Here is a 51,328-nt window from a genome sequence, read left to right on the forward strand (position 1 = left end):
TTTAATCCCATTGACTTATTTACAATTAACTGAAGAAAACAAAGAAACAAGAACTTTTATACTTACTTTTTCGAACTGATGGTGTCAACACTGCAGGATTGATCCCGGCTGATATCACTGATATCGTTCGAGGAAGATTGAACACCGTTCTGAGTTTATCCAGAACTCATTACTCAGCCCTCTAATCATCCGGAAGTGTCAAATCTCCAGTACTGATTTCCCATTGATCCTGTTTTCCCTGTAAGTGGGCTGAGAAGTCACTCTGTGGGAAATGCTAAAATACAGGTGGAATATAAAAGTGAGGAGGTCTTGCTGCAACTGTACAGGGCACTGGTGAGGCCGCAGCTGGAGTACTGTGTGCAGTTTTGGTCGCCGCACTTGCGGAAGGATATATTGGCCTTGGAGGGAATGCAGAGGAGGTTCACTAGGCTGATACCGGAGATAAGGGGGTTGGACTATGAAGAGAGACTAAATCGACTGGGTCTGTACTCGTTGGAGTTCAGAAGGCTGAGGGGGGATCTTATAGAGACGTATAAGATAATGAAGGGAATGGATAGGGTAGAGGTAGAGAGATTCTTCCCGCTTAGAAAAGATAGCAGGACTAGAGGGCACAGCCTCAAGATAAGGAGGGGTGCAGTTTAGATCAGAGTTGAGGAGGAACTTCTTCACTCAAAGGGTGGTGAATCTCTGGAATTCTCTGCCTGTTGAAGTGGTGGAGGCTACCTCGCTGAATATATTTTAGTCACGGGTAGATAGGTTTCTGATAGACAGGGGAATTAAGGGTTATGGGGAGAAAGCGGGAAAGTGGAACTGATCCACTTCAGATCAGCCATGATCTTATTGAATGGCGGGGCAGGCTCGAAGGGCTAGATGGCCGACTCCTGCTCCTATTTCTTATGTTCTTATGTACAAGTGGCTTTCTCCACATGTTCGTCCCATCTGAAATTAAAATGAGACTAAAGTTAGCGCACCGTGCTAACAATGAGTTAAACTGTAAGGGTTGAGGATTAGAGAATTACCCTGATATTTACCGTTCCTTTTGTAAAGTTAGTGTCACAAGTGGGCTAATATTAACACTGCAATGAAGTTACTGTGAAAATCTCCGACTCGCCATATTCCGGTGCCTGCTTGGGTACCTGAGGGACACTTTAGCACGGCCAATGCACCTAACCGGCACGTCTTTCAGACTGTGAGAGGGAAGTGGAGCACCCAGAGGAAACCCACGCAGACATGGGGAGAATGTGCAGACTCCACACAGACAGTGACCCAAGCTGGGAATCACACCCTGGTCCCTGGCACTCTGAGGCAGCAGTGCTAACCACTGTGCCACCGTGCCACCCTGGATAATGAAATAAAGTACAGATTATGCGCATTGGGAAAGGAGCGTTGGCCAATTATGACTTGATTTTTTTCTTTGGCATTCTTACAAATCAGTGCTGTCGATGGATTCTTATAACGTATGCCCGGTAGCACAGTGGGTTAGCACTGCTGCTTCACAGCTCCAGGGACCTGGGTTTGATTCCCAGCTCGGGTCACTGTCTGTGTGGAGTTTGCACATTCTCCTCGTGTCTGTGTGGGTTTTCTCCGGGTGCTCCGGTTTCCTCCCACAGTCCAAAGATGTGTGGGAGTAAATAAAGATAATAGAGAGAATAAAAAATAACAGAGAGAAATAAATTGATTTGGGAAAGTCAACACGGTTTTGTGAAGGGTAGGTCGTGCCTCACAAATCTTATTGAGTTCTTTGAAAAGGTGACCAAAGAGGTGGATAAGGGTAAAGCAGTTGACGTGGTGTATATGGATTTTAGCAAAGCCTTTGATAAGGTTCCCCATGGTAGGCAAATGCAGAAAATGCAGATGCATGGGATTGGGGGTGATTTAGCAGTTTGGATCAGGAATTGGCTCGCTGATAGAAGGCAGAGGGTGGTGGTTGATGGGAAATATTCAACCTGGAGTTCAGTTACAAGTGGTGTACCTCAAGGATCTGTTTTGGGGCCACTGCTGTTTGTCAGTTTTATAAATGACCTAGATGAGGGTGGAGAAGGATGGGTTAGTAAATTTGCTGATGACACCAAAGTCGGAGGAGTTGCAGACAGTGAGGATGGATGTTACAGTTTGCAGAGGGACATAGATAAGCTGCAGAGCTGGGCTGAGAGGTGGCAAATGGAGTTTAATACGGAAAAGTGTGAGGTGATCCACTTTGGTAAGAGTAACAGGAGTTCAGAATATAGGGCTATTGGAAGAACTCTAGGTAGTGTCGACGAGCAGAGGGATCTTGGGGTACATGTGCATAGATCCCTGAAAGTTGGCACCCAGGTTGATAAGGTTGTTAAGAAGGTGTACGGTGTGTTAGCTTTTATTGGTAGAGGGATTGAATTTCAGAGCCGTGAGGTCATGTTACAACTGTACAAAACTCGACCGCATTTGGAGTATTGCGTACAGTTCTGGTCGCCGCATTATAAGAAAGATGTGGAGGCATTGGAAAGGGTGCAGAGGAGGTTTACCAGGATGTTGCCTGGTGTGGTGGGAAGGTCTTATGAGGAAAGGCTGAGGGACTTGAGGTTATTTTCATTAGAGAGAAGAAGGTTACGAGGTGACCTAATTGAGGCATACAAGATGATCAGAGGATTAGACAGGGTGGACAGTGAGAGCCTTTTTCCTCGGATGGTGATGGCTAACACGAGGGGACATAGCTTTAAACTGAGGGGTTGTAATTATAGGACGGATGTCAGAGGTAGGTTCTTTACTCAGAGGGTAGTAAGGGCGTGGAATGCCCTGCCTGCAGTAGTTGTGGATTTGCCAACTTTAAGGGCGTTCAAATGGTCAGTGGATAGGCATATGAATAACATTGGAATAGTTTAGGTTAGAGGGTCATTAGATCGGTTCCACTGGTCGGCGCAGCATCGAGGGCCGAAGGGCCTGTACTGCGCTGGAATGTTCTATGTTCTATGGGTTAGGTTGATTGTCCATGCTAAGAAATTGCCCCTTAGTGTCCAGGGATGCGTAGGTTAGCGGGATGAGTGGGTATAGTATGTAGGGAGATAGGGGTAGGGCCTGGGTGGGATTGTGTTTGGTGCAGACTCGATGGGCCAAAGGGCCTCTTTCTGCACTGTAGGATTTTCTGATCTATGACCATCATAGGCTGGCCTTTTCTCTGCAACCGGTTCCAAACTGATGGCTGCACTGGACTTAGATTCTCCGCAACTTGATTCCTTCATGAGATAAAATTGATGAAATTCTCCTCACACAGACAAACCTGGCCCACAGTTAAGACGAGGGAGGAACTCAAACATCTACGTCTGTGCTTTTGGATGGATTAGACGGGGGGGGCGGAAGGTCATCAAACTCGATTGAATCTGAGAAAAATGCGCTTGTGGAGGTGCACTGGAATTTTAGTCATATCAACAGCCCATCAGGGAGTCAGAAAGTCCCACGGGTCAGGCTCCAGGCCTAGAATTTGATCAATCAGTCCTGGTGATTTTATCTCCAGCCCGCCTTAGAAAGAAAGAATGTAAAATATCCCGAAAGAAGTCAGAATGCTCGAGTATTTGTTTCTAAGTGTGGTTAGCCCAGCTCCCCCATTCAAACCCGTTCTAAAAACATGTTTTCATTCAGCACCAATGAGGAACATTCTCCGAATGGAAAGGAGTTGAGGAAAGGGTGACTTGGATGATTCCTGGGATGAAGGGGCTTAATCTCATGAGGGAATATTGGGCAGGATGGGCCTAGATCTGCTGGGGTTTAGAAGATGCTCTTATTGAAACAAAGATCCAGAGAGGATTGACAGGGTAAATACTCAGAGAAACCCTTTTCAAAGACTTTAATGAGAAGAAATGAGGGATCTCCAGTTTAAGCTGGTGATGCGGAGATTTCTTTTCTCTCTCAGTGAGTGAATACTCTCTCTTTCCCATCGAAAGCTGAGTTCGATTTTTAAAATTCATTCAGGGGATGTCGGCAATGCCAGCATTTATTGCCCATCCCTAATTGCCCACGAACTGAGTGTATTTCAGAGGGCAACTTAAGAGACAACCACATTGCAGTGAGGCTGGAGTCACGTGTTGGTCAGACCAGGTAAGGGTGGCAGACTTCCTTCCCTGAAGGACGTTAGTGAACCCAAATAGGTTTTTACAACAACCATCATTAGACTTTTTAACTCCAGATTTTCTTTAGCTGAATTCAAATTTCACCATCTGCCGTGGTGGGATTCGAACCCAGGTCCCCAGAGCGTTAACCTGGGTCTTTTAATTACTCGTCCAGTGACAAAACCACCATGCCACCATTCTCCCACCCCCCAGCTTCTGGATTGAGAAAGGAAATGAAGAGGCAGATCGGAAAGCAGAGTTGAGGCCACAATCAGATCAAATGAGTAGGTTCGAGGGACTGAATGGCCTCCTCCTGTTCCGAATTCAGACATTCTAACACTGCTACCTCCATTTCTGTTTATGGCCCACGCTCAGTCTGTTTTACATTCACGCGATTCAATCATACAAACTGTGTCGCTCACATCAAAAAATTCAATCAGTTCAGAGGTAGACTCGGTAATCAAGTTCAAAACAGAGAAATATAACAATGACGGAACAATCAAAATGGACAAACCAATTCAAAGATTAGCCGGGTGTTTAACAGTGAGGTGGGGTGTCTTGGGCTACGTGAAATGGGTGTGAATTTTTGGTAAAATCGGGCCCCATATCCCCCAAACCGGACAACATCCTGATAAATCTCTTCTGCGTCCTTCCCAACGCATCAACATCCTTCCGGTTGTGTGGGGTGTGTTGGGATACAGTGACACATACTATTTCTTGTGGGCTATCCAGATAAAACATACCATTTATGGAACACAGAGGAGAAGGAAAGGAGAGGGTGCAGAATAGAGTGTTTCAGTTACAGATAGGGTGAAGACTAAGATCGTTTTAATATAAGGTAAGTCCATTCAAAAATCTGATGGTAGCAGAGAAGAAGCTGTTTTTGAGTCAGTTGGTGCGTGATCTCAGACTTTTGTATCTTTTTCCCCGACAGAAGGAGGTGGAAGAGAGAATGACGGTGTGTGTGGAGTCCTTAATTATGCTGGCTCTTTGCTGAAGCAGTGGGAAGTGTACACAGAGTCAATGGATGGGGGACTGCGTGATGGACTGGGTTACATTCAGAACTTTTTGTAGCTCCTTGCAGTCTTGGATAGAGCAGGATCCCATACCAAACTGTGATACAGCCAGAAAGAATGCTTTCTATGGTGCATCTGTGAACGTTGGTGAGAGACGTAGTGGACACGTGAATTTCCCAAGCCTCCTGAGGAAGTAGAGGCATTGCTGGGCTTTCTTAACTATAGCACCGGCTTGGAGGGACCAGGACAGTTTGTTGGTGATCTGGATATCTAGAAGATTGAAGCTCTCGATCATTCCCACTTCATCACCTTTGATGTAGACAGGAGCGTGTCCTCCATTATGTTTCCTGAAGTCGATGACAATCTCCTTCATTTTACTGACATTGAAGGAGAGATTATTAAGAGTATTCTTGGTCCACTTCAACTTAACACTGCAATGAAGTTACTGTGAAATGTTTAATGCAGACAAGTGTGAGGTGTTGCACTTCGGAAGGACAAGCCAAGGTAGAACATACAAGGTAAATGGTCGGACACTGAAGAGTGCAGTAGAACAGAGGGATTTGGGAATACAGATACATAATTCCCTAAAGGTGGCATCACAGGTAGATAGGATCATAAAGAGTGCTTTTGGTACACTGGCCTTTATAAATCAGAGTATTGAGTATAAGAGTTGGAATGTTATGGTGAGATTGTATAACACATTGGTGAACCAAACTTAGAGTACTGTGTACAGTTTTGGTCACCTAATTACAGGAAGGATATTAATAAGATTGAAAGAATGCAGAGAAGGTTTGTTGCCAGGACTTGAGAAGCTGAGTTACAGAGAGATTGAATAGGTTAGGACTTTATTCCCTGGAGTGTAGAAGAATGAGGGGAGATTTGATAGAGGTGTATAAGATTTTGATGGGTATCGATAGAGTGAATGCAAGCAGGCTTTTTCCACTGAGGCTGGGGGAGAAAAAAACCAGAGGGCATGGGTTAAGGGTAAAGGGGGGAAAGTTTAAAGGGAATATTAGGGGGGCGGGGGGTTGAAAGTCAAAATCTTTTCCCAAAAGTAGGGAACATGAAACTAAAGGGCGTCAGTGTAAAGTGAAAGGAGAGAGATACAAAAGGGTCCAGAAGGACATTTTTTTCACACAGAGAGTGGTGAGTGTCTGGAAGAAGCTGCCAGAGGTAGGAGTAGTTTGTTTTTTAAAAAGCATTCACACAGTTACATGGGTATGATGGGTACAGAAGGATATGGGTCAAATACAGGCTACTGGGACTGGCTTAGTGTTTAAACAAAGGTCAGCATGGAGAAGATGGGCCAAAGGGCCTGTTTTTGTGCTGTAAACCTCTGTAACTGTTTGACTCTCGGTCTACTCCCAACTACACCCTCACTCCATCTGCAACCTCCAGCCCCCAGGGACGCACAACCTCACTCCCAATAGGCCCAGGCTCCTGTGCTCGCTTTCTATTGGTTCTGACCAGTCTGTAATGGGCCTGTAAAGGATCGTCCCTCACCACACTCCTTCCACCCCAATGATGAAGCAAAGAGAAACAGTTAACACAAAGACAGAGAAACAACAATATTACAGGAGGGACATCGGAGAAAACAATTCATAACATCAGCCAGTCCGGAGACAGAGGGAGCCTTGTGGAACACTGTGACTCTGTCAGGGGTTCCTCAGCAGCCGATGAAACAGAATCCACTGTTGTTAACCACCTCTGGAGCTCGGCTCTTGCCGGCACCTTCCTCTGTCTCAGCCACCGAAAGAAAGATGTCTGACAACACCAGGTTTAAGCCCAACCGATTTATTTGATAGTAAACTCACAAGCTTTTGGGGATTGCCCCTTCGTCAGGTGAGTGGAGAGTTCTGGCCTCAGACAGAGCATATAACAGCACAGACAGTTTACAGATTACTGATTAGAGTTACTAATCTGCCTGCAACCTGAAACCTTCTCATTATTAACCACCCTTCCTGTCATTTGCAAACTTACCCCCACATTCCCATCCATCTGGTTTATATTTATCACAAATGATGAGGGAACTAGCGCTGATCCGTGTGATACGCCACCGAACACCGGCCTCCCGTCACACAAACTGCCTTCTACCGCCGCTCTCTGTTTCCTGACACTAAGTTAGTTGAGGATCCAACTCGCCCATCTCCCTTGTGCTTTTACCTTCTTTATAAATCTCCCACGTGGGACCTTGCCAAAAAGCTTTGCTGAAATCCGTACGAATCACATCAGCTGCCCTCCCTCCATCGAGATACCCGGTCAGCGACTCGAAAAATTCCATCAAATTCGTTGGGCGTGACCTTCTCCTGCCAAAGCCATGATGACTCTCGCTGACCAAGCCTCGCCTCTCCAAGCAGAGATTCATTTTCCCCTTCAGCATTCTCTTCAATAGTTTCCCAATTTTGCCTTTGTGGCTGCAACACCTGAGGCCTGACCAAATCCAGAGGCTGGTCATCTGTTTCTTTATTCATTCAGGAGACACAGGCATCACTGGCCAGCATTTATTGCCCATTCCTAGGTGTCCAAGGGCAGTTGAGAGTCAGCCACATTGCTGGCTCTGGAGTCAGATGTAGATCAGACAGGGTAAGGACGGCAGATTTCCTTCCCTAAAGGACATTCGTGAACCAGATGGGTTTTTTCGACAATGGTTTCATGGTCATCAGTAGATTCTTCATTCCAGATTTGTTTTATTGAATTCAAATTCCACCATCTACTGTGACATGATTCGAATCCGGGTCCCCAGAGGTTTAGCTGAGTTTCTGGATTAATAGTACAGCAATAATACCACTGTGCCATCGCCTCCTCCATCTGACATAAGAGCATAAGAACTAGGAGCAGGAGTTGGCCATCTGACCCCTCGAGCCTGCTCCGCCATTCAATAAGATCATGGCTGATCTTTTCATGGACTCAGCTCCACTTACCCGCCCGCTCACCATAACCCTTAATTCCTTTACAGTTCAGAAATTTATCTATCCTTGCTTTAAAAACATTCAATGAGGTAGCCTCAACTGAGCAGGGAATTCCACAGATTCACAACCCTTTGTGTGAAGAAGTTCCTCCTCAACTCAGTCCTAAATCTGCTTCCCCTGATTTTGAGGCCATTCCCCCTAGTTCTAGTTTCACCCACCAGTGGAAAGAACTTCCCTGCTTCCATCTTTTCTATTCCCTTCATAATCTTATATGTTTCTCAAAGATCTCCCCTCATTCTTCTGATTTCCAATGAGTATAGCCCCAGTCTACTCAGTCTCTCCTCATAAGCCAACCCTCTCAATTCCAGAATCAACCTAGTGAATCCCCTCTGCACCCCCTCCAGTGCCAGTATATCCTTTCTCAAATAAGGAGACCAAAACTGTACACAGTGCTCCAGGTGTGGCCTCACCAGCACCTTATACAGCTGCAACATAATCTCACTGTTTTTAAACTCCATCCCTCTAGCAATGATGGACAAAATTCCATTTACCTTCTTAATAACCTGCTGCACGTACAAACCAGCTCCTTGGGATTCCTGCACAAGGACACCCAGATCCCTCTGCACAGCAGCATGCTGCAATCTTTTACCATTTCAATGACAGTCCATTTTGCTGTTATTCCGGCCAAAATGGGTGACTGAGCTTCAGCAGATCCGTGGCCTCCAACAATCCTCCGAGTGCCGCCTCCTTGGGACATCCCTGCCCCCATTGCTGTGAATCAGAGTCATAGAGGTTTACAGCATGGAAACAGGCCCTTCGGCCCAGCTTGTGAACGCCACCTTAAGCTCATCCCAATTGCCTGCATTTGGGCCCATACCTCTTCATACCCATCTTACCCATGTGATCGTCTAAACGCTTTTTAAAAAACAAAATTGTACCCGCCTCTACTACAACCTCTGGCAGATTGTTCCAGACACTCACTCACCACCCTCTGTGTGAAATGATTACCCCTTTGGACATTTTTGTATCTCTCCCCTCTCACCTTAAACCTTTGCCCTCTAGTTTTATCTCTTCATTCTCAGTCAGCACGCAATCGTGTTTGTTAGACGGATGGGAAAGGTATGGGGTTAGGATAGGGGAGAAGGCCTGTCAGGGAGTCAGTACAGACTCAACCGGCTGAATGGCCTCTCCTGCACTGTAAGGACTCTCTGATTCCATGCAGTGTGTGCACCCAATGGGTGAAACAGTCAGGTGTCGAGCTTCCTCCACCGTTGTGCCAATGGGTAGCTGAGTCTCTGAGGTATTTGGTTTCACCACAACAGGTGCAGGAAATAATCGCAAAGGGACTGGAATGGTGGTCTGTCTAACAAGTGGACTAGAATTCAGGGTGCAGGAGGCGTGTGTCAGTTAAAGAAGGTCTCAGTTAGAACATCCCTGGAATATTGTGAGTGGTTCTAGGGACCACACATTAGGATATAGGCCTTGGAGTGAGTGGGCTGGAGATTGAGCAGAGTCACACGTGGTCACCAAGGATTACTGTGTGCGATTGTTTTGCTGAAACAATTCTCACCAAAGTTTTGAAGATGGGGAACAGGTCAAGAGCTGGAGAAAAGCCAGTTCCTTTGGGTCGGGAGTTGAGACCACGGCCCATCATTTAAATTTAGATTCAGATGTTTCAGGAGTGTAATTTTGAAATCCTTTGACACACAAAGTGTGCTGGAACTTTGCACTCTCTTCCTCAAACAGCCATTAATGTGAAATAAATTGTTCATTTTAAATCTGGGTTTGATGGATTTTTATCATCTGAAGATCTCAACTAATGGGCTGATTCCACCCCCCTCCCCCATGACATGTTTCCCGGTGGAGGGAAGCGTCCCACCAGTGTCGATGGGCTTTCCCGTTGAATCCGTCCCACACTGCCGGCATTTTGAAAAGGCATTGGATTTTGGTCACAGATCAGCCACAGTCTCGCGAAATGGGCTGGCACAGTGGCACAATGGTTAACACCGCTGCCTCCCAACACCAGAGACCCAGTTCATGACTGGCCTCGGGTCACTGTCTGTGTGGAGTTTGTACATTCTCCTCATGTCTGCATGGGTTTTGGCTGGGGGCTCCGGTTTCCTCCCACAGTCCAAAGATGTGCAGGTTAGGTGGATTGGCCAGGATAAATTGCCCCTTTGTTTGCCAAGATGTGTTGGTTAGGGGGATGAATGGAGTCAATATGTGGGGTTACAGGGATAGGCTGAGATAAGATGCTGTGTCAGAGAGTCAGTGACAAAGGCCTCCTTCTGCACTGTAGGGATTCTATAACTTCCTCCTGTTCCCATGTTCCTACACAGACAACGAAGGATCCATGGAATGAATGATTGGTTAGAGAGGAGGATGACACACTGGAATCATTTCACAAACAATTCTGGCTGCGTTAACTAGGGAGAACCGAACACACTTCCTGATGTGGAAAGATAAGGTGAGCTAAAATTATATTTTCACAAGCAGCAACCTCATTTCTTTTTCAGAGCAATTATCAGTTTTACTGTCACCATTATTTTTGGTAAAATGTTCCATGCTCTCTCCATCATTATTTTGGCAATGATTATGAACATGAACCAAACTTTCTCCACTTTATTGCATCTTTCAATGTCCAATGACAACATTCTGTTCCCATCCCAACCTAATCTGTCAATTCACTGAGTCCCAACAGGAAACTTGGATTTCTGACTCTCTATTCCTTCATCTCAGTCATTTATCAATGGAATGAAAAGCTGAGGCCCCAATACAGATCCCTGGGAGAAACCACGAGCCACATTCTGCCAATTGGAGCACAGACTGATTATCCCCACTGTCTGCCTCCTACTCCCTCACTCATTCCTCACTCAAATCAATAGATTGTCTCCATTTCTGTGTGGAGTTTGGGTCACTGGAGTGTGGGCTTGGGTGACTATCTGTGTGGAGTTTGCACATTCTCCTCGTGTCTGCGTGGGTTTCCTCTGGGTACTCCGGTTTCCTCCCACAGTCCAAAGATGTGCGGGTTAGGTTGATTGGCCATGCTAAAAGTTACGCTTAGTGTCCTGAGATGCGTAGATCAGTGGGTAAATATGTAGGGATATGGGAGTAGAGCCTGGGTGGGATTGTGGTTGGTACAGACTCGATGGGCCAAATGTCCACTTTCCGTACTGTAGAGTTTCTATGATTTCTATGAATTCCCTTGACCCTGTTTGTACTGATGAAGTCTCCAAGTCTTTTCTCAGAACTAAATCCTCTCATCCCTTAACACAAGTGGGAATCATTTCCTCAGGCTCTCTCCCGCTCCAGCACCATTACATTACTGATTCCACTGGGAGAAACTCCAGGGAATTTTACCCCAAACGGGGAATGGGCAGAAAGTGTAACAGTTATAGAAAGATCAGAAGAATAGAAATAGAGAACTGGCAGTAGAAATGGAGAAATTTCGGTTACCGGTTATAACAAACTCAGTGAACTAATGTTCAGAATGTTGCGAAGTTGCCTGAATTGTAAAACTTGATTTCTCCAGGTCTTGCAGCAGCAGTTTTGTTGCAGAATCAGAAATCTCTAAGGCATGTTCATGTTGATGTTCTCAATGTGCAGAGAGCAAACAAGTCATTCCATCTTCCTCACAATTTTTGCCTGGAGCAAGTGACCTGTTCTTTCAATGGTTGTTCTTTGAATATTTGTAACTACGTCAGGAACCTTATCCCCAAATTTGGAAGAACTCTGTAACGACACAGAGAAGGAAAATACAATTAGATTTGACTCTTGTCAGCTTTGCTGGGATTGAATGTGTGTTACTGTAGAGAGCACAAAACCCAGTCCATTCTGTTCAAACGTGATAAATCAACATTGCCACAAATTGTCTCTTTTTAATATCTTTGAGCCAGACCAGGTGCTAGACTTGGAAGTTGGTGTGCATTTTGGTGATAGTGACCACAATTCGGTTACGTTCACCTTAGTGATGGAAAGGGATAGGCACGAACCTCGGGTCAGTAGTTTTAGCTGGGGGAAGGGTAATTATGAGGCTATTAGGAGAGAATTAGGAAGCATAGGTTGGACTAGGAGACTACAGGGACTGGGAACGTGCAAAATGTGGAGTTTTTTCAAGGAGCAGCGACTGTGTTGTTCATTTTGGTAGCAATATTAGGAAGGCAGGTCATTATTTGAATGGGTGTAAATTGAGAGAGGTGATACTCAGCGATACCTTGCTGCCCTTCTGCATCAGTCACTGAAAGTAAGTGTGCAGATACAGTCAGCAGTAAAGAAGACAAATAATCTGTTGGCCTTCATAGCGAGAGGATTTGAATTAAAGGAACAGGGATGTTTTACTGCAATTATATAGGATGTTAGTAAGGCCACAGCTGGAATGTACAGTTTTGGTGTCTTTATCTAAGGAAAGGTGTTCTTGCTATGGAGGGAGTGCAGTGTGGGTTTGCCAGGATGTTTCCTGGGATAGCAGGAATCCTGGAATTCCTATGATGTCTTCCCTGGGTAGGTTCATCCTGACCAGGCTCCTCCTGTGGTGCTGCCTGTTGCTGGCTCTGAGGCCTCTGTGTGTTGAACAGCGAGAGGCTGCCTTTGTCACTCCCTCTCCTCCTGCTCCTGATTGGAACATAGGAATTAGGAGCAGAAGTTGGCTCTGATCCTGCTCTGTGGGTCAATCCTAAATCGTGGCTGATCTCTTCCCACCTCTCTTTCGCTGCAGGGGTATTGGTTGTCTGAGACACAGAGCTATTCCAGCAATTAAACCGTGTGATGGAGGCAGACAGTGAGATGATGAGTGTCCATGGCTTTCACCCACACACCCCCTGGAAATCTGGGGGTCAGGAGATGCACGGAGGCCCTGGTGCCCAGTGGGGAGCCTGCTAAATGGACTTGCTTATGTCCCCCGGCCCGCTGCACTGCTCGAGCTGGGAGAATCACCCCTGATTTGTCCTCATCCTCATCAACCTGCCTGCCCCAAATTCATCTGTCCATGACAGTATCAATCGGAGTGTTAAGTCACGGGTCAATAGATTTCTGATCAATAAGGGAATTAATGGTTATGGGGAGAAAGCGGGAAAGTGGAACTGAATCACTATCAGATCAGCCGTGATCTTATTGAATGACGGGGCAGGCTGGAGGGGTTAGATGGCCGACTCCTGCTCCTATTTCTTATGTTCTTCTGAGTGACCAGCGCACAGTCAATGTGGAGACAAAGTCCCATCTTCACACTGAGAAGATTCTCCATCCTGTTGTGTAGAGAGTGGGCCAGAGCTGGAACACACACTCAGCTCACTCACATTTTATCATCTTGATCTCAGCAACACCCATGCAGAGCACAGCAAGGGCAATGGACATGTGATCTGATATCAGCAACTCTCCAAATCTCTTCATACTCCCAATTGTGTCGAAATGCTGTTGCACTTAGTGGTGGTGACATCAAATTAGATGGCTAAGAAATTGATGAGAGGAGATAACATTTCAAAACAATATTCTTGTACTCTTGCAAAAAAAGAATTTGATTCTTCAGCAGCACTCAGAGAGACGTGAGACAATCTCACTTTACCCCTTATCTCCCATTTCTCAATCAAAGGTGTTGCCATAGGTCTGAAGGGATGGCTTGTGGATGGCTGTGTGTGTATATAATGTGGGAGTCTATCCACCACCGTTCAGTGGAGCTGTTCAGAGGATCACTCCAAGGTGAGTTTGTCTCACTCCTTTTTAGTGTATATTGATTAATGAGGTGGAATGTGCTTGTTTCACTCTGCTCTGTGTGTGTATACGTCCAGACAGAATGGATACAAATGCATCAGTTTTAGGATTTTGGAGAATTGGTTCAGTTTTTTTCTTTCAAATCATCAGGTGGATGAGTTTCTCCTCCTCTGTGCTATTTTGTATGAGTTATTTTCAGGATGTGTCCAGTTCTGGTAAGGCCAACGTTTCTTGCCCATCCCTAACTGCCTTGAGAAGATGGTGGGGAACCTTCTATTTAAACTGCTGCCGTCCTTGTGGTGAAGGTGCTCCCACAATACTCTGAGGTAGGAATTCCCAAGGCAATGACGAGAGAGCAGCAATATATGTCCAAGTGAGGATGGGGTGTGACTGGGAGGGGAATGTGGAGGTGAGCTTGATTCCAAGCCACTGCTGCTCTTGTCCTTCTTGCTGGTAGAGATTGTAAGGGAAGGAATAACCTTGTTAATTTGCTCCAGTACATCCTGTAGATCGCACATACTGCGTGGTAGACAGTACAGGAGAAACTGAGTCTAATAGTAGGAGCACCAATCCAGTGAAATGCTGTATCCTGGATGGTGTTGCGTTGTTGTGGCTGCAGTTTCCAGATGAGTGGTGATTATTCCGTCACACTTCTGACTTGAAGCTTGTAGATTTTGGAGAGTTTCTGAATGGTCAGGAGGTGAGACACTTGTCTCGGAATACCCAGCCTCTGGCCTGCATGTATAGTAAAATATCTGACAACACCAGGTTTTAGTCCAACCTATTTATTTGATACTATACTCACAAGCTTTCGGGGTTAGCCCCTTCGCTCCATTCACCTGACGAAGGGGCTAACCCCGAAAGCTTGTGAGTATATTATCAAATAAATAGTTTGGACTAAAACCTGGTGTTGTCAGACTTTTTACTGCATGTATAACCAGAGTGTTGATAGGGCTGCTCCAGTGCAGCTCCTGTTCAATGGTGAACACTATAAATTGGCAGCAAGAGAGCATTAGGAGGGTTTTATTTTTCAACAAAGAAATCAAAGTGAAAGGTTAATGGCCAGGAAGCAGAACAGCAAATTTGTTAAAAATAAATGAAAATGGAAACTAAATTGAGGAGCACTTGGAAATGTCAAACTTCTATTCTAACCACTCTGTAGGTAAAGAGGTTTCTACAGAATTCCCCATTGAAATAGTCAGTGACAATCTTATATTTATATTTCTGTCTCAGTTATCAAACCCTTTCATAATCTTGAAGTATCTGTTAAGTCACCTCTCGGTTTTCTGTTCTCTGGAGACGAGACCCTGCAACATCTTCACTGGTTGAAACCTCTCCGTATTATCATCCAAATCAATATTTGTTGCAATTTCTCCACTCTGTCCACATTGAAACGGGTCAGATTGAGGAGAGGGATTGATAAGAAATCAAAACAAATACAATAAAAACAAAAGAGGAGAGAGATCATCGGAAAGGATAAAGTCAGGGAGAACATTGAAAAGTGTAATTGGAATGAGGGAAGAGAAATCTAAAATGATCGTTAAACATAAAATGAGAGTTAAGTCTTTTAAAAATGAGTTAAGCTGCGGGAACAAGCACCCTCTTTAACAAATCAATCACTAAAATATGCACAGATTAGGAAGGGAAAGAATTGAAACTTTGGAAAGTGAGGGGAAATCTGCATCAATCCTTTGTTAGGCTGGACTTAAAGGATGGAATAAAGTTCTGGTCACAATAAACAAAGAAACAGAGGCGGTGATGAGGGTACAGAGAGGATTTACAAGAGATACCAGAAATGCGAGGGTATGTCAGGGAAAAATAAATTGGCTCTACTCTGAAAGAAAGAAGGATGATCAAAAGGAGATGTTTAAAATGATTCAAGTTTTTGACACAGCGATAGAGAGAATGTTTCCCCTTATGGGGAAGAGGAAAACTAGGCGCCAGATAAGAATGTCATCAAGAAATCCAATCGAGGATTCTGATAAAACTTCTGTATTCAAAGATTGGTGAGGGTATGGAGCTCACTACCCCATGGATTGGTTGAAGTGAATTGTCTCACAATGTATAAGGAGAAATGAGACAAAGATATAAGGGAGAAGGAATCGAGAGTTGAATTGATAGATTTAGATGAAGAAAGATGGGAGGAGACTGGAGTTGAAGATGAACACTAGATTGGGTTGGATGTGATGAATGGCCTGTTTCTGAGTTGTATGTTTGATGTTATCCAATGGAATCTGATGTCATCCTTTTAATGATGTGGATTTCAGAACTCCAAGTGTGGGTTATCCAAGGTTTTATCCAATTTTAACAACTCAGTTTCTCAGTTCTCGCCTTGTTGAAATGAACACTTGGCTTTTTTTGAAACCCCATTCACCCAAACTCCAACCTTTTGTATAAAAGCAAAATCCTGCCGATGCTGGCAATCTGAAATAAAAACGGAAAATGCTGGAAACACTCAGCGGGTCGGGCAGTGTCTGTGAAGAGAGAAACAGAGTTAATGTTTCAGCTGAATGACCTTTCATCAGAACTGGGGAAAGTCAGAGGTGTAACAGGATTTAAACAAGGGACAAGTTGGACCAGGACAAAAGGCAGGTCTGTGATAGGCTGGAAGGCAGGTGAGATTGAATGATATCTCACCAGATCTTTTGTTCATTTCTTTTGCTGCCCAGTCACCTTTCCCTTTGGCTGTGTGAGACTAACCCCCACTGTCACTCTGTGCACAGTGAGTGTAATTATTGTTTAGAATGTGTGTGTGTGTGTGTGTGTGTGTGTGTGTGTGTGTGTGTGTGTGTGTGTGTGTGTGTGTGTGTGTGTGTGTGTGTGTGTGTGTGTGTGTGTGTGTCAGTCTGTATGAAAATGACAACAATCAGCATCGCCTAATTGTGATACATTTACCATGAAATATCACAGTCTAGTTCTCAGAGGCTGATGTTCCCTTCTGCTGTTCCCTGGAGCTATGATGGGGAGGGAGAGGAGGTCTTTGTTCCCAGTGATTACCAATGTAAGAAGATCCTGAGAGGCAGGATTTATGAACATTTGGAGAGGTATAATATGATTAAGGATAGTCAGCACGCCTTTGTCAAAGGCAGATCACACCTTACCAAACTGATTGAATTTTTTGAAGATGTGACTCAACACACTGATGAAGGAAGAGCAGTAGATGCAGTATATATGGACTTCAGCAAGGCATTTGATAAGGTGCCCCATGCAAGGCTTATTGAGAAAGTAAGGGGGCATGGGATCCAAGGGGACATTGCTTTGTGGATCCAGAACTGGCTTGCACACAGAAGGCAAAGAGTGGTTATAGATGGGTCATATTCTGCTTGGAGGTCGGTCACCAGTGGAGTGCCTCAGGGATCTGTCCTGGGACCCTTATTCTTTGTGATTTTTATAAATGACCCAGATGAGGAAGTGGAGGGATGGGTTGGTAAGTTTGCTGATGACATAAAGGTTGGAGGTGTTGTGGATAGTGTGGAGGAATGTCAGAAGTTGCAACGAGACATTGATAGGATGTAAGACTGGGCGGAGAAGTTGCAGATGGATTTCAACCCAGATAAGTTGAAGTGGTTCATTTTGGCAGGTCAGATAGGATGGCAGAATATAATATTAATGGTAGGACTCTTGGCAGTGTAGAAGATCAGGAAGATCTTGGGGTCCGAGTTCATAGGACGCTCAAAGCAGCTGTACAGGTTGAAGCTGTGGTTAAGAAGGCGTATGGTGTACTGGCCTTCAGCAATCGAGGAATTGAGTTTAGGAATCGAGAGATAATGTTGCAGCTATATAGGACCCTGGTCAGACCCCACTTGGAGTACTGTGCTCAGTCCTGGTCGCCTCATTACAGGAAGGACGTGGAAGGCATAGAAAGGGTGCAGAGGGGATTTACAAGGATGTTGCCTGGATTGGGTGGCATGCCTTATGAGGATAGGCTGAGGGAACTCGGTCTTTTCTCCTTGGAGAGACGAAGGATGAGGGATGAGCTGATAGAGGTGTATCAGATGTTGAGAAGTATTGATCAAGTGGATAGTCAGAGGCTTTTTCCCAGGGCTGGAATGGCTGCCACAAGAGGACACAGGTTTAAGGTGCTGGGGAGTAGGTACAGAGGAGACATCAGGGGTAAGTTTTTCACCCAGAGAGTGGTGGGTGTGCGAGGAATGGGCTGCCTGCAACGGTGGTGGAGGTGGATTCGATAGGGCTTTTTAAGAGACTTTGAATTAAGTACATGGAACTTAGTAAGGTACAGGGTTATAGGTAAGTCTAGTAATCTCTAAGGTAGGGACATGTTCAGCACAACTTTATGGGCCGAAGGGCCTGTATTGTGCTGTAGTTTTTCTATGATCCTAATACTTATTTGGATGTTAACTCCATGTTCAGAGAACGCTATTCTCTGCTCTGGTGGGGGCCTTTTCAATTTTATTGTTGGAATGTAGCTGTTGCTGATAAGGCAGCCGTTTCTTCCCCTCCCCCAGTTTCTCTCATCCAGCAGAGAGGCTGAAGGGGCAACTCAGAGGGTAATTAATAAACCACCAGACTGTGGACGGGAGTCACATATAGACGAGACTCAGATGGTTGCTGAGATAAGAAAGGACATTTAGGGAAAGTGACAGTTTGATTTTCGTAACAATCCAACAGAGTTTTGGTCACTTGAATGTCTATGTTTGATCGTTTGTGTTAATGCGTCAAGACAATTCAACAAACTTCTTTGCAGGAATATTCCAATCCACAGATTATCACCATGAAATATCTTTTTCTGCTCAGTGAGGCTAAAATGTAAAACAGTGAGAGCAATTGGAAGTTGATTGTGGAGGGTAATATTTGTACATTGGCAGAATAATTTTCCCACACAGCTATTTTCCCATCAGTGTGTGAATATTGTCCACTCCATGTCTAATGCCATTGGTTTTGCTCCATTAGATTGTCCAGCATGAAGGTCTCTCTGTTTCTGGGCTGTGTGCTGCTGTTTATTCTGGTTGCAGCCTCAGGCCACACATTTGATTCAAAACTGGATGAAGACTGGAAGACCTGGAAATCGCAACATGAGAAGCAGTACACCAAGGTAAAAGGGGGATTTGTTCCAGTCTGGAACCTATTCCAAACATTCAGCTCACTCTCAAGGGGAAAGGGATTCCACACAACTGGTAAATTATTGAGAATTTTTACTTGGAGTTAAGGTGGGAGAGATGAGTTCACAGTTGGGTGGAATGAGTGTGTGAAGCGAAATTGAAAAGATATTGGTCCTGAAATTCCATGGGAATTCTCCCAGTCTCTAACTCCAGTCGAGGACTGCATCAACTCTCAGTGAAACAGCAGAGAGTTGGTGTAACTCAGAATTCTTGGGTTTCACTGGATTCCTGCTTTAGTTACCATAGATACAGCTTGAGAAATTAAGGATCATTATTTTTAAATATATTGAGATTGTCCTCACACACACCAATCAGAATACATCTCCAAAATCATAGAGACGACAAATCCCATCTGTAAACTATATGAGCTTTATTGTTCCCCCATTATCCAACTTTCTGTTGACAATCCAATATCCAGAATAAAAATATTGTTCTTGTTCAGCTCTTTATTCTTCTGTTATTTCCCTCTGTTTCCCAGTACAGGTATTCAATCTGGTTTTTTTATGTGTGTGTGAAGATGGATGAGTAACTTGTCCAGTGAGGATGAGAGGATAGAAACATTATTGCATTTCTTTTTCTTCATTCATGTGATGTGGGCATCACTGAGTATAGATCAGCAATTACTGCCCAAACCCCAATTGTCCACATCCATGTCGTTGTGTTCCCATGTCCCTGCTGCTCTTATCCTTCTAGATGGCAGCAGTCGTGGGTTTGGAAGATGCTAAGAAGCCTTGGTGAGTTCCTCCAGTGTGTGCTGTAGATGGTACACTCTGTGTGTCAATGATGTTTGTGGATGAGGTGCCAATCAAGCGGGGCTGCTTTGTGCTGGATGGTGTCAACATTCTTGAGTGTTTTTGGAACTCCACTCATTCAGGCAAGGGGAGGGTATTCCATCATACCCGTGACTTGTGCCTTGTAGATCGTGGACAGGCATTGCAGAGCCAGAAATGCCACAAGATTCTAAGTCTCTGGCTTGCTCTTACAGCCACAGAATTAAGATATCTAATTTAGTTGAGTTGAATTTCTGGTCAATGGTAACTCCAGGACGTTGATCAGGGGACATTCAGTGCCATTGCATGTCAAGGAGTGACGGTCAGATTCCCTCTTGTGGGAGACGGTCATTTCCTGGCACTTTGTGTCTCACTTTGCATCACTTTGCCGCACAAGAGGTTATTACAGAAGGTTAGGGGGCATGGAGTTGGGGGTAGGGTGTTAGCGTGGATAGAGGATTGGCTGTCAAATAGGAGGCAGAGAGTGGGGGTCAATGGGTGCTATTCGGATTGGCGATTGGTGACTAGTGGAGTGTCCCAGGGGTCGGTGCTGGGGCCTCAGCTATTTACCATTTATATAGATGATCTGGAGGAGGGAACCGAGTGTATGGTGTCGAAATTTGCTGATGACACAAAGATTGGTGGAACGGCAAATTGTGCGGAGGGTGTGGAAAGTCTGCAGAAGGATCTAGATAGGCTGGGCGAATGGGCGAGGGACTGGCAAATGGAATTTAATGTTGGCAAGTGTGAGGTTATCCACTTTGGTAGGAATAATGGTAGGAAGGACTATTACTTACATGGCGAAAAACCGCAGCATGCGACGGTGCAGAGGGACCTCGGGGTCCTTGTGCATGAGTCGCAAAAACCCAGCCTGCAGGTGCAGCAGGTGGTCAGGAAGGCGAATGGGATGCTGGCCTTCATAGCGAGGGGGATTGAGTATAAAAGTAGGGAGGTCTTGCTGCAGCTGTACAGGGCACTGGTGAGGCTGCAGCTGGAGTACTGTGTGCAGTTTTGGTCGCCGCACTTACGCAAGGATATTTTGGCCTTGGAGGGAGTGCAGAGGAGGTTTACTAGGCTGATTCCGGAGTTGAGGGGGTTGAACTGTGAGGAGAGGCTGAATAAACTAGGCTTGTACTCGTTGGAGTTTAGAAGAATGAGGGGAGACCTCATTGAGACATATAAGATGTTGAATGGGATGGATAGGATAGAGGTGGAGAGGCTCTTCCCGCTCAGAAAGGACAGTAGGACTAGAGGGCACAGCCTCAAGATAAGTAGGGTGCGGTTTAGAACGGAGTTGAGGAGGAACTTCTTCACTCAAAGGGTGGTGAATCTCTGGAATTCTCTGCCCGTTGAAGTGGTGGAGGCTGCCTCGCTAAATATATTTAAGACGCGGGTAGATAGGTTTTTGATAAGCGACGGGTTTAAGGGTTATGTGGAGAAGGCGGGAAAGTGGAACTGAGCCACTTCAGATCAGCCATGATCTTATTGAATGGCGGGGCAGGCTCGAAGGGCTAGATGGCCTACTCCTGCTCCTATTTCTTATGTTCTTATGTCCTTATGTAATTTTACTCCAGCGTTTACACCAGGTTTTTAAAGCTATTGTATAATTTTACTCATGAAAGATGTGAGAATCTGACTGAATAAATGTCTTTACTCAGGAAGAAGAGATCCACAGGAGAAAGATATGGGAGGACAATGTGAGATACATCAAACAGCACAACCTGGAGTACTCAATGGGGAAACACACATTTACTATGGGAACGAATGTGTTTGCAGACCTGGTGTGTATAAGATGTCTAGACTTGGATTTCAATTAAACATTATTTATAGAACATAGAACATGACAGTGCAACACAGGCCCTTCACCCCTCGATGTTGTACTGACCTGTGAAACCAATCTAAAGCCCATCTAACCTACACTCTTCCAATATCATCCTACCTCTGACATCTGTCCGATATCTATCACCCCTTAATTTAAAGCTTTGTCCCCTCGTGTTAGCCATCTCCATCTGAGGAAAAAGGCTCTCACTGTCCACCCTATCTAACCCTCTGATCATCTTGTATGCCTCTATTAAGTCACCTCTTAACCTTCTTCTCTCTAACAAAAACAGCCTCAAGTCCCTCAGCCTTTCCTCATAAGACCTTCCCACCAAACCAGGCAACATCCTGGTAAACCTCCTCTGCACCCTTTCCAATGCTTCCGTATCAATGCTCCTTATAATGCGGCGACCAGAACTGTACACAATACTCCAAGTGCGGCCACACCAGAGATTTTGACAGCTGCAACATGACCTCATGGCTCCTAAACACAATCCCTCTACCAATAAAAGCTAACACACCGTACGCCTTCTTAAAAACCCTATCAACCTGGGTGCCAACTTTCAGGGATCTATGCACATGGACACCAAGATCTCTCTGCTTATCCACACCACCAAGTAACTTACCATTAGTCCAGTACTCTGTATTCCTGTTACTCCTTCTAAAGTGTATCTCTTCACACTTTTCCACATTAAACTCCATTTGCCACCTCTCAGCCCAGCTCTGCAGCTTATCTATGTCCCTCTGTAACCCGCAACATCCTTCCGCACTGTCCACAACTCCACCAACTTTATTGTCATTGCAAATTTACTAACCCATCCTTCTACACCCTCATCCAGGTCATTTATAAAAATGACAAACGGCAGTGGCCCCAAAACAGATCCCTGCGGTATACCACTAGTAACTGAACTCCAGGATGGACATTTCCCATCAACCACCACCCTCCGTTTCTTACAGCTATGATGTGGGTATGCCGGCGTTGGACTGGCGTAAACACAGTAAAAAGTCTGACAACACCAGGTTTTAGTCCAACCGATTTATTTGATAATAGACTCACAAGCTTTCGGGGTTAGTCCCTTCGTCAGGTGAATGGAGAGTTCTCCATTCACCTCCATTCACCTGACGAAGGGACTAACCCCGAAAGCTTGTGAGTGACCACAATACCACACAACCCTGCCACAGCAACCTCTGCAAGACATGCCGGATCATCGACATGGATACCATCATCACACGTGAGAATACCATCCACCAGGTATACGGTAAATACTCTTGCAACTCGGCCAACATTGTCTACCTGATACGTTGCAAGAAAGGATGTCCTGAAGCATGGTACACTGGGGAGACCATGCAGACGCTACGACAATGGATGAATGAACATCGCTCGACAGTCACCAGGCAAGACTGTTCCCTTCCTTCAGTGGTCACGGGCATTCAGCCTCTGACCTTCCGGTAAGCATTCTCCAAGGCGGCCTTCATGACACACGACAGCGCAGAGTCGCTGAACAGAGACTGATAGCCAAGTTCCACACACATGAGGACGGTCTGAACAGGGATCTTGGGTTCATGTCGCACTATCTGTAACCCCCGTGACTTGCCTGGGTTTGCAAAACCTCACTCACTATACTGTCTGGAGACAATACACATCTCTTTAAACTGTGATCAGTGCTCTTTCCACTCACATTGTCAGCCACTTCAGGTCTTGAACAGCAGGTTAGGTGTAAGGATTCACATTCTAATCAGTAATCTCTAAACTGTCTCTGCTTTATATGCTCTGTCTGAGGCCAGAACTCTCCATTCACCTGACGAAGGGGCTAATCCCGAAAGCTTGTGAGTATATTATCAAATAAATAGGTTGGACTAAAACCTGGTGTTGTCAGACTTTTTACCGTGTTTACGCCAGTCCAACACCGGCATACCCACATCATAACTTGTAACTCTCCAGTGCCCGAACTGAGCCTTCACGTCTCATCTTGACAGAAGTCTCCTTCTTCCTCTTCACAAGAGATTCAACTTCTTTAGTAAACCACGGTTCCCTCGCTCGACCACTTCCTCCCTGTCTGACAGGTACATACTTATCAAGAACATGCAGTGGCTGTTCCTTGAACAAGCTCCACATTTCAATTGTGCCCATCCCCTGCAGTTTCCTTCCACATCCTAAATCTCACCTAATTGCATCATCATTTCCTTTCCCCCAGCTATAATTCTTGCCCTCTTTCTATCGCTAATGTAAACGTAACTGAATTGTGGTCACTATCACCAAAGTGCTCACCTACCTGCAAATCTCACACCTGGCCTGGTCCATTCCCCAGTACCAAATCCAATGTAGCCTCACCTCTTGTTGTCCTATCCACACACTGTGTCAGGAAACCCTCCTGCAGACATTGGACAAAAACTGACCCCTCTAAAGTATTCGAACTATAGCTTTTCCAGTCAATATTTGTAAAGTTAAAATCCCCCATAACAACTACCCTGTTACTTCCACTTCTATCCAAAACCATCTTTGCAATCCTTTCCTCTTCATCTCTGGAACTTTTCGGAGGCCGATAGAAAACTCCCAACAGGGTGACCTCTCCTTTCCTGTTTCTAACCTCAGCCCAAACTACCTCAGTAGACGGGTCCTCATCAAACGTCCTTTCTGCCACTGTAATACTGTCCCTGACTAACAATGCCACGCCTCCCCCTCTTTTACCACCTTCTCTGATCTTACTGAAAACACCTAAACCTCAGAACTTGCAACAATCATTCCTGTTCCTACTCTATCCATGTCTCCGAAATGGCCACAACATCAAAATCCCAGTTACCAACCTACGCTGCAAGTTATTATGGCGCTATTACTGGATGAAGTGTGATTGGTCAGTGATATCCCAATGCCTCATCCTAATAAACAACCTCCCTCACCAAGGTATGTTTTGTTAATATCGATTCTCCTTTCCATTTTAATATCTAAATTCATTATTTTTCCTCTTGCCAGATGGACAGCAACAGGGGCTGGGACACCGCTCGTGTGTCTGCTGTACTTTCTGAATAAAAAGCAAGGGATGGGTTCACCTGCACCAAACCAAGTGACAATTTAAACGTGTTGGGATAGTGTTGAGTGTTTGACACACCAGCTGCATTAATCTCCCCTTGGCCCTAACCTTCCCGCAGGGATGGGCTAAAACCCAACACTGGGACCAATGGCAATTTCAACTCCAATGTCAGATCTTGTCATTGAAATCATTGGGAAATTGATGAGACAAATTGGATTGTGAATGTGAAATAATAAAGTCTGAAGGTGAAATGTTGGATCCCAGTTCAAAATCACACCTTCCCCACTCCCAAAAAAGGCAATAACTGATCGGAGATCAGATTTTCTCAGGTTTGATGTCAAACTCAACAATTCCTGTGGACAGGATATTCGACCACGGGGAGCATCAAAACCAAATCTGATCTTTGGGTAACAGCTACTTCCCCATCGATAACAGAAATGGGAATGCTGCCCAACTTTCTCCCCGAAATCCAAGGGTCCTGAGGCCAATTCTGTACCAACTGCAGCCTGTGTTTTGAGCGGGAATTAAGACCAGGTTGGTGATGGGATGTGAGAGCTTCCTGATGTGGATGGTTCAGTTAAACATCAGTAGATTCAATCATCATGGGCGAGCTTTGTTTGTGGTGCCCTAGACCAGAGAGATACTTTATCACCTTCAGACTCTGCACCCACCTTTATACTGGGACGTACAGAAATGGACAACCCATTTTCCTGTGGTTATTTGAGTCAAACATTAGACATGTCAGCAATGCTTGTTAGTTTGATCTCTCTTTTTGCTAACATCAGTGAGAATGTGGCCATGTAATGTTATCCACTCTCCTCCTACACATTCTCCATTTAAAACCAATCACTTCATTCATCAATATCTCTGTGTTTGACTTTCTAGACCAACAAAGAGTTCAATGAACGCATGACTGGATCCCTCCCATTCGAAGCTGTTAAATCAACTGAAGAAGCCATTGATGAAGATATTGAATTTGTTGAACATAAAGGAAATGATGATGATCTGAGTAACGCACCTGTCGATTGGCGTACGAAAGGCGCGGTTACTCCAGTAAAGGACCAGGTAAAAATTCGGCAGGCCCCCCCGTGTTGCAGAGGTCACAGACGTTCCCGCCTCCACCTGATGTACGTTATCAGATGGGTCGTGCTCACCCAGAAGCCTCACCACTAACTGGTCCCATTGAGGTGATAGTGTCTGGGATGGTGAACCAAAGGTTAAAGTTTATTTATTAGTGTCACAAGTCGGCTTCCATTAACACTGCACTGAAGTGACTGTGAAAATCCTCTAGTTGCCACCCTCCAGTCCCTGTTCAGGTACACTTGAGGGAGAATTTAGCATGGCCAGTGCACCGAACCCCCACATCTTTGGAGTGTGGGAGGAAACCGGAGCACCCGGAGGAAACCCACGCAGGGAGAACGTGCAAACTCCACACAGACGGTGGCCCATGCCGGGATTCGAACCCTGGTCCCTGGCGCTGTGAGGCAGCAGTGCTAACCACTGTGCCACCGTGCCGCCTGAACGGTGATGTGGAAGCCTGTGTCGAGAAACTGGCGCCGGCCTCGGAGGTTTCCTCCCGCTCTTCCTCCGAGGAGACTTCAGTGCTGTCTCGGGGAGTTTTGGCGTGAGAAAGGAGGTGGGCAGTGGTGATGCCAGAGGGCCCGGTGAGTCTGGGTCCTTTCCTGCAACACAGGACAGAAGGTTGAGTGCAAGGGAGGGACAGGAATCTGGGCTCCATTCGGAATATTGGCAGATGCTCACGGCAGCCCAGCCTGGCTGTCACTCACAATGCGGTTCATATCCTCGCCCGCTAGATCGCGTGCCCATTCCTCAAAGGGTGCTGGTAATCTGAGACTGGGCACACCACCCCCTGCCTTTCGCCGCTCCTCTTTATTATGGGCATTCTCCTCTTGTGGGGAAGGAGGCAGGAGCAGGCTGGGTGGCAGGAAGCACGCAGGATGTCAGAGGGCAGGGGCTGTGTGGAGACTCGGGGCAGGGGGGGGAGAGGGTTGGTGGAAGGTGCGAGGGGTTCAGGGGCTGCAAGCGTGCAGGGTATCGGGGAGGGTGGGGAAGGGCGTCACAGGGCGACGATGCCCGACAGGATGTGCTCGTACCCATGCTGCCTGAATGAGATCATTCAGCTCCTCCCTGCGTTGGTGGCCTTATTCCCCGTGCCAGTGACTGTCCTCCTGGCAGCCACCTTGCTGCTCTGCCTGGCTGTCTGTCCGTCCTTGGGGTTTATCTCCAGCTCTCCCTTGTGACAACAGTTCAGCTGCAGGCAGTTTGGGCGAGTCACACTCCCTTTTAGGGCGTTCCAGCAAGATTCCGGGCAGTTTGCTTTGTTGTATTGAGAGGGAAGGCAAGGCAACACTTGTAGGTGTGCAGTTGGGGGTGGGGGTGGGGGGACAGCTGGTGAATGGGGGGTGGGGGGGACTGGGTTGCTGAGCTGTGGGGGATGGTGACACAGAGACTTCGCAAATGGAGGGGGGGGTGTGAATGCGATTGGGGACATGGGGGTGAGGGACACTCTGTGATTGGGGACATGGGGGTGAGGGACACTCTGTGATTAGGGACATGGGGGTGAGGGACACTCTGTGATTGGGGACATGGGGGTGAGGGACACTCTGTGATTGGGGACGTGGGGGTGAGGGACACTCTGTGATTGGGGACATGGGGGTGAGGGACACTCTGTGATTGGGGACATGGGGGTGAGGGACACTCTGTGATTGGGGACATGGTGATGAGGGGGTGAGGGACACTCTGCGATTGGGGAGGGGAGGATGAGAGGGAGAGCGTGCGAGGGTGGGGTCTGTGGGAAGGGAGTCAAGACTGTGGGGGAGGGTCTTCGATGTCCGTGGAGGGTAAGGGGAGGCTGTATCCCTGGTGGGGGGGTGGAGTGAGGGGGTAGGAGAGCTGCTGTGTCTAAGCTTCCTGAGTGCATGCACATTTGGGGCCTCCGACCTGAGCTGCTGGCTCTTGGGCAACTTTAGCCCGGCTCAGTCCCCGTCCCCCTCCAGGCGAGGATCAGTTTGTGCTGGTTTTTATCTCTGAGTGGGGAAGTTTGGGGATTTGAATGCACCCAAACACCAGTCAGAAATTTGCCTATTTTAACTCCCGTCCTGGACTTAGAATTTTTTCTTCTTCACCCAACACCCCCAACATCCCCCCCCAACCCCCCCACCCAACACCCTCTACTCCCCACTTCCCCCACTCTCCCCACACCTACCCCCCCAACCACCCTATACCCCCAATCCCTCCACCACCCGACCCCCTTCCCTCCCACCACCCCCAACCCCCCCCACACACCTCCACTCCCCACACCACCCACCCCCCCAACCTCCCCACACTGCCCCACACCCCCCACCGCCCCAATTCCCCCATCCTCCCCCATCTTCCCCCATCCTCCCCAATCCCCCCACCCCTCACACACCCCATCCCCGCACACCCCCACTCCCCCCAATGCCCCCACCCCCACCACCCCCGACACTCCCATTCCCCATTCCCCCCAACCCCCCAACCCCACCCACACTCCCACCCCACCCACACCAATCACACTCCCAACCCCACCCCCCCCCACACTCCCACCCCACCCACACCCATCACACTCCCAACACCCCCAACCCCACCCACACTCCCAACCCCACCCACACCCCCCACACTCCCAACCTCCCAACCCCACCCACACCCCCCACACTCCCAACCCCCCAACCCCACCCACACTCCCAACCCCACCCACACCCCCCACACTCCCAACCCCCGCCCAACCCCTCACACTCTCAACCCCCCCAACCCCACCCACACCCCCCACACTCCCAACCTCCCAACCCCACCCACACCCCCCACACTCCCAACCCCCCAACCCCACCCACACTCCCAACCCCACCCACACCCCCCACACTCCCAACCCCCGCCCAACCCCTCACACTCTCAACCCCCCCAACCCCACCCACACCCCCCACACTCCTACCCCACCCACACCCATCACACTCCCAACCCCCCCAACCCCACCCACACCCCCCACACTCCTAACCCCCCCAACCCCACCCACACCCCCCACACTCCCAACCCCCCCAACCCCACCCCCACCCCCCACACTCCCAACCCCCCAACCCCACCCCCACCCCCCACACTCCCAACACCCCCCAACCCCACCCACACCTCCCACACTCATTTTTATTTCTGTAATTAAAGAACAAAAAACAAGGAACAACTGAGATACGCTGTGGTTCGTGTTGGGCTTTCAGTGTGACCGGGGCCATCGAAGGACAGTGGAAACTGAAACACGGAAAGCTGGTTTCTCTGAGTGAACAGAACCTGGTTGATTGTGACCGAAATAGCTACGGATGTATGTTTGGAAAAACAACCTATGCCTTTCAACATGTGATATGGAACGGAGGCATTGAATCTGAACAATCTTATCCATACACTGCTGTGGTAAGTCTCTTTTTCATGTTTTAGTGGGGAATTTTCGATGGGATCTCTTAGGAAAAAATTAAATATTCTTTTGAAATTAAATCTCACAAAGGCAAATTCTCAGCTTGAAGCGTACTAAAACTTACTTAAACATATCGAAGATACAAAAAGACAAAAGCATTAACCTACGGCCCAAGAGAGACCTTCAGATTGCCAAGCGGGACAGAGAGCCTCAAAGCCTTTCCAAAGACCTCAAACTGTGTGCCAAAATTCAATACAATTATACCTTTTCTTCTCTAAGTTTTTCCTACTCATTTGCTGAATACAATTCCATTTCTTATGAATGTGTCAATCCTTATTGTGACGGATTACCTCAGCCAATTGCACCACCTGATAGAGTGACATTCTTTTCACCTATTTCAAGACCGGATCTCCACCTGTTTGGCAGAACCCATTCCTTTGGGTTTCTAAGGATACCATTCCTTGTCTACCTTATCACCGGCAAATTGCCAAATCATTGATAGGACCAACCTTGGGCCCAAAGTTTGATACCATTTTACGCCTGGACAACAAAAGCCTTACTGTTATTAATATAATATGTTTCACCAACTATTTCCAATTTAAAACATTTATATTTCTCTGCTGACTAAGGGCCCTATTTTATCATTTTGATTCTATGTGTTGGGCAGACTTGAAACTGGGAGTTTTTCAGGTCTGACTTTTAGACCCGTTCTCCAGCAGCCCCATTTGCACTCTGTCTGACAAAAATATCACCAATTCTGAGCTGTGCTGCACAGGCCTGTGACAGGGCTTAACATGGCAGCTTTGCTCGGAGTCTTCAACTGTGCAGGCGCAGTAAAAGAAACAGAAAAACCCTCCCTGCCACATTGTTCCCGGGCCGGATAATGCCCCCCCCCCCGACCCCACAGACATTGCTCCACCCCCACAACATAACCGACACCCCCCCCACTTTGTCCCCACTGATCACACGCAGAGTGGCAGCGGACCCCCCACCCTTACCCCCTCCCCCTTTTCCCCCACTGATCACACACAGAATAGCAGCGGACCCCCTCCCTTACCCCATCCCCCCACCGATCACACACAGAATAGCAGCGGACCCCCCACCCTTACCCCATCCCCCCACTGATCACACACAGAATAGCAGCGGACCCCCCACCCCTACCCCCTCCCCCTTTTCCCCCACCGATCACACACAGAATAGCAGCGGACCCCCTCCCTTACCCCATCCCCCCACCGATCACACACAGAATAGCAGCGGACCCCCTCCCTTACCCCATCCCCCCACTGATCACACACAGAATAGCAGCGGACCCCCTCCCTTACCCCATCCCCCCACCGATCACACACAGAATAGCAGCGGACCCCCTCCCTTACCCCATCCCCCCACCGATCACACACAGAATAGCAGCGGACCCCCTCCCTTACCCCATCCCCCCACCGATCACACACAGAATAGCAGCGGACCCCCTCCCTTACCCCATCCCCCCACTGATCACACACAGAATAGCAGCGGACCCCCTCCCTTACCCCATCCCCCCACCGATCACACACAGAATAGCAGCGGACCCCCTCCCTTACCCCATCCCCCCACCGATCACACACAGAATAGCAGCGGACCCCCTCCCTTACCCCATCCCCCCACCGATCACACACAGAATAGCAGCGGACCCCCTCGAATCGGACGGTTGCGGACCATGTCTGTTTCGTGCTAAATCTGGAGGCACGAAGGCAGTGGTAAAGGGGGGAAGTGCCAGTCAGTTTGGGCCTGCAGCCCATTGAATCAATTTAAATACATGCAAATATATGCAAATGTATGCAAATAAACTGCTTTCTGTGGTCGTAAATTTCACAGACTCACCACTTTCTGAATGAAGAAATTTCTCCCCATCTCAGTGTGGGTGGCACAGCGACACAGTGGTTAACACTGGTGCCTCACCCTGCCAGGGACCTGAGTTCAATCCGGCTTGGGTCACTGTCTGCAGTTCTTCCCATGTCTGCGTGGGTTTCGTCCTGGGGGCTCCGGTTTCCTCCCACAAGCCCAAGGTAGGTGCATTGGCCATGCTAAATTCCCCCTCAGTGTAACCCAAACAGGCACCAGGGTGTGGCAACTAGGGGATTTTCACAGTAACTTCATTGCAGTGTTAATGTAAGCCTGCCTGCGACACTAAAAAGTAAACTTAAAAAAGTATTGGTTTATCCTGTATCTTTAAATTGTGAATCCTGGTTCTGGACACCCCCACTATTGGTGACATCCTTCCTGCATACGTCCTGTTAGAATTCAATGAGATCTCCTCTCATTCTTCCAAACTCCAACAAATATAATCCTAACTGACTCAATCTCTCCTCACACGTCAGACCTGCAATCCCAGGAATCAGTCTGGTAAACTGTCTCTGCATTTCTTCCAAAGCAAGAACACCTTCCTCAGATACAGAGACCAAATCTGCACACAATATTCCAGCTGTGATCTCACCAGGGCCGCTGGATAATTGCAGCGAGACATCATTGTTCGTGAATTTGCCATTTGTCTTCTTTGCCGCCTGCTGCACCTGCACGCTTACCTTCAGCAACTGGTGTACGAGGCCACCCAGGTCTCGTTACACATTCCCTGCTCTCAATTTGTAGCCATCCAAATAATCTTTCTTCCTGTTTTTGCCACCAAAGTGGATAGCCTCACATTTGCCCACGTGATATGGATCTGCCGTGCATTTGTCCATGCCTGTCCAAATCACACTCAGGTATCTCTGTATCTTCCTCAGAGCTGACCCACCCACCCAGCTTTGTGTCTTCTGCAAATTTGGAGATATTACATTTCCTTCCCTTATCTACATCAGTAATACATATTGTGAATAGCTGGAGCCTCTGCACTGATCCCTGTGTTACCTCATTAGTCACTGCCTACCAGTTGGAAAATAATAACTTATTCTGAATCTTTATTTCCTGTCTGCTAACCAGTTTTCGATGCATCTCCATACAATACCCCCAGTCCCACGCGCTTTGATTTCCCATGCAAACCCCTAATATGGGACTTTGTTGAAAGCCTTCTGAAAGTCTAAATAAACCACATCCACTGGCTCCCCCTCATCAAGGCTAATCATTCTATTCTGGGAGAATTCCAGGAGCAGCAGCTCCATCCCAGTCTCCAGACTCATTGAGACCTGGAGGGTGATGACAGCGAAGGGACATTAAGGCCCACAAACTAACCCCTCCACCCCCCCATTCTGCCCCCACCCCAGCAAAATGCTGAAACTCAACCGCATCCCCCTGCTCGGAATCCCACTTATCGGGGTCTCCCTTCAGATAAGGAAGTTTCAGTTTGGGGTGTGACCGATACACAGTTGGGTGGGAAAGCTCAAAGTTGCTTTGCAAACTATTTGAAAGGCCAGCGTTTGTGTAAATCAGCTGATTTGGTCAGAGAGGTGTTTACTCTTTGGGGATACACTTAAAGCAGCAATTTGATGGTTTGAAGTTTTGAATATTGGGCTGTGATTAAGAAGCGAGTTGGTTTGGAAATGTTCTCTGGTGAATATTTGTGTGAACTGTCTTTCGTGCTGCCGTTGTTTCTCCTCCTATCTTCCCGATACCTGCAGCTCCGGCCAGGCTCTGAATAAGTTTGAGCCTTTCCACATCCCCCACCCCGTGCCTCTCTCCATCAACCGCAAACAACCCTGCTTGTCATGCTGCCAAAATGGCAAATCCTCCAAACCGAACACTGGGTTAAGACAGGATTCCCACTCAGCACCCACCCCACCCCCCAACTCCTGCTCAATGAATAACCCAGCACCAAACACACCACTGGGGAGGGCATTAAACCCCACCCTGTGTTCCTGCAGCTCCTCTAACTGCAGCATCGATGAGAAGGTAACTGAGGAACACACCGACCCAAATCTTCCCACCAATAGACAAGGAGATTCTTCAACAGTTACCACATTTATAATTCTCCCATTTTCATTTAAACAGGGGAACGATGGTCATGTTTACAACGCCTGAGACACAGAATCATTTTTAATATCCAAGGAGCTGTTCAAGATCCTGTAAAGATATCACTGGAACTTTGTAAATCATCACACTGCATTAATCAACCTTAACTTTTCACATTTTCTTCAAAACTTAGGAAGGAAACTGCAGATTTCAGAGACGGAATGTTGCTGCCACAATCAGGAGCTACAGAAGGGTCCCAGCAAATGAAGCAGCTTTAGAACGGGCTGTGAGAGATATCGGACCAATATCTGTTGCTGTTGATACAAAACCAATCTCTTTCCAGAATTATAAACAAGGTAAGAGACAGAAGTTGTGGATGATCTGTAACAATCAGTCTATTAACCAATTCTCTACAACACATTAACACATTCTTCCTGTGAGCTGTTTTTATTATTAATTCTTTTTCAATATTTCTAATGGAAACGACCATTTCCCTTCACCTTGTTTATGTTTTACCCCCTGCCCCAGTGCTACACACTCTCCAGTGCTGTCTGCAGCACGGGGTTAATATTGGGTCAGGCTGCTAATGGAGTGTGGGAATCGTAATGGACAATTTAGCCGCACCCATTCGTAATGATACAGGCAGCTCACAAACTCTGCGCTGCCCACTAATTTAACCGCTAGTGATGTGCAGCTCAGTGCTGACATGTTGCAAAGTGACTGCACACCTCAGCAGGGACCAAGGATAGTGTGAGATCAGCGCCGTTTAATGGGAGTCTGTGCGACTTTAATCCAACCTGTAGCTCTTAAAGGAGCAGGATCTGGGATTCAGGCAGAGACTCTGAGCTGAAAGGGAAGTGGAAATGGTACAACAGGCCAGGCAGCCGAGATTGTCTGGTACAGCACTGGAGGCCTTGGTGCAGGGGGTGGGCAGGGGGAAGAGAGAGCCCCTTCCCCCAGGAGACCAGGAGAGCCCCCAGGCTGACATTGAGAAGGCGGTGGGAGCAGAAAGTGTCTCAGTCAATGCCAGGAATCTGGTTCCGAGGGTCTAGAGACAGTGCTGTAAAAAAAGGTCAATGACCTCAGGGTCAAGGTGAGTGAACGCATCTTCACAAAGTGTATCCTTCCAAAATCTCTGTGATGTAGGAATAGAGCACACGGGATAGACAAACATTCCAGCTCAGTGCCCATTTATTCCACCAGCACCAAACACTTTACCCGGAACTTTATGCCCCACCCACCACGGGAATTGGAACGATGGAGGGGCGGAGCACGGGAAGGTGTGTTCACCTCGGGCGGGATTTTACCGTTTCGGGACGAGCGACGTTATAAAGTCCCGCCCTTTAATTCAAATTTTCAACCTTTGATCCCACCATTTCTGAGCCAGCCCACCATCAGTTCCCACAATCCCTGCTCTGCCCCCACAATCCCAAAGAAACCCTCTCCAATCCCACGGGAATCCCAGACACACAAACTCCATCTACCTCGCGCCCTCCACTGCTACCACCAAGATCCAGCGGCACAGCGTCTGAACGGTGGGGTAAGCGTCCAGGCCACACAGGAGCCCGGCGTTGGAAGTCGGGAATCAGCGCACCTCCCACGCGACGGCACCACTCGCCTCACACCCTGTGTCCCATCCACCAGAGCCACTCCACTCACTCTCCAACAATGTCTATCACACAACACCCAGCCCTCACATTCACAGATTCACCTCACCCTCAAACATCAACATCAACATCATTTCTACAAACATCAAACCCGTATCACACAGAGAACACCCACAGCCAGCTATTCAACCGTGAAAGCCACAACAGCCAAGCACGTTGCACCAAACTCCGTGAGCCCCCTCCCTCCCTCTGGCAGGACAACACAAACAGATACAGCAGCACCAGACCAGCAGGGATGGGCACTATGGACGGCTCATAGAACATAGAACATAGAACACTACAGCGCAGAACAGGCCCTTCGGCCCACGATGTTGCGCCGACCAGTTAAAAAAAAACAACAACGACCCACTAACCTAAACCAATCCCTTTTCGTCCATAAACCTATCCACAGACCTCTTAAACGCCCCCATACTAGGCTCATTTACAACTGCAGCAGGCAGGGCATTCCAATCCCTCACCACCCTCTGGGTAAAGAACCTACCCCTGACATCTGTCCTATAACTACCCCCCCTTAGTTTAAAGCCATGCCCCCTCGTGCTAGATTTTTCCATCAGAGGAAAAAGGCTATCACTATTCACCCTGTCTAAACCTCTAATCATCTTATATGTTTCAATAAGATCCCCTCTTAGCCGCCTTCTTTCCAGCGAAAACAACCCCAAATCCCTCAGCCTCTCCTCATAGGATCTCCCCTCCATACCAGGCAACATCCTGGTAAACCTCCTCTGCACCCTCTCCAAAGCCTCCACATCCTTCCTGTAATGTGGGGACCAGAACTGCACACAATACTCCAAGTGCGGCCGCACCAGAGTTGTGTACAGTTGCAACATAACGCTACGACTCCTAAATTCAATCCCCCTACCAATAAACGCCAAGACACTGTATGCCTTCTTAACAACCTTATCTACTTGATTCCCAACTTTCAGGGATCTATGTACACATACACCTAGATCCCTCTGCTCCTCCACACTATTCAAAGTCTTCCCGTTAGCCCTATACTCAACACATCTGTTATTCCTACCAAAGTGAATTACCTCACACTTCTCTGCATTAAACTCCATCCGCCACCTCTCGGCCCAGCTCTGCAACCTGTCTAAGTCTTCCTGCAAACTATGACACCCTTCCTCACTATCTACCACACCTCCGACTTTGGTGTCATCAGCAAATTTACTGATCCACCCAACTATACCCTCATCTAGATCATTAATAAAAATCACAAACAGCAGTGGCCCCAACACAGATCCCTGAGGCACACCACTTGTAACCGAACTCCATGATGAATATTTACCGTCAACCACCACCCTCTGTCTCCTATCCACTAGCCAATTCCTAATCCAGTTCCCTAGATCACCCCCAATCCCATACATCTGCATTTTGTGCAGAAGCCTACCATGGTGAACCTTATCAAACGCCTTACTAAAATCCATATACACCACGTCCACTGCCTTACCGCCATCCACCTCTTTGGTCACTTTCTCAAAAAACTCAATAAGGTTAGTAAGGCACGACCTACCCGCCACAAAACCATGCTGACTATCTCCAATCAACTCATTACTCTCCAAATAACTATAAATCCTATCCCTAATAATTTTTTCCAAAACCTTGCCCACAACAGAAGTGAGACTCACCGGTCTATAATTCCCGGGGAAGTCTCTGTTCCCCTTCTTAAACAATGGGACAACATTCGCTAACCTCCAATCATCTGGTACTATACCAGAGGCCAACGACGACCTGAAGATCAGAGCCAGAGGCTCTGCAATCACTTCTCTTGCCTCCCAGAGAATCCTGGGGTAAATCCCATCCGGACCAGGGGACTTATCTATTTTCAGACCCTCCAGAATATCCAGCACAATACCCGTAATCATTGGCGTAGCCACAACTGAGCTTCTGAATAGCATCAAGATAGATAAGTCACCGGGACCAGATGGGATATACCCCAGGTTACTGTGGGAGGCGAGGGAAAAGATTGCAGAGCCTCTGGCGATGATGTTTGCGTCATCAATGGTGACGGGAGAGGTTCCGGAGCATTGGAGCATTGCGGATGTGGTTCCTATATTCAAGAAAGGGAATAGAGATAGCCCAGGAAATTATCGACTGGTGAGTCCAACCTCAGTGGTTGGTAAGTTGATGGAAAAGATCCTGAGAGACAGGATTTATGAACATTTAGAGAAGTCTAGTATGATCAAAACATAAGACCATAAGAAATAGGAGCAGGAGTAGGCCATCTAGCCCCTCGAGCCTGCCCCGCCATTCAATAAGATCATGGCTGATCTGTCGTGGCTCAGTTCCACATTCCCGCCCTCTCCCCATAACCCTTAATCCCCTCGCCTATCAAAAACCCATCAACCCGTGTCTTAAAAATATTTAGTGAGGCAGCCTCCACCACTTCAACGGGCAGAGAATTCCAGAGATTCACCACCCTTTGAGTGAAGAAGTTCCTCCTCAACTCCGTTCTAAACCGCCCCCCCTTTATCTTGAGGCTGTGCCCCCTAGTCCTACTGACCTTTCTGAGCGGGAAGAGTCTCTCCACCTCTATCCTATCCATCCCATTCATCATCTTATACGTCTCAATGAGATCTCCCCTCATTCTTCTAAACTCTAACGAGTACAAGCCTAGTTTATTCAGCCTCTCCTCATAGCTCAACCCCCTCAACTCTGGTATCAGCCTAGTAAACCTCCTCTGCACTCCCTCCAAGGCCAAAATATCCTTGCGTAAGTGCGGCGACCAAAACTGCACACAGTACTCCAGCTGCGGCCTCACCAATGCCCTATACAGCTGCAGCAAGACCTCCCTACTTTTATATTCAATCCCCCTCGCTATGAAGGCCAGCATCCCATTCGCCTTCCTGACCACCTGCTGCACCTGCAGGCTGGGTTTTTGCGACTCATGCGCAAGGACCCCGAGGTCCCTCTGCACCGTCGCCTGCTGCAGTTTTTCGCCACGTAAGTAATAGTCCTTCCCACCATTATTCCTACCAAAGTGGACCACCTCACATTTGCCAACATTAAATTCCATTTGCCAGTTCCTGGCCCATTTGCCCAGCCTATCTAGATCCTTCTGCAGACTTTCCACACCCTCCGCACAATTTGCCGTTCCACCAATCTTGGTGTCATCAGCAAATTTTGACACCATACACTTGGTTCCCTCCTCCAGATCATCTATATAAATGGTAAATAGCTGAGGCCCCAGCACCGACCCCTGGGGCACTCCACTCGTCACCAATCACCAATCCGAATAGCACCCATTGACCCCCACTCTCTGCCTCTTATTTGACAGCCAATCCCCTATCCATGCTAACACCCTACCCCCAACTCCATGTCCCCTGACCTTCTGCAATAACCTCTTGTGCGGCACCTTATCAAACGCCTTCTGAAAATCAAGAAAGACCACATCCACCAGCTCTCCTCTATCCACCGCCCTAGACACATCCTCATTGAACTCCAATAAATTCGTCAGACACGACTTCCCCTTAACAAAATCGTGCTGCGCCTGCTCCATCAAACAATTCTCTTCAAGATGCCTCGCTATTTTCAAGTAATCAGCATGTCTTTGTCAAAGGCAGATCGTGCTTTACGAGCCTGGTTGAGTTTCTCGAAAATGTGACTAAACACATTGATGAAGGAAGAGCGGTGGATGTGGTTTATATGGACTTCAGCAAGGCGTTCGATGAGGTCCCCCATGCAAGGCCTATTGAGAAAGCGAGGGGGCATGGGATTCAAGGGCACGTTGCTTTGTGGATCCAGAACTGGCTTGCCCGCAGAAGGCAGAGAGTGGTTGTGGATGGGTCTTTTCCTGCATGGAGGTCGGTCACCAGTGGAGTGCCCCAGGGATCTGTTCTGGGACCCTTACTGTTTGTGATTTTTATAAACCTGGATGAGGAAGTGGAGGGATGGGTTGGTAAGTTTGCCGATGACATGAAAGTTGGAGGTGTTATGGATAGTCTGGAGGGATGTCAGAAGTTGCAGCGTGACATTGATAGGATGCAAGACTGGGCGGAGAAGTGGCAGATGGACTTCAACCCGGATAAATGTGTAGTGGTACATTTTGGCAAGTCCAATGGGGTGAAGGAGTATAATATCAAGGGTAAGAGTCTTAGCAGTGTAGAGGATCAGAAGGATCTTGGGGTCTGTGTTCATAGGACTCTCAAATTGGCTTCGCAGGTGGAGGATGTGGTTAAGAAGGCGTATGGTGCACTGGCCTTCATTAATCGAGGAATTGAGTTTAGGAGTCGGGAGGTAATGCTGCAGCTTTATAAGACCCTGGTCAGACCCCACTTGGAGTACTGTGCGCAGTTCTGGTCGCCTCACTACAGGAAGGATGTGGAAGCTATTGAAAGGGTGCAGAGGAGATTTACAAGGATGTTGCCTGGATTGGGTGGCATGCCTTATGAGGATAGGTTGAGGGAGCTCAGTCTTTTCTCCTTGGAGAGACGAAGGATGAGAGGTGACCTGATAGAGGTGTATCAGATGTTGAGAGGAATAGATAGGGTGGATTCTCAGAGGCTATTTCCCAGGGCTGAAATGGCTCCCACAAGAGGACACAGGTTTAAGGTGCTGGGGAGCAGGTACAGAGGAGATGTCAGGGGTAAGTTTTTCACTCAGAGGGTGGTGAGTGAGTGGAACTGGTTACCGTCGGTGGTGGTGGAGGCAAATTCGATGGGATCTTTAAAGAGAGTTCTGGATGAGTACATGGGATTTAATAGGATTGAGGGTTAGAGGTAAGCCTAGTAGGTAGGGATATGATCAGCGCAACTTGTGGGCCGAAGGGCCTGTTTGTGCTGTAGTTTTTCTATGATCCTAAGATTCTATAACTGAGGCTGTGGCTCGTGGTGGGGTTTAAACAGCAGAGGATGATAACTTGTTGCTCCTGAATCCACCTTCTCACATCCCGCTACCCCCAAACCCCACAATTTCTCTGGTTCACAAGCAGCAGATGGTGTAAGTTTGTACCTCTCAATTTTCTCCACTTCCTTCTGACCCAGTGCTAATGCCCTCAGCAAGATGCTATTTTATTTTCCAAACTGTCCTCCCCACATTGAGCTGAAACTCCAGCCAGTCCAGAGCCCAATTTTGCTGCTCCAAACTCCATCCCAGTTTTCACAGTCCCAAAACCTTCCAGTAGGTGTCAGTACCGCCTCCTCCCCCACAACCCAAACAACAGGCTGAGTGACCCTGTTCACATTCTAGAGCGTATGTAGCTTACACAACCCAAAAACACCAAACTATAGCTCAAAAGATAAAAAAAAGTTTGTTTATTCTCATCTGAATTGTCAATTACTCACTCTTACCTCCAGATCACAAGGTTCAGGATTCATTGAACATAGAACATAGAACATTACAGCGCAGAACAGGCCCTTCGGCCCACGATGTTGCGCCGACCAGTTACAAAAACAATGACCCACTAGCCTATACCAATCCCTTTTCGTCCATAAACCTATCCAGAGATCTCTTAAACGCCCCCAAACTAGACGCATTTACAACTGCAGCAGGCAGGGCATTCCAATCCCTCACCACCCGCTGGGTAAAGAACCTACCCCTGACATCCGTCCTGTAGCTACCCCCCCTTAATTTAAAGCCATGCCCCCTCGTGCTAGCTTTCTCCATCCGAGGAAAAAGGCTATCACTATCCACCCTATCTAAACCTCTAATCATCTTATATGTTTCAATAAGATCCCCTCTTAGCCGCCTTCTTTCCAACGAAAACAACCCTAAATCCCTCAGTCTCTCCTCATAGGACCTCCCCACCATACCAGGCAACATCCTAGTAAACCTTCTCTGCACCCTCTCCAACGCCTCCACATCCTTCTTGTAATGCGGGGACCAGAACTGCACACAGTACTCCAAGTGCGGCCGCACTAGAGTAGTGTACAGTTGCAACATTACACTGCGACTCCTAAATTCAATCCCCCTACCAATAAACGCCAAGACACCGTACGCCTTCTTAACTACCTTATCTACTTGATTCCCAACTTTCAGGGATCTATGTACACACACACCGAGATCCCTCTGTTCATCCACACTATTCAAAGTCCTCCCGTTAGCCCTATACTCGACACATCTGTTGCTCCTACCAAAGTGAATTACCTCACACTTCTCCGCATTAAATTCCATCCGCCACCTCTCGGCCCAGCTCTGCAACCTATCTAAGTCTCCCTGCAGACTATGACACCCTTCCTCACAATCTACCACACCTCCAACTTTGGTGTCATCAGCAAATTTACTAATCCACCCAACTATACCCTCATCCAGATCATTAATAAAAATTATAAACAACAGTGGCCCCAAAACAGATCCCTGAGGCACACCACTCGTAACTGCACTCCATGATGAATATTTATCATCCACCACCACCCTCTGTCTCCTATCTGATAGCCAATTCCTGATCCAACTTCCTAGATTACCCACAATCCCATACATCTGCATTTTCTGCAGAAGCCTACCATGGTGAACCTTATCGAACGCCTTACTAAAATCCATGTATACCTCGTCAACTGCCTTACCCCCATCCACCTCTTTGGTCACCTTCTCAAAAAACTCAATAAGGTTAGTAAGGCATGACCTACCCGCTACAAAACCATGCTGACTATTTCTAATCAATTCATTACACTCCAAATAACTATAAATCCTATCCCTAATAATTTTTTCTAAAACCTTGCCCACAACAGAAGTAAGACTCACCGGTCTATAATTCCCGGCAAAGTCTCTGTTCCCCTTCTTAAACAATGGGACAACATTCGCTATCCTCCAATCCTCCGAGACTACACCAGAGACCAATGACGACCTGAAGATCTGAGCCAGAGGCTCTGCAATCACCTCTCTAGCCTCCCAGAGAATCCTAGGGTAGATCCCATCCGGACCAGGGGACTTATCTATTTTCAGCCCCTCAAGAATTTCCAGCACATCCTCTTTATCAACCGTAATACTGTCTATTTTACACCCCTGCAACCCAATGTCCTCCTCAGCTATATTCATGTCCCCTTGCGTGAACACCGAAGAGAAATATTGGTTCAATACTTCTCCAATCTCCTCCGGTTCCACACACAACTTCCCCCTGCTGTCTGTAACTGGCCCTAATCTTGCCCTGACCAACCTTCTGTTCTTGACATACCTATAGAACGCCTTAGGATTCTCCTTAATCCTATCAGCCAAAGTCTTCTCATGTCCTCTTTTAGCCCTTCTCAACTCACTCTTCAACTCCCTCCTAGCCAATCTAAAGCTTTCTAGTGCACTATCTGAGCCCTCCAATCTCATCCGAACATAAGCCTCCTTTTTCTTTTTAACCATCGACTCAACTCTTTTAGTGCACCACGGTTCCCTAGATCTACCAAATCCACCATGCCTGACAGGGACATACCTATCAAGGACTCGCAGTAGTTGCTCCTTGAAAAAACTCCACATTTCAGACGTTCCCAGTCCCTGTAATCCCCTAATCCAATCCATGCTTCCTAATTCACTCCTGATAGCCTCATAATCGCCCTTACCCCAGCTAAAATTGCTGACCCGAGGTTCATGCCTATCTCTTCCCATCACTAAGGTGAACGTAACCGAATTGTGGTCACTATCACCAAAATGCACACCAACTTCCAAGTCTAGCACCTGGTCTGGCTCATTTCCCAGCACCAAATCCAATATAGCCTCACCTCTAGTTGGCAGTCTACATACTGAGACAAAAAACCTTCCTGCACGCTTTGTACAAACACTGACCCCTCTAGCGAGCTAGAACTATAGCAACTCCAATCAATATTCGTAAAGTTAAAGTCCCCCATAACAATTACCCTATTACTTTCACTCCTAACCAGGATTGTCTCCGCAATCCTTTCCTCAACCTCTCTAGAACTTTTAGGAGGTCTATAAAAGACTCCCAACAGGGTGACCTCTCCTCTCCTATTTCTAATCTCCGCCCATACTACCTCAACTGACAAGTCCTCATCAAACTTTCTCTCCGACACTGTGATACAGTCCTTGACTAGCAATGCTACCCCACCCCCCCTTCTACCTTCTTCTCTACTCCGACTAAAGCATTTGTACCCCGGAACCTGCAACATCCATTCCTGACCCTGCTCTATCCATGTCTCAGAAATGGCCACAACATCAAAGTCCCAGGTACTGATCCACGCTGCAAGTTCATCCACTTTATTGCGAATACTCCTCGCATTAAAGTACACGCATTTCAAACCCTGCTCCGCCCCACCCCCACTATGCCGTGCCTTGCATTCCCCAACTATGCCCCCCTCACTTTCACCCCCTTTCCTCACTATCCCTCCCCCCCTCCGAATCAGTTTAAACCTTCCTGCATCGCTTTTGCAAATTTACCCCCCAGGATATTGATTCCCCTCTGGTTCAGGTGTAGACCATCCCTCTTATAGAGGTCCCACCTTCCCCAGAATGAGCCCCAATTGCTCAAGTACCTGAACCCCTCCCTCCTGCACCATCCCCTCAGCCACGAGTTCAAACTTTCCCTCTCCCTATTCCTCTCTAAACTATCCCGTGGCACAGGCAAGAGTCCAGATATAACTACTCTTTCTGACTTCGCCTTTAGTTTCCACCCCAACTCCATAAATCTTTGCTTAATATCCCCTTCCCTTAATCTCCCTATGTCATGTGTCCCCACATGAACTATAACTTGGGGTTGATCTCCCTCTCCCCTAAGAGTCCTGAATACTCTGTCCGATACATCCTGGACCCCAGCCCCTGGTAGGCAACACACCAGCCCAGAGTCCCTACCCTTACCTCCAACTCTCCTATCCGTCCCCATAACTGTGGAGTCCCCAATCACGAGGCCCAATCTCTTACCCCTAACCACCTGAGGCTTGCCAATAGGCTCACCCCCAGAGACCTGCTCCCTTTGGCTATCCCCAGTTGATTTCTCCTCAACTGTAGCCTCCAGGACCGAGAACCTATTTTGGAGGGGAACAGCCCCAGGGGATTGTCCCCCCAACTGCTTTTTGCCCCTCTTCCTGGCAGTGACCCAAGACTTATTCCTAGGAGTGACTATCTCCTTATAACTCCTTTCTATGTCCGCCTCCACTTCCCGAATTATACGGAGCTCCTCTAATTCCCCTTCCAGCTCCTTTACACGCTCCTCCAGAAACTGCAATCTCACACACTTCCCACAAGTAAAATCACCTGAAACACTGTGGGAGTCCCTCACTACATACATCCCACAGGAGATGCAGCTTACAGCCTGAACTGCCATCCCTGAATCAATTACCAGCAGAAAAGTAAAAATATAAAAAAAAACTTCCCTCACACTTATAATTAGGTTAGAGGAGGTGGAAGGGTAGGATTCTCTACCAGTGTAGAGAATCGGGAATCCTCTCTGCGCTAATTTATAGTGTTAGGGGCACGAGAAAAAAAAACTACAACTACCGGTAAGCGTCCTACCGGCCCAGTCCAGGATCTGAGAACAAGAATCACAGAGTGACAGGATTGCTTCAGTGCAGAAAGAGGCCATTTGTGTCTGGACTGGCTCTCTGAATAAACAACTCACCCAGTTCCATTCCTCGCCATCTCCCTCCGACTCTGCGCGCTTATTCTTCTCAAATAATTGTTTAATTCTGTTTTAAATGCTTTGAAAACAGCCTCCACCACAGTATGCCAGTGCATTCCAGATCCTAAACACTCACTGTTTGAAAGAACTTTTCCCGATATCACTATTACCTCAATCCGTTCACCATTGTTCTCCATCGTTTGACCAGTGGGAAGAGTTTCTCCCAATCTATCTGACCCGACCCCTCATGGGGGAACATGTCAGACCCCCTCTCAGCTTTCTCATCTCCAAGGAACACAGTCCCAACTTCTCCAATCTTTTTGATTTTGATTTGATTTATTATTGTCACATGTATTAGCATACAGTGAAAAGTATTGTTTCTTGCGCGCTATACAGAGAAAACACACTCTTCAGAGAGAAGGAAACGAGACAGTGCAGAATGTATTGTTACAGTCATAGCTAGGGCGCAGAGAAAGATCAGCTTAATGCGAGGTAGGTCCATTCAAAAGTCTGACAGCAGCAGGGAAGAAGCTGCTCTTGAGTCGGTTGGTACTTTTTCCCCAACGGAAGAAGGTGGAAGAGAGAATGTCTGGGGTGCATCAGGTCCTTAATTATGCTGGTTGCTTTGCAGTGGGAAGTGTAGACAGAGTCAATGGATCAGAGGTTGGTTTGTATGATGGATTGGGCTACATTCACAACCTTCAGAACTGAAGTTTCTCATCCCAAGAATCATTCCCATGAATCTCCTCTACACTCTCTCCAACGCCTTCACATCCTTTCTAAAGTGCAGGCCCCAGAACTGGACACAATACTTCAGGTGACTTGTAGAAATTCAATTTAAAATCATAGAATCCTGACAGGGAAGAAGGAGGCCATTCAGCCCATCAAGATTGTACCAACCACAATCCCACCCAGCCCCATCCCCATAACCCCACATATGTATCCTGCTAATCTCCCTGACACTAAGGGGTAATTTAGCTTGGCCAATCAACCTAATCTGCACATCCTTGGATTGTGGGAGGAAACTAGAGCGCCCGGAGAAACCCATGCAGTCACGGGGAGAATGTGCAAACTCCAGACAGATAGTGACCCAAGTTGGGAATTGAACCCAGATCCCTGGCACTGTGAGGCAACAGTGCTAACCACTGTGCCACAATGTTGTTCCAACTCTTTGCTTTTCTAATCTATCCCTCTATTAACAAAGCCCAGGATACGGTATACTTTTTGTTATAGCACGAGACCAGAACCCCAAATTATATTATGAAACCAGACTGGGCCTCAACAATTTTTCTTTGTTGACATTAATTTCAGGAAAGGATATTTCCTTCCAGGAACAATTCCACTGATAGATTAGGGATATTTTATAGTAAAAAAACTTATATTTAAACTGTGTTATTAAATAAACTCGAACAAATGAAGCAGCTTAACTGTTCACAGTTGAATATTATTTAAAAATGAAAGGTAGCAACTTTACTTTCTAGCTTATCACTGTTTCAGTTCCAAATAAGCAACATTTCTCTTTGAGAATTAACTGACACTTTAAATGCAGCTAGCAACTAGAAATGTACTTGCTATAAATGGTGATAACTTTCTTGAAGCTTTCAGAGAGAAACTGAGCATTAGAGCACCTTGCAAATTGGGATTGTGATCATGCAGCTTGATGGGCCAAATGGCCTCCTTCTGCACTGCAGGGATTCTATGTTTCTATGATTATCACACAACCTTGTCAATCAACTGTAATCAGAAATCCCAGAGGAAATTCTTCAACGAACAAAAGTCCATTAGCTCTATCTAAGTAATACATTTTGAGCTGAAAATGAGTTATTAACTCGCTTTCACACCCTCGAGCGAAATGTTTTACAGAAATACCTGTTGTCGGCAGACTAAATCTGAAATTGTAAAGGTTCCCCTTTAAAAAATATATATACTTATTTAATTGCACATGTATCATCCTGCGGTTGTGAATGACTTGTATACAAATATACTATGGTCCCTCCACACTTGCACTGCCTTTAGAGATGCCCAGGGGTTAAAGTTGTACAATAATAAATCAAAGCTGACACTCCAGTGCCATTCTGAGGACGCACTGCACTGTTGGAGGTGTCAGCTTTCAGATAAGACATTAAACTGAGACCACGCGGGTAGCTGTACAAGATCCCATACGTGCTTTTAAAAAAGAGCAGGGAACCTATCCCCAATGTTGTGGCAAATATTTATCAACAACAATATCACAAAGAAACAGATTATATGGTCATTGTCATGTTGCTGTTTGTGGGATCTTGCTGTGCACATGTTGGCTGCTGTGTTTCCTACATTACAACATTGATTAGACACCAACTACTTCATTAGTTGCAAAGCACTTTGAGATGTCTGGTGGTTGTGTGAGATGCTATATAAATGCAAGTCTGTCTTTCCTTTTTGAATTGAGAGGAACTGCATGCTAGAATTTTAACAGGTTTCCAGTACATTGCCCCCAGTGCTGCCCCGAGTCAGTCGATGAATATAATACAGACAATGGAGCTGGGAGACTCAGAGAGAGTGACCCCACAGAAACACTCAGTGATCAGAGCCCACTGTTACATTGTGCTGTGTGACAGCAAAACTGAATGGGAAATGTGGGCAATGAGAAACATTGAGACAAAAACATGAACAAACATGAGAGCAACTGGAAATGTGGAACCGAGATTCTTAATTACATATCAGTCGATGCAAATGGCTGAATTTGGTCGAAAGAGAGGCTAAAATTTACAGAATAAAACCAGAAAATGCTGCAAGTGCTCAGCAGGTCAGGCAGTGTTTGTGAAGTTAACATTTCAGATCAATGATCAGAACTGGAAAAATTAGAGGTGAGACCGGTTTTGTACAAGTGGAAAGAGGGAGTGTGGAGAAAGGCAAAGAGGAAAGGTCTGTGACAGAGTGGAAGAAACAAGACGAAATGAGTAAAGAGTTTGGTGGCGCAGGGTGAGAGGGTACGATAATGGGAGAAGTCAAAAAACAAAAGATGAGCCAAAGGAGGTGTGAACGACAGGATGTGGATATGGGGAAATGGATCAAAGTTACAAATGGGTAACGGTACTTTTGGTTTTGGAAAGAGGTTTGTAGAGCGGGAGATTAATTGGAGAGGAAAAGATGAGAAAGAGGAAATATTTACAGAATAATAATAGTTATATTTTACAATTCTATCACACCAATATGTGTCTGATTACAGGAATCTACTATGAGCAATCTTGTGACAAGCGCATAACCCATTCAATGCTGGTGGTTGGATATGGAACTGAGAGCAACACGAATTATTGGCTGGTTAAAAACAGGTATGTACTTTCTAAACACAACAAATAACTGATCACAGCCAAGGCCAACTGACACTGCCAGGGTACCTGGTGACCACTGCCGGCCTGCCAGAGTGCTGGCTTTCCACTGCTGGAGTGCTTTGTGGGCACTGACAGTGTGCGAGGTGGGCACTGCCCATCCATGCCCCCAACCACTTTGGGGATTAGAATGGCCTCTGAGCCCCCAGTGTGACCATTGTGCCTGGTAAGAGTGGGAATATTTGGAAATCGGTTGTTAGGATGGAATATCCTTGGGGGGCAGGATGTGTGTGTACAATAATGGACAGGCACAGGGCAACCTACACACACCCTCACCTCACCCCCCACAATGTCCTGTGGGAGACAATATTCGGATAATATGGATAAAAACTCTGGGAAGTTCTTTTCTCCCATTAGACAAGTGGGCAATCTCCAGGAGAGCAGAGTAACTGATCTCATTCATTCCTCCCCCCTCCACCGAGCTGCCATAGCTTGAGATGTCCCCCCGGTGTCTCCAGTCACTCTATTTTGAAGCTTGTGGTGAATCCACTCTCACCGTACAGACTGGCAACTGATGTCAGAGGTCACACGGAAGTACTTCCTGGCACCTTACCCAACTTCATGTCTCACAACTTATCCTGCTGGAGTCTGGGTCCACTCAGTGATCACCATAGAAACCACAGAACATTACAGCACAGTACAGGCCCTTTGGCCCTCGATGTTGTGCCGAGCTTTGTCTGAACCCAAGATCACGCTATCCCATCCCTATCATTCTGCTGTGCTCCATGTGCCTATCCAATAACCGCTTGAAAGTTCCTAAAGTGTCCGACTCCACTATCACAGCAGGCAGTGCATTCCACACCCCAACCATTCTCTGAGTAAAGAATCTACCTCGGACATCCCTCCTATATCTCCCACCATGAATCGTACACTTATGCCCCCTACTAACAGCTACATCCACCCGGGGAAATAGTCTCTGAACGTTAATTCTATCTATCCCCTCATCATCTTATAAACTTCTATTAAGTCGCCTCTCATTCTCCTCCGCTCTAAAGAGAAAAGCTTCAGTTCCCTCAACCTTTCCTTAAAAGACCTACCCTCCAAACCAGGCAGCATCCTGGTAAATCTCCTCTGCACTCTCTCCAATGATTCCACATCCCTCTTATGGTGAGGTGACCAGAACTACACACAATATTCCAAATGTGGTCTCACCAATGTCCGGTATAGTTGCAGCATAACCCCACAGCTCTTAAGCCCCTGTTAATAAACGCTAACACACAATAAGCCTTCTTCACGGCTCTATCCACTTGAGTGGCAACCTTCAGGAATTTGTTGATATGAACCCCAAGATCTCTCTGTTCCTCCACATTCCTCAGAACCCTGCCGTTGACCCTGTAATCCACATTCAAGTTTGTCGCACTTATCAGGTTTAAACTCCATCTGCTACTTTTCAGCCCAGCTCTGCATCCTATCAATGTCTCTTTGCAGCCTACAAGAGCCCTCCACCTCATCCACTACTCTGCCAATCTTGGTGTCATCAGCAAATTTACTAACCCACCCTTCAGCCCTCTCCTCCAAGTCATTGATAAAAATCACAAATAGCAGAGGACCCAGCACTGATCCCTGTGGTACACCGCTGGTAACTGGCCTCCGGTCTGAAAATTTTCCCTCCACCTCCACCCTCTGTCTTCTAGAAGATAGCCATTTACTTATCCAATTGGCCAAATTTCCTTCTATCTTACACCTCCTTATTTTCTTCATGAGCCTACAATGGGGAACCTTATCAAACACCTTACTAAAATCCATGTGTACAACATCAACTGCTCTACCTTTGTCTACACACTTAGTTACCTCCTCAAAGAATTCAATCAAATTTGTGAGGCAGGATTTACCCCTCACAAAACGGTGCTGACTATCCCGGATTAAGCTGCATCTTTCCAAATGGTCATAAATCCTATCTCTCAGGACCCTTTCCATTAACTTACTGACCACCGAAGTAAGACTAATTGGCCTATAATTACCAGGGTCATTCCTATTTCATTTCTTGAAGAGAGGAACAACATTCACCACTCTCCAGTCCTCTGGCACAATCCCCGTGGATAGTGAGGACCCAAAGATCAAAGCTAAAGCTCCACAATCTCATCTCTTGCCTCCCAAAGTATCCTAGGATGTCTCCCATCTGGCCCAGGGGACTTATCAACCCTCAGGTTTTCAAAATTGCTAATACATCTTCCCTCAGAACATCTACCTCCTCCATCCTATCAGCCTGTATCACACTCTCCTCCTCAAAAACATGGCCCCTCTCCTTAGTGAGCACTGAAGAAAAGTATTCATTCAACGCCTCTCCTATCCCTTCTGAATCCGTGCACAATTTCCCATTACTACCTTTGACTGGCCTAACCTCACCCTGATCATTCTTTTATTTCTCACATAAGGGTAAAAATCCTTAGGGTTTTCCTTTATCCGACCCGCCAAGGACTTCTCATGCCCCCTCCAGCTCTCCTAAGCCCTTTTTTTAACTCATTCTTAGTTGCCCAACTAAACCTTGTTTTCTCATCCTTACATACGCTTCCTTTTTCCTCTTGACAAGACATTCAACCTCCTTTGTGAGCCATGGTTCCCTCACTCAGCCATTTCCTCCCTGCCTGACAGGGACATACCTACCAAGGACACGCAGTTTTTGTTCCTTGAACAAGCTCCACTTTTCATTTGTGTTTTTATCTGACAGTTTGATCTGACTCAAATAACCCAAATGCTTGGACACAATCTAACCTCTCAATTATTTTTAAGATCTCAATCACATTCCCGCAGTACCATTGAATTTCCAGTGTTAAAAGCATCAGTTCTCCAATCCAGTTTGGGGATGCGGTGGCCCAGTGGGATTATCGCTAGACTATTAAACTAGAAACTCAGCTAATGTTCTGGGGACCCGGGTTCGAATCCCGCCACGTGGATGGTGGAATTTGAATTCAATAAAAAATATCTGGAATTAAGAATCTACTGATGACCATGAAACTCATGTTAATTGTTGGGAAAACCCATCTGGTTCACTGATGTCCTTTAAGGAAGAAAATCTGCCGTCCTTACCTGGTTAAAAATCCTGCCAATTGAACAGAACTGTGACGTCAATGTCATTCTTTACCTTATTTTCCAGTTGGGGAACAAGCTGGGGTGATCAAGGTTACATCAAAATGGCTAAGGACAGGGGGAATAACTGTGGAATTGCTTCTTATGCATTTTATCCAATCGTGTAAGGAGGCCAGCGTTAAACCAGAGATTCATCAAACTCCCTCTGAAAGAATGATGGAACATTGCTGCTGCTGTTTACCCCTTTCTACACCATTGCTTCAACTTCCTGCTGCAATCTTAAAACATGGAATAATAACAGCTTCTGCACATTCTTATAGCTTCACGTAAAGAGCAATCCCATTGTGTATTTAATGTATGAACCGCATCATCCAACCTGTGTGGGGACAATGGGCTGCATGTACTGGTGATGTTGAGCAATATAATAAACGCTGTCAGCAATCACTTTGAGAGTCTTCCTGTTCCAAATCAACAAGATGATCTTTTCCTTCCATGAATTTAGTTTCATTTGAAGTGATCGGTTCCTTCAAATAATGTGCCCAAATGCACAAAACATTGATGCCAGCGCAATGAAGGAATGAATGGACTGACTCTGACCAATAGCCGGCAGTTAGACTTCACCAACGCACTGATTCATACCGGTCAGTTTGCAAATCGGGTTCTTAAGCAATAAAAGTGGACGTTAATTGTCAGTGTAATGTTTCAGGAAGCCTGACTGGAAAGGGACGTAGTTTATTACAGAATGTAAAGTAAAACCCACTCCCGTGCTATACGCACACTACTGTCCGCCTGGGATTGCAGGTCAGCAGGCCCAGTCCTGGGCCTGCCTTATAAAAGACTCAGGTAATGAGTTTCAGCTGTCCAGGCCACTGCCTGTTACCAGGGGAACTCACACTCAACCAGCCTCACAGGGAGGTCAATCAGTGATTCCCCCATGGACCTTGTGAAAAGGAACCTTGCTATTGCAGTGAAGTGGGACAGG

At 46.8% G+C, this 51,328-nt stretch overlaps 1 protein-coding gene across 1 annotated transcript; it reads left to right on the forward strand.

The window, feature by feature from the left end:
- The first annotated feature begins 18,619 nt into the window (after positions 1-18,619).
- Positions 18,620-51,043, forward strand: LOC145358833 (procathepsin L-like). The gene is made up of 7 exons (XM_080213159.1): positions 18,620-18,760; positions 21,256-21,378; positions 25,330-25,509; positions 28,660-28,878; positions 32,991-33,153; positions 47,160-47,262; positions 50,414-51,043. Exons 1-7 carry the CDS (start codon positions 18,629-18,631, stop codon positions 50,511-50,513), a joined length of 1,020 nt encoding a protein of 339 aa, XP_080069285.1. The 5' UTR covers positions 18,620-18,628; the 3' UTR covers positions 50,514-51,043.
- Positions 51,044-51,328: the final 285 nt, after the last annotated feature.

The sequence above is a fragment of the Carcharhinus amblyrhynchos genome, chromosome 26 (genome assembly GCF_965287045.1).
Source record: "Carcharhinus amblyrhynchos chromosome 26, sCarAmb.v2.hapA, whole genome shotgun sequence".
In the NCBI taxonomy this organism is placed as follows: Eukaryota; Metazoa; Chordata; class Chondrichthyes; order Carcharhiniformes; family Carcharhinidae; genus Carcharhinus; species Carcharhinus amblyrhynchos.

Bases quoted from the DNA above. Each gene is read 5' to 3' on its own strand.
- LOC145358833 (XM_080213159.1), top strand. From the start codon at position 18,629: ATGAAGGTCTCTCTGTTTCTGGGCTGTGTGCTGCTGTTTATTCTGGTT. The intron at 25,510-28,659 runs GTAAAAATTCGG...GGAACAACTGAG, and splicing joins TTACTCCAGTAAAGGACCAG to ATACGCTGTGGTTCGTGTTG. The intron at 28,879-32,990 runs GTAAGTCTCTTT...TTCAAAACTTAG, and splicing joins CTTATCCATACACTGCTGTG to GAAGGAAACTGCAGATTTCA.